At 36.6% G+C, this 72,089-nt stretch overlaps 2 protein-coding genes across 2 annotated transcripts; both read right to left on the bottom strand.

Annotated features, from left to right (window-relative positions):
- Window positions 1-18,925: 18,925 nt before the first annotated feature.
- Window positions 18,926-71,871, bottom strand: ApepP (Aminopeptidase P). The gene is made up of 15 exons (XM_085940278.1): window positions 71,788-71,871; window positions 40,500-40,707; window positions 37,258-37,426; window positions 36,628-36,740; window positions 35,130-35,268; window positions 33,668-33,763; window positions 33,018-33,223; window positions 30,961-31,164; window positions 27,117-27,253; window positions 26,584-26,733; window positions 26,013-26,142; window positions 24,933-25,110; window positions 23,851-23,946; window positions 19,586-19,707; window positions 18,926-19,164 (listed from the first exon to the last, which is right to left on the bottom strand). The coding sequence occupies exons 2-15, from the start codon at window positions 40,614-40,616 to the stop codon at window positions 19,042-19,044; spliced, it is 1,980 nt and encodes a 659-aa protein (XP_085796404.1). The 5' UTR covers window positions 40,617-40,707; window positions 71,788-71,871; the 3' UTR covers window positions 18,926-19,041.
- On the bottom strand, window positions 67,078-69,566 carry asf1 (histone chaperone asf1). The gene has a single exon (XM_085940279.1). The coding sequence runs from the start codon at window positions 69,391-69,393 to the stop codon at window positions 68,743-68,745; it is 651 nt and encodes a 216-aa protein (XP_085796405.1). The 5' UTR covers window positions 69,394-69,566; the 3' UTR covers window positions 67,078-68,742.
- Window positions 71,872-72,089: the final 218 nt, after the last annotated feature.

The following is a 72,089-nucleotide window of genomic DNA, read 5'->3' as shown; positions in this document are numbered from 1 at the left end:
ATCTTGTGAATTATTCCTTGAATAAAAATAATAGTTGATTAAATATTAGGTATATGAATTTAAATAAATATTCTAACACAACTGTTTGTATGTAAAAAAATTGATTCACCTGGTAATCGAACCCAGTGACTTCTCCGGGTCAGTCAATCGTTCATTGCCCTAACACAGGGGGGGGGGGGGAAACTTTTTGGATGGAGGGCCAAATTCAAGAATTCAAAATAAGCGGCGGGCCGCAAGTAAAATACCTTTTTTAGATATACACTATTTATTATCACAAAAAATAAACATTACAAAAAAATTAATGAGAAGTATGAAACTGTTGTACATTTTAAACATTTTTTAAAATTCAGGTGTTAATTTTGTAGTTGATATTCTCAAAACTGCTTGTAAATGGGGATCGGAGATATTTGATCGTAAAGAATTTTTATTGAGGTTCATGATCGAAAATGTTTGTTCACATATATAGGTTGATCCAAAAATAACGAACATTTTTCTTGCATAATCTTTAAGTTTGTCGAATTTGTCTGAATTAAGAGCATTGTAAAATTTGGAGATTTCTTCACGACGATGCAATTCTCTTAAATCAGTGTCACACTGCAGATCAATAATCTCAAGTTGTAGCTCTGTCGGTACACTATCAATATCTATTGAAAATGGATCCCGTACTATTGCTAAACAAATTTTCACATATTATGTCAATATTTTTTTTAAAAAATATAAAAAAGTTATTCGTAATCAGAAGTACAATTAATGATCGCGGGCCGCAAAAAAATACCCGGCGGGCCGCAGTTGCCCCCCTCTGCCCTAACATAAAATTAATATAAGTGAATGCACACCTAATGAGCTATAATACTTTGGTTACCATAATATGTAAATAGGAGTAAAATCGTATAAGTCAGTTAAAATGATTGTGTCGAAAAAAACACCCATGTCACAGTGACATAGCCGTTTTTTGTACCTATCAATTTAATACATTAAATAATTTTATTGCAGGTATAGACTACAGCTATATCCATTCTATCGTCTTTTTGATTTAAATATTTTTTTAAAGGGAAAGTAGATTACGAAACATGCTTGAGTGTGGGTCAGTAGCGAAGGGTGGAAGTAGGCTGTTAAGATCCGCCATAAATAGTGCTCATTAAACTTTGTTAGTCATACGACTCATACGTATTTATTTTTATCGAACTAAGACTTAGATTTACAGATGGTGTCACCGCAATGTACACCATATCTACGACAGCTCACGGTGAACTTTAATGTACAGTTTTATACAGCAGTGACGAGGGGTGGAGGTAGGCTTTTAAGATCCAACATAAATAGTGCACACTAAACTTTGTCAGTCATACTTATTTGTTTCCATTGAACTAACAACACTTTGTGCTGGTTAGTTTTTTTTAAATGCAATTAAACCCTTCCTAAACCAAACAATAATTATTGTTTAAGTATGCTATCCGACAAAAAACTGCAAATTGTATTATTAGTTCAATGAAAACAAATGAGTATGACTGACAAAGTTTAGTTTGCACTATTTATGCCGGATTGTAACAACCTACATCCACCCCTATCCACTGTCTCACGGTGAACTGTGATACGGCCAACTGCTTACGTACATTTTTTCAGAAACGATAATATATATTATGATCACTGAATAAATTGTTACAAATACATGTATTAGACTGTATCAAACATTAGCTTGTTGATTTAAAATAAACACGAACGAGTGACTTGCCAAATTTCTCCCTCTAATATGAAAAATAAACATCCCCAGTTGGTGGGGTGAAAATTCTGAAACATTTTAGTGCATTGGTTTAATGTTTTATTTTCACAAAATTATTTATCAATTGGAACCTCTGAAATATAACATGATAATAACTTTCATTTCTAATTAGTGGAAAATTTGGTCAAAATCCAAAAAAAAAAAAAATACTGACGGAAAAGCCAGACGCACTGACTATTTTTGAGGCGTTTAACGATTGACAAAATAAATAACAATCTGATTTTAATTTTCTAAATAAACCCATGCAATCAAAAAAAATATCATTTTAATTTTGGATTGATTGTACAGACACGGTTTAATTAAAACTGTCTCATTTCTTACAAATCACAAACGGTGGCGAGGGGTGGAGATAGGCTGTTAAGATCTGACATAAATAGTGGACTCTAAACTTTGTTAGTCATACTTATTTGTTTTTATTGCAGATAATTAAATCAATTGGTATGTTATGGGCGATTCGACAATTTTCGTTGATTTTAGAATACATATTACAGATGGTGTTTGTTAGTGTTTTTTTTTTTAAATCATTAAGCCCTGCCTAAACCAAACCATCTTTAAAATATCCAAAATGATTTAATGGCATAATTTACGCAGGGTTTAATTGAATTTTAAAAACTCACCAACACCATCTGCAATTTGTAGTCTTAATTCGATGAAAACAAAAATACGTATGATTGTCAAAGTTTAGTGTGTAAAGGAACGGCTCTCGACGATATGTCTGAGAAGAATTCTGCAGTTTTTTGGACATATTGTCAGGCGCGGACCGGACAACCTGGAGAGACTGGTAGTTTTGGGTAGCCTCCAGGGAAGGCGAAGCAGAGGAAGAGCGTCTGCGCGATGGAGCGATCAAGTGAGAGAGCTGACTGCGGGCACCATCCATTCTGCCCTGAGAGAAGCGGAAGATCGAGAAGGATGGAAAGTCTTGGTCGCTCAAAGGATGGCGAAATTTAAACGTGGTCACGATCCTCAGCCATGAGTGCACGACCAAGAAGAGAGTGTATACTATTTATGTCAGATCTTAACGGCCTACCTCTACCCTTCGCCACTGTTCAATTATATAGGTACGTAAAATCAACAATTTCACCAATGTTTATCTTAACAGTTTCAACATTCGAAAAAGTATTTAATTTTCTGGATAATATAATATTGTATTTTATTTTATTTATTAAGGAAGCAAACAGTTACATATTGATTGCAAAAATTTAATATAGAATAATGAAAAGTTATTGCAACCAGCAAAATTTCCATGTATAAATAATTATAATACCTATAGTTAAGCCTAACAAGATAGAAAGTAAGAAAATTACATGAGAAAAATGAGGAAGAATTCTTCTTATTGTGCCATCCCCTAGCGGAGGTCGGCCACCATCAAGGCGATCTTATCTTTGTCGTCTGCTACCCGGAACAGTTCAGTGGAGCTGCACTCGTACTAATCACAGAGGTTCTTAAGCCACGAAATGCGGCGTCGTCCTCTGCTACGCTTCCCATTGATCTTTCCTTGAATGACAAGTTGGGGAATGCTGTATTTTTGTCCTCTCATAGTGTGGCCGAGGTACTGTAGTTTCCTGGTTTTGATACTACGTAGAACTTCTCGGTCCTTCCCCATTCGATTGAGAACTTAAACATTTGTCACCCGGTCAGTCCAAGGAATTTTGAAGATGCGCCTATACAGCCACATCTCGAAAGCTTCAAGTCTCCGTGAAATCTCTTAGTTTAGCATCCATACTTCCATAATAGGAAGAATAATGGATAATTAATTATACACAAGAAAGTAACATTTTTTTTAAATATATAAGTATATCTATTTCTACAAAAATTTGGAGATAGCGCGTTGAAATGAAACAGGTGAATTATTAAAAGGATCAATGGTGGAGGGCAATTTTCGTGTCCGGAATCTTTCGTTCACTGATATTTTGCTGTTATTTCATACAAAGTGACAGCTTTGTCGGCTTCGTTGATATATTAATTACAATTCATTACTTTCTTTTTTTGGCAGATCCCTTGTGTCAGTCGGCATTTTTGCCAATTTAATATGATTAAGTCTTAAAACAATACAATATCAGGTCAAGTAAATTCGCACCCTCCATACTTTGAGAATCAACCCTGAAGTGAGAGTAGGTGTGCAATATAATGAGGGTTCAAACAATCGGAAGGGGAGGTATGCACCCCATAGCTAACTCGCCAACACAATGCGGACAATAAACTAATCTCTATAATAGTGTTGACAGGTCTTTTAGTAATTATCTCGTGGGGTACACGATGACCCCGTGGGCTAAGGGCTCAAAAACAACGTAGATAATATTATATTATATTTGTGGCTATCAATGGTTCTGTGAGAACTAAGCAGTGGCTGTAGAATCCATGACATATGGATCGCTTTCAAATTAATGTTAATAATTTAATAAAATTAATTTAATCAACAAAATAGAGTTTCAAAAACAAAATGCAAAGTACATAATTGAAAATGTCTTTAGGGGGCGCATTTACTAGTCTTGCACCCCACGCGAATGGTGCTTGATAGGCTTGACTCGAGGAAAGAGTTAAAATCTTAAATATTAAAATCTTGTGAATTATTCGTCGAATAAAATAAATAGTTAATTAGCTCTAATAATTGTCAGTAGGTAGATGCTGTGTAAGTCAATTATTTAAATATTGTAAAGGTGGTGCCTCCAAATCTGTCAACGTTATAAACCTTCACGTACCTAATACCACCACTGTTTAATACCAGGCTTTGTGGAAATGCTTTAATTCTGCAGATGGTGTGTGTTGGCTAGGGGCGGCAGGTTATATGAAAGTATGGTGTAGCAGGCAAGTATGGTAAGGCAGGCTGGTAATCAATTGCGGCAAAATTTCCACGTTAACATTATACTATATGGGTACGTTATAATGACCAAAGTAAATCCTCCGTGATGCCCTGCATTTTTTTTATCGCGTCGCTATTTCTCGTAAGTTGTCGGCTATTGTTGGCCTGCTTCATTCAGTTGTATGAGAAAGCCGATTCCTTGCCCCTCTTTTCATTTAATACCTCTATGTGTGTAGGTATATGTAAATTTTGACGGTTTTTGTTTTATTAAATAATTAATAAAATAGGTATGTAAGCACCTAAAGAGATAGGTATTATCCAAGTCTGCTTAAGGGAGGCATTTTGCCTATTGCCGTCACAGTCAAGAGTATTAAATTCACCTCTTCCATAAACGAAATACCTACTCCTTTTGAATAAGGGTTAATTTCTAATTTTTGCCGTAAAATGCATTTTACAGTGGATCACTGGGACAACTTACTATAGGGTTATCAAATTAGTATTTTATATTTTTTAAATGTCATAGCAGCCATTTTTTCTGATTCCAACCAAAATTGACATTTGTGTTAAGTATTGTTTGGCAAATCGTTACGTGAAGATGTACAGCGTATACAATTTGTTAAGATTTAGCTTAGCTTAGTTCGAGCTACGTGAAATTACGTGAAATTTTTGGTCAAAATAATCGATCTATAGAGCTTACTATTCGTAATTTAATTGGAAAATTCGAGTCAAATGGTAATGTTTGCGATGTTAAGAATCCAATCCGTGAAAAACTTAAACGTACTGCTGAAAATATCGATGTTGCTAATCAAAGTGTGGATGAAAATCCAAAACAATCAATTAGAAGTCGTTCTTGGACTTTCTTATGGCACTACATGGAATATTCTTCATAAAGCTTCGCATTTAAAGGCAAATAACATACGGTTGACACGAGAACTTAACCGAATGATCATTGCGTCAGCTGAAAGCAGAACTATTCTAACTCACATTTGAAATAATTTGCAGAAGAGTTTTTTGAAACAGCCTACTTCAGTTATTTATTATTTATATGGACAAGTGTATGCACCAAGGCCTGAACAAAAACGATGCATGAGTGCGAGTGAGAAAGTATTCGGCACCCTTACAATCTCTGCGACACGCGCTAGAGTAAGATAAAAGGTCTACATATCTGTGAGCTAGTTTCCAAAAGTATCGCCATCAAATCGGGGCGAAACGCTTCACATAGCGTCGATAACTTGCGAGCTCGAGTTGCTAAAATTGATATTTTTTGTGTTAAACATAAAGTCAATGGTAAATATTTTTAGTTAATTAAGTAGAAAAGATGGTTCTGTGTGTTGTCTTAAAATGTGGTAGCCGTATTGATAAGCAAGAAGATGGTATTACGTTTCATAGGTAAGTTGATACATGTTCGTGATAATTTATTTGTATTTTATTATATATTTTAATATCAGTGACCTAGTGTTTCTTTAAAATAACTTAAATTATGGATATCTTTACCTAATGGTTGCATTTTGACCGCTTAAAAATACTATATAACGTAAAAAAAATAGAAAATTATATTTTAATTCTGAGCGTCTAGTGCGAGCACTTTGGGCGAGCACTAGCGAAATGGTCTATGGTCTCGAACATTTGTAGACGAATGCGTTCGCTCGCCCACAAACTAAACGCAAGGCACGCGGCTTCATTTAGCAATGCAACGGGTGGCGTCTAGATGTATCTATAGTCTAAGGTATGCACCATTTTTTCTATCAATAATCCTACTAAAATATGATTCATCCATTTATCCATAAAGATAATAAATAATTTCAGTAAGTTGTTTCGAAAAACTCTCTCCTCAAAAATTTCAAATGTAAGTTAGAATAGTTCTGCTTTCAGCTGACGATTGGGCTTTTAGAGCAACTTGACACAGACCCGTTATTTCATGAAAAAATCATCTTCAGCGATGAAGCTCATTTTTGGTTAAATGGCTTCGTACATAAGCACAATAATTATCGCATTTGGAGTAGGTAATGACAATTCAGATGCTATTCTTGAAACAGACCGTATTTTGTTTGAACGTCGAAATGGCAATGCAGTTACTGCTAATGGAGAACGCTACAGAAACATGATTACTGACTTTTTCTGACATGAATTCGATTCTTTTGATCTGGACGATTTTTGGTTCCAACAATATGGTGCAATATACCATACAACTGTTAACACTATCAACCTATTAAGAGAAAAATCGAGTATATTCTTTTCTTCTTTTTTTCGACCATGTCCGATCCTAATAGGATCATATGGACCTCCACAGAGTGGCGGTTCGTATTAACAGATTTTATTTATACAAGAAATGGATGTCAGCCACTTGCTCAACTTATTAGGTCCATACTCTGGCTCATAACAGGGCTCGAACGCACCGGGGCGCCGTTCCGGTTCATAAAATCTCAAAAATTATCGCTCCGTCTCGTGGAAATATTAATTTGACCGCCTGAGCTAGATATGTCATATAATAAAAAATCTAACAGACTTATTTTTATATAATACGTATACAAAAAACAACGTTAATATTTTCATAAAATTATCGAGCGCTCCGGTTCGTAAAATTTTCCATTTCGAGCGCTGGCTCATACACAAATTGAAGAACAATATGCGTACTTGCCAGAACCAGCATTCGGACTTGGGACCCTCGACTCTATAGGCCGACGTTTATTCTGTGGTTCTATAACGTATTTTTAAGTAAAAAATAGCAATTTGGTGTGGTTTGCGGTCTGGATCTATAATTGGACCGTATTTTTGGCATTTCAGTTACTGTCAACGGATAACGCTACAAAAATACTATGATTACTGATTTTTTCTGGTATGAATTACTTGACGGTGCAACATGCCATACAGCTCGTGACACAATCAACTTATTTTATTTCAAATAAAAATATATAGCTGCCTGATTTCCAAGTAGTTCTATGTCACTTTCAGTAAAATTTTCAGGAGAGCAATTCGAAAGTTCACATTGAAATAACAAATTGCATCACCAATATATACATCGCTGTCTGATTCCCAGGTTGTTCTATGTCATTTTCTGTAAGAGAAATTTGATAGTTCATATTGAAATAATTGCACAACCTATATATATTAAAAACTGTGTTCTGCATATAAAAGAATGACTTATTTTCAAGATTACCGACAAATCCGTTGATAATTTTTATATTCTAACTAATGGGTTAAACAGAGTTCTGGAAATAGAAGAAAATTGTATTAAAAAGTCATTTTTCTTAAAAAATGTGAAATAGAACAACCTGGAAATAAGGCTGCGATATATCTCTATATTTACGAACCAGCTATTGGTAATTATACAACAAAAGTTAATTAAAGAAATATGTTTAAAACAATCTGTACCTATTTAAATCCAATTTCCATCAAGCACTCTCCGTTGAGTGATGTGTGGTCTTCGTTATATACTGTTATTCACTTATAAAACACAACACTTCGATAATAATTTTAAAACTAAAGTACCTAATTACATAATTCAAAATTATTTTAATATAACGTGAGTTTACATATATATTTGCCAGTTTATGAGTTGACTATATCCGAACTTGGCATAGTAAATATTATATAATAATGTAATTATATTATTTTAATATTACATTTAGCACTTTTACTGTATGTTATATTACAATTTTTAGCGCGTTTCGCCTATGGTACGTTTCGAAAAAACTCGCGAATATTGTATGAAATTTTCCACGCAACTGGAAAAGCAAAGAAAATGTGGGCGTGTCTATGGAAAATACATAACGAAAGGGGATGTTCTGATTTCGTAGCTTCAAGCGACACTGAGAAAAGTCTGTTCGCTTCGATGTGGCTACTCCATTTCAGCAAGATTATATCATCATCAGCTTGGGTCGATCCTCTGCTAGGTGAAGCCCTCTCCACTCTTCTCGGCTCTCGCTACCTAGTTCTTTGCTGCAACGTACATCCACCGAACTTTATGAGTTCGTCTATCCAGCATGTTTTAGGGCGTCCCCATGGGGGCCACAAAGGGGGGGCTGACAGGGCTCTAGCCTCGGGGCCCGGAGTAGCAGGTCAACTAATTAAGTTAGATAAACACAATGTAAATGTATAAGCTCTATTAGCAAAAAAAGTCGCCTGTGGCGATATAAGATGGATAGAAATTTATTTTATAATTACCTTTAGTGTGTTTTCCCTCTGATTAGCGATGGACAACGCATCGAGAGCGTCGACAGCTTCAAGTACCTGGGGGTACACATCATGGGAGATGGCATTTTGCAGAAAGAGCTCGCTATCCGAATGGGAATGGCTGGAGCAACATTCGACTCGATGCGAAATATCTGGGGCTCACGATTTTACTCGGTCAAAACCAAATGCCGCCTATTCGACGCTTGCATTCTGACGGTGCTGCTTTACGGTAGCGAATCATGGCACCTTACGAAGGCTCAGAGCAACCGTATACTGAGCTTCGAAAACAGATGTTTGCGACGAATACTGGGTGTGCGGTGGGGTGGTATGACTTTAGGAGCAACGAGGAGATAAGAGAACGTACCAAGCAGCCTCTCATCACGCTGAAAGTGAAGACGTGACGTTGGACCTGGCTCGGCCACGTGCTGCGAATGCCAGAAGATAACTTTAACCTGGCTTGCCTGTTCTTCAAGCCGACCGGATTCCGGCGTCCTGGAAGGCCGCTAAATACAATCTACAGAGTGTATACGGCGGAGCTACGGGATGCCGGTTTGACCTGGAATGAAGCAAGAAGACTGGCGGGCGACAGGGATTCTTGGAGGCGCCGCGTGGTGTCCATATGCTCCAGTTAAGGGGCGGACATGGGCAAAGAAGAAGAAGTGTTTCCTGACTAATAAAAATTACTATTTATCCAACATGGCGAAGGGTCACATGTAATTTGGATATCTCAAAAAAGGGTCGCGATCACTGCTTCATAATATTATGATGTTAAGTGCCGACAATTCAAGCTGATTTATTTAAAATACAAAAAAATCGATAAAAATACACGGAATAACCCTTTATTTTCATTTTCACATTACAAAATATACGGAGTTCCGTGGAATATCATTTGGGAAACACTACTATAGAACATTACACTGCCCTTAACCTTAGCGATAGGTTGGGGGCCCGCTTCAGGATGTGGGCAGTGACATCCCATGGGGGTAGGCAGATTGAGCGTCGCTTGGGGGCGGCAGTTACTCAAAGGGCGGCAAATCGATTAGAATCATTAGGTATATATAGAAATAGCTACCTAAACTTAATAATGATGGTAATATTTTTCCATTAAAAAAAGCATTTCACTGGTTGGAAACAAAATGTATTAATTAACATACAAGGTTTAACAGGACTGTATTTTTTGTCGGGTTCGCGATGTCTAGTTTACTTCCGTTGTCCTTGGAGGTCAGTCCTTGATGACCAGACACGTGCAGATATTTAAATTATAGGTAGGTACATACCGTAATATTTTTGCCAGTCACTCGCGAGTTTCAGAAGTTGCCAGGTGTATTTTTAAATATATCTGAAACCGTGGACGCACACTATTTCTATTGAAGTGGAGATAGCATTTAAATTAGATTTAATAGTATATATTTTGTCGGTAATGTGTCTATACAATACATTTCTTAGATATTTTAGTCATGAAAGGATTGGGGGCCCGCTTCAGGATGTGGGCATTGACGTCCCGTGGGGGTAGGCAGATTGAGCGTCGCTTGGGGGCGGCAGTTACTCAAAGGGCGGCAATTCGACGATAATCATTAGGTACATTTCCATTAAAAAATTCAACTCAATTGTTGGAAACAAAATGTATTAATTATGTAGGTACTATAAAAGTTTTAACAGGACTTTTTTTCGAGTGGGTTTTTGGGTTCGAGATGTCTAGTTTACTTCCGTTGTCATTGGACGTCACCTACTTGTTGAACAGCAATGACACGTGCATACCTAATTTAAAATGTATTCAAATATATATTCCAGTCACTCACGAGTTTTGGAAGTTGTCGAGTGTATTTTTAAATGTACCTATCTGAAACCGTAGACTCGCAATATTGTCTATTGAGCCAGAGATGGCGTGGCATTTAAATTGGATTTAGTGGTATATAATATTCTGTGAGTAATGTATCCATCATACAACACATTTCTTAGATATTGGAGTCATGAAAGGATGATAAAAAGTACCGTATAAATAAGGATGTGACGGCATTTTGTCTAGGGACGTCACTGGGCGGCAGTTACTCAAAGGGCGGCAAATCGAGGAGAATCATTAGCCGGCTCGCACATCACAACTCGCCTCGTGTGCCTTACCGCCATAAATCAAATTTTCCGAGAACAGGCGGCCAGTGTTGCATGACACAACCTCGCACATCTATCTAGCGACAGTCGCGCGTAGCCTTCGAAACGTATTGATATTTCAATGCGGCGATCGGCGAGCCGGTATAGGAATGACCAATTCGTATGTGTTTCTTTGTGACTTCGACCCTCCGACTCGGAGCCCGAGAAGGATGCAACATGTCGAATGCAACAGTCAGATGTTTTTTTCAGACGAAACAGTTGCATTCGGTCGATCTTCGAAGCTCCATTTGGCAACACGTGTTATGTTGTTTCGTTAAATAACGATGACGTCACATCGACGTATTCGACACGTTTTTAGGCGAGACGAGTTCCAATGTGCGAGCCGACTTAGGTATAGGTATATAGAAATCTACCTAAACTTAGTAATAACGGAAATATTTTCACATTAAAAAAATCAGCTCACTGGTTGGAAACAAAATATACCTATCTAATAATTAGGTAAGTACTATACAATTTTCAACAGCACTTTATTTTTTTGTCGAGTTCGCGATGTCTAGTTTACTTCCGTTGTCCTTGGATATCACGTTCTTCAAAGTCACTCGGAAGTTATAGAAGTTGTCAGGTGTATTTTTAAAAGTAGGTACCTACCTATCTGAACCGTAGACTCACAATATTGTCTATTGAAGCAGAGATGGTATTTAAGTTAAATTTAGTAGAATAGGTACCTATATTTTGTTAGTAATGTATCCATACAACACATTTCTTAGATATTGGAGTCATGCAAGGATGATAAAAAGTACTGTATAAAAAATGTACCGGCATTTTGGCACTGCCTAGGGGCGGCATTTTGTCTAGGGACGTCACTGGATGTGAGGGCCATGGGCGTCCCTGTGGGCATTTAGTGCCCCTTGGGTACCACTGTAGGACGGTATTAAATTGTCCAGTGGATGAGCTACACATGTCTAGCGTATTGCCATTGCTTTCACGCTGGTGCTCAGAGGACAGATTGTCTTGGGCACTGCTGTATTCCCAACCAAATCAAGGTATAACTGTATGAAAATTATTCTAATATTAAAAATTTATATAAAACATACATAATTTTGAAAAAAAAATTCTGAGAAAATATATTATAACCAATAGAAAAAATCTTTTTTGAAAAAAGTAAGCCACCCCGGCAGGGATCGAACCATGCATCTCCCGGGTTAACGCCCCATCCGCGCATTTCCTCTATGCTACGCGGTGACATACTAATTGCGACAAATTTTAACTATTGGCCACTTTTAATACATACTCATCAGCGCTCTTCTAAATCAAGCTACTTCGGCAATCGATTTTTGTTTATTAAATCAAAGTAGATACCTATTACTTCATTTGATTTAATAAAAAAAAAATCGATTTTTTCCTATTGGTTATACATAATATATTTTCTCAGAAAGTGTTTTTCAAAATTATGTATGTTCAATAATTAGAATGGTACATTCTTAAATCTTGTGAATTATTCGTTGAATAAGAGAAATAGTTAATTAAACATTTATATAAGTACTTAGATAGACAAGATTTTATTAGTTTGTCTATCCGGCGGGTTTTAGGCCACCCCTGTGGGCGTTTAGCGCCCCTTGGGTACCACGATATAAGGGTATTTGTCCAGTGGTTGTTCATTCGCCGAGCGACATGTCAAGCACATTGCTATTTCATCTGCTTAGCGACCCTTATCACATCGCGTACTCTTGTCTGCTTCATTATCCAATTGTTTATTTTATGATCTTTACGAGTTATGCCCAATATGCATCTTTCTATGCCAAACGCATACGTGAGCGTTGGTAGCACACATTTGTTGAACGTATTACATTTAAGATACAATTAGAGTTTACTTTTGAAGAAACTATTCAGGCACCCAAATGCACGGTTTGGTTCAGCGAGCAATCTCGTCATACATACCACCGTCATTAACATATTTTGTTGTCAAAGATAGACGTAGTTGTTAACTCGCTCGATTTGAGTGCCATTGGTGAGGATTTTTATTGTATACCTACCAGTGACGAAGGGCCAGTGACGTCCTTAGACAAAATGGCGCCCCATTTTTATACAGTATTTTTTATCATCCTTACATGACCCCAATATTTAAGAAATATGTTGTATGGATACATTACTAACAAAATATATACCGCTAAATCCAATTTAAATACCATCTCTACTTCAATAAACAATATTACGAGTCCACGGTTTCAGATACATTTAAAAATACACCTGACAACTTTCAAAACACGCGAGCTAGGTAAGTACCTATGTACCTACCTATAATTCAAAATATAATTCGAAAATCTGCACGTGTCAATGTTGGTCATCAAGGACGTGACGTCAAAGGACAACAGAAGTAAACTAGACATGGCGAAACCGACAAAAACAATGCAGTCCTGTTAAACCTTTTATGTTAATTCTTAATACATTTTGTTTCCAACCAGTGAGCTGATTTTTTTAATCGAATGATATTTTCGTTATTAGGTACTAAGTTTAGGTAACTATTTCTATATAATATACCTAATGATTCCCCTCGATTTGCCGCCCTTCAAGTGACTGCCGCCCCCAAGCGACGCTCAATCTGCCTACCCCCACGGGACGTCACTACGAAGGGCAGAGGTAGGCTGTTAAGATCCGATATAAATAGTGCACATAAAAATTTGTCATTCATACGTATTTGTTTTTAATTGATTGATTGAAGACTACAAAATTGCAGATAGTGTTGGATACTTTTTAAAATTCAATTAAACCCTGCCTAAACCAAACTATAATAGATAATCGTCATATATATACGTCGATAGGCTTCTACAAAGTGGAGGTTGTATTAACAGTTCTTTTGACGATGAATAGTAGTTAGCCATTCTTCTCACCTAACCGATTGGTTTTGAAATGGACCAAATTTAATACACATTGAAAAAAAAATGCATTTTTTGATTAGACACGGGCTTGAACCCACTACCCATGGCTTCATATTTATATAAATACTGCTGCTCTACGCACTAGGCCAAAGTTGGTGCACCATTTTAAAAATTGGCTTCGGTGCATAATTTCATATGGGTACTATATTCTAATTGAGTAGGTATGTGGTATGTATGTATATTTTTACGATAATGGTTTTTGACTGTGTTTTTTCTTTGTTTTCATTTATTGTATGTCATGTTGTGAACGTCTAAAACCTTATAATTTGTAATTTTCAGACCTGTAAATACATAAATTAATTTATGAATAATAGAGTGGTCAGACGCGCACATATGGGAGGTTTTCGGGTCCGAACCGCCCCAAGGAACGTAAAAAATACAAATTATTTAATCGAATGGAATAATAACTTCACTTCCTCTTCGTCAAGACCTCATGACTGAGGATCGTGACCCGGATAATTTGACTGTCAAACAGCCTTCACAACAGGTTGGTTCCACTTGTCGTCACTTGAAGACCTGCGGCACTCATAAATTAATGCAACTACCTGGGGCATGTTTGTTTTAATATACGGATACGGCATGTCTAAAAGACAAGACAGCACGGGTGACACAAATGGACACTAACAATCCCAATAATTTTATTGTCTATTAAGCCATGCACATTCGATAGCCACTTCTGGATGTGACAACTCGCAATAATACATAGGTGAACACCAGGGAACTCAGAAATAATGGGAACTGAAATACACAACGGGTAAAGCGATAGCAGGTAACCGACTCGTGTAAGGAAGAATCCGGGTTAAACTTACACACCTGTTTAGAATACGTTTTACGTCGAATACTGAAAACTACTGCTAACTATGCATTTACGCTCATTTAATGTTGGTGTATTACACACACTATTGCACGTGCATAATGCGTGCTTCATTTTCGTAGGACACTCACACATTCAAAAGCCTGCTTCACCATGCGGCGTATTGAATATAGCATATCGGTATTCTATTTATTATCTGTTCTGTGGTGAACACCCTTATTTATACCTATAGATCAAGAATGTGTGGAGTGTCTGGGTATGAATAACGTACATGGAAAAATGCGATATTCGGTATACTAGTCAGGGTAAATATGAAAGTCAGTGGCACCTGCTAAATTTTGTTCACCCCGTCCCATCCCTTATAAGTAACAAATAAATTAAAAAAAAAATATTATGGATGATTTTCAAAATGGATCCTCCCTAAATATATTTTCTGTAAGTATGTTCTTAGCACAACATAAGTACGTTATGGCATTAAACGTTTCCTTGTACGGAAAAGTGTGCCACAAATTTTCAAACGGACAATAAAAATCTGCAATTAATATTTATTTAATAAACGGAGTTTTAGTTAAATTTTTAGTGTGATAGTAGACATTATTATTTATAGATTAATAACAATTTAGTTATGCACACGGTGGCCGCGCGGCTTAAGCGTTGGACTATAACGCCGTGGGTCCCAGGTTCGAATCCTGGGTCTGGCAAGTACACATATTGTTTTTCAGTTTGTGTGTGAGTCAGGGTATGGACCTAATAGGTTGAGCAAGTGGCTGACATCCATTTCTCGTAAAAAAACAAAATCTGTTTATACAAACCTCTACTCTGTGGAGGCCCATATCGTCGGTCCCTATTAAAAAAGTCGGATCTGAAATTTTGTCATTTTCGGATTATTACATAAAAGTTATTTTAACACTTTAAACATTTATACCACAACCACAAATTTTTTGTTTGAAAAATTTCGAGATACTCAAGTTAAAAATGACGGATCTACCGAGAGTGTCCGAATAACAATGTCGGTTCTTACCAACCGACATTGTTGGCTGGGCGTGGGTGAGCAAGATGCGTCGGATCTGACAGTTGCTGCTATGTTCACCGGACAGACGGATGTTTTTATAAACGTTTAGAAAAGTTTCTATAACCCGTATTTTTATTCATTATGGCAAGCAATAGGTCACAAAGGATATTTGATGAAACATCTTTGATTGCTCGTACTGAAAAATAGCATTTTGCAGATCCGACTTTTTTAATAGGGACCGACGATATGATCCTATTAGGATCGGACATGGTAAAAAAAAAAAAAAAAGGAAAAAAAAATTCTCATGAATTTGTTCTATGTATAGTAAAAAAGTTGCCTGTGTTGCAATTCTCTTTAATTTTTTGGTGATAATAAATTCTTAATACTATATAAATGTACTATTTTTTAGTTTCTATTAAATGATGGAGAGGGGCAGTAATTTTGGGTTGGTAAATACCCTTGCTGCGACCCTGATCTCTAACCTAACCTAACTAGCCACGTATTTTTATGAACACTAGCTCTTCACGAATTGTACGTCCTTCTATTGAATATCCTACAACAGTGGTTTTGAAAAACTTTTCAATTTTATGGTGCCATTCATGTTTATAGATTTCTCAAATTATACATACCTGGGCAAAATGGCCGTACGATGACTCAAAATGCCGTCTTGAAAATTAAATTTGAAGGATAATCAAGCAATAGCCGGAATAGCGTAATTGGCAAAGTGCACGTTTAGTAATCGAAAGGTCTCATGCAGATATTTTATTTATCATTTTTTGAGTCAATCATGACGCTTTATTGTCATGCATCAGCTGGATTTACTCTAGTGCCAATTCTAATATCAAAAATCAAACGCTTACCTCATTAAATCTCTTCAGCATACTCTTTATTCTGCCGCTCAAATAGCCGAATGTATCGTTACGCCCCCGTTAACATCTTTTATTTGGTCAGACCATCAGTAAGATACCTTTCTCTTCTGCGTCAACCTCTACAGTTTCTCCTGATATAAGCCTCTCCAATTATTTGGTGTCTTTACATTGTATGTGAACAAAGAGCTGCAGAACTCTCTGGCGACATATTTTAGATAATATTATAGTCAATTTGTCCACTGGGCCTGACCAGTGGACCAAGTGATCCCCTACTCTCAATGTGTAACAATATCCGAGCAGAGCAATATAATATTCTAATTTGTTATGTATTAAATGACATCTGTGACGAACAACATAAAGTTTGTCTATTCAAGACTCAAACCAGTTTTTAAAACTATGAATTAAATTTAGATATAAATTATAGATGTCACTGTAAAATAGTTAACCAACAATAATTATCATGGTAGTCCCATGATTATTGTATATGTACTAGAAGTTGGTATGTCTCGAAATCATGTTATGGAGTAATTGGAATTTTTATCATTCTTCTTCTTCTTTTCATTCTATGTCTGATCCTAATATGAACATATGGGCCTCCACGGGTGGAGGTTTGTATTAACAGATTTTTGCTTTTACGAGAAATGGATGTTGCCCATATTCTGACTCCAAACACACATAGAAAAACATGTAAAATGTGTATATGCCAGACACAGGATTATAGGCCGACGCTTAAGCCTCTCGGCCATCGCTGCCTATATTATTATCTATATTAACTAACACCAGTTTTCTCCATGGACCCTGAAGGCAAGGAAGCAGAAAAATTTTAAATTTTGAAATGTGGTGTTAGCACTGAATGCTTTGTATTTCTCGGACAGAGCACAGAACAAACCAGTCGATCAACCATAGAATACAAATAAAGGAACGGCTCTCGACAATATGTCTGTGACGCATTCTGCAGTTTTCTGGATGTATTTTACGGCGCGGACCGGATAACCTGGAGAGACTGGTGGTTTTGGGTAGCCTCCAGGGAAGGCAAAGCAGAGGAACAGCGTCTGGAGCGAAGGAGCTGACTGGGGTAGTCTTCGCTCTGCCCTGAGAGAAGCTAATGATCGAGAGCGGTGGAAAGTCTTGGTCGCTCAAAAGATGACAACATTTCAAGGTGGTCACAATCCTCAGCCATGAGGGAACGACCAAGAAAAGATTTAATATAGACCAACTTCTGTTGACACTGTGATGTCACATGGTTTTTTGCATGCTGATACTATTACGTTACATTCTTTTTGTGTGTCATAGTAGATACTCTATCTCTGGCACTATTGAGAGGAATTAAAAGCTTTCTTTTCAGTTTTTCATTATAACAATACATCTACTTTTGAAATATTGGTCTTCGTCTGGTTCCGCACAGGTTTGGGCATTTTAATGTTAATAAAACTTCACGCGATATCGAACACACAGTGAGTGATGGATGCAGGTAATTTAGTAACGGGGAAAGTAAATGCAGGGGATGGGATTTAATTGAATTTTAAATACTAACCAGCACCATCTGCAAACTGTATTCTAAAGTTAGGGTTTCCTAAGAAAGTAAGAACGGTAACCAGAGATGTAAACTTAAAAAAGACGGACAACAGTCAGTCAGTGAATGCAGTGGAGAATATACGATCTAGATATAACATTATTACTGTATTTGGAAGATGAGGAATCATTGGAAGACGATAACTGTCACTTGGAGGAGAATGAGATACATATTTAGAAATCATGCTAAAGAGGGTGCATTTCAAATTTTAGTGTGTCGCCGTCTGCACTGCAACGAGGAAAAATTCAGGTATTGTTTGGTTATATTGAATCACATAAGAGATGACTTAACTTCAAAACCATATAAGACACAAAAAGCTAATATGCCCAGAAGAAAAGTTATGTATACTTTTTTGTTACATTATGTATTTTGTTTTAACTGGGATTTTCTATAATCTTTGCTATTCGTATATGTATAAAGCTTCATTATTTCTTACAAAATCAATCAATATTTCGTCATTTTCGATGGTCCAAATTACGTTTGCAGTCTTTACCAGTGTGTCACCGTTACACGGAAAAAAAACCTTCTAAGACTGTTTGTTTCACTATGACGGCCGTCATGCAAATGGCAACACCGCTATTTGACGTTACTCTCACAACCAACGCTCTCTAGAAAACCAACGCCATCTGGTTTGCATAGACAACGTTTTAGTGACGTCAACCACCGCTACATAACGGTACCGCTTTCTTAGGAAACCCTAGCTTTAGTTCAATGATAACAAATGAGTATCACTGACAAAGTTTAGTGTGTACCATTTATATCTGATCTTAACAGCCTACCTCCACCCTTCGCCACTAATCAGTATTCAGTATTCAGTTATGCACAAGCCAATAAAAACAAAGTAAAAATGATTGGAAGATTTATTATGTATAATCAACAATGATTTATAAAAAAACGCTCTTTACAAAACTTATATTATAATATATATATATAATTGAATACTTCAGGTGAATTATCATTAATCCAGTACTGTGAACGTAGCTATCCTCTGAGCGGTTTAGTGTTTTCTTTAAGCCAATCAAGTGCGATTTTCATGTGTGGTTCAGCCAACAGCGGAGAGATCTTCGCCCATACGGTTCTGTGGTAATCATCGAGGTAATCGATCTGGAACAATAGAAATTATTTTAAAGAATTATGAATTGGATCTGAGTTGAGGGTTCAGGAGCTGTACAAAGGTTGATAATGCAGAATTATAGGTATATTTGGGAGCTAAGTCTGAACAATCTGTAGAATTTGTAAAGCTCATATTACATAGGCAGATTCTCAGGCCAACCATCTGGTCCGACTAACTGCCACGATCGTCCCCAATAGTGAAAAGTCACAGCATCCGTAGATGATAGTCGTCAACTGATAATAGATCTCCAGAGTGTATATATTGAAGTCAGTTAAGCGCTAAAGTATGTTGCGCAGCAATTAGCAGCAAATAGACACAAATTGTAATTAAGCAAGATCTGCGCTGCGTAGAATCCTGACCATATTATGACCATTTAATAAAAGTGGCTTGTAGATAATAGAGACATCTTACCTCGGCGTCTGTCATAAGTTTGATATCGATCATCTTGCGTTGTATTGGACACATAGTGACAGTTTCAAAAGCCAAAGCACCGCGGCCGTCGAAGTTGCCCTTCAAACCTCTCGGCAGAGTAGCTGGAAAAGAACATAAGAGAATTTGGACAACAGTTTTTATTAACCCTGTCTTTCCTAACTAAAATTTGTAGTCTATGTCGTCCATTGGGGGTTCCGAAATTGCTGATATTGTGTAGTATGTTTTAATCGAAATGCCTTTCCGTGATCACTCACACGTTTTTATTCATTTCCTGAGGTCTAGTTAACACGTTGATCGCCATGGGGGTCACCGGTGACCGGCAAAGAAGACCTGCCTTAGAGTTGTTCTACAGCGCCGGTGGGCACGCGCGCAGTGCATTTTTCGATACGCGGTGACCGGCATGGCCCTTCTGTATATTACTGCCACTTGGCCTGAAAATATATCTTCCCAGTCACAAAATATAGGCTCACTAATGTAAAGAATGTACATAATGAAAAAAAAAGTTTTCCTTTTAAATTGTAAATGTGTTTTTAATGATATAAAAATTAAATAGATTATAAAAATGTAAGTTATAAAAAATATGTAAATAATAAAAAAATAGAATTACAAAAATGATTATAAGGTATGTTTATGTGTATCCAGGTATTATACTACCCAATTTGAAAACTTTTATTCCGTATTTGTGCCTTTTCTGTTTATTATACTATCTAAATCTAAATATAATTCGACCGCGAAATGGCACCATGCTCTCGTCAACACATATGGACAAGTGACCGGCGAAATGGCCGGCCCGGCGCAATAGAATAAAATAACTTGTTGGTGCCGCGACGGATACATGTGGCCGGCACATCATAAAAACCAATATTTACGTAAAAAAATTATCAAAATGAAAAAAAAACATTATATTCTTTCATAACCTATCAAATAATACCTTAGAAACAAATAATCATTTTTTAACTATTTTATGTAAAACTAGTTGGCGATCAATGTGTTATTGTACGTCTTCGGACATCTGCGACAGCATATCTGATAAACACCTACTGAATCCAAAGGCTGCGAGAATCTAAGCTTTTGTCGATGTCGAAAACATTGTTTAACCTCATGTTTTCTCAGTATCTTGCCAACAGTAACAGTAGTGTTTTTGACAAACCAAAAATCTATTACGATGCCAAACAGGCGAGTTACAAACATTATACACAATCATCAAATTAATCTTTTCGGTATTTCGACACAAACATTCGATATTTCATTTTGACAGCGCTTTAATGAAATCCTGGACATTAATTATTGATAACTAAAGGTAAATTCAAGAAAATAGATCCCGCGCGGTGACGTCCCGTGGGGGTAGGCAAATTAAGACTCAGCTGAACAGGAACAAGGTCATTCATAGTTTAGTCAGAAATAAACCTCAGCGTTGAAAGGACGTCATTTTAATTCAGTCTAACCTCAAAAACCTCTAACCATCGGGGATTTATTTTAAGAAACGCAATAATTATTAATTACAATTCTCGGTCGAACGAATATCATTATTATTATTCCCTTCAAACATAACATGTATGCGACGTAATCTGAAACCGGCCGAACGAATACAGGGCTGTCCAAATAATATGAATCTAATTTTACGTTTTAAAGAGTTACAAATTTAAAGTTAAAAATAGCTTACTGTACCGATGGAATAATTACATACTTCCAAGCGTCAAACGGCATACAACATTCATCTAAAATAATTATGAAAAGACTAGCTGATTATGTTATGTTATTTTTGTATTGTTCTTATTTTTTTGCTTATCAAAATATTTCACATATTATCTGATGATGTGTATTTTGGATATATCGTCATATGTATCTGGTCTCATTAAAATTGCTATTAAGTTGATATAACATAGGAAAATCTGTAAATCATTAAAATGTTAATTTCGTTATAGTTTTTAATTAAACCGGTGCAATTACATATTAGATTTAAACACTGTTGTACTGTGTGACTTTTATAATATCAGATAAAACTGTAGGATGTCAGCAAAAGAGTAAACAAAACCCAGCTCATGGGATAACCGAATGGTAAGCAACTGTATATATTATATTTTCCCGCCAAATTGCACACAATTAAAAACAATTTATCATAAAAACAAGTAAGACGTCTTCGACAGCCCTGGGTGATTGATTCGATAAAGTCGGCAGTTTTTTTTGTCTTGTTCTCTGCGATCGCTAGCTTTGAATAAAAAAAAATCTATGGGTGACCATTTTTTATGAGTATAAATTATTTCTTGCATTGGCTTTTATTAATTAATAATTATTGTACCTACCAACTAAAAGTAAAGTTGCGTTACTTGTTTGTAAAAGTGTCAGACTAAATTAATTAAACTAATCGGGTAAGTAATAAAAAGTCATTAATTGAGTTAGCATTTACTTGGTAGAATTCCATTTTAAAAGAAATGAAAATATAATTAATTATATTTTCATTTCTTTTAATAAAAAGTCACTTTCTTTTATAATAAACAGACATCACTATATTAATTTTTTTTTAAATATGCATTAGAATTAAACAATATGTACCCATTTTTTTTAAATAGTTATGTAATAGGTCTTACATATTCAAAATAAATACTATTCATTAATAATGTTTTTTGGATAGCACATGAAATAAAAATGTAGGTAGATATGTATTTCAACATCCTTCGTATGTTTAGCTCTCGGACAATTTCAGGTTAAAACGTTATTAATATATTATTATTAAGTTTATATCGTGGCTATCCATCATATTGGTTGCAATGTTTTCCACCAAACACCTGATTAACAAATTGAATTTAGTAACATTTACGTACGTATATTAGAAGATATCATTTTTTGGTCACCCCATATTTTATACACTTTGACAGTGTTATGATTTAAATTAAATAAGAGATCATTATTATTACTTTAGACCAAAGCATTGTCGGCGACCTTTGCATATTACCAGTAGAGCAACAATTCCGGACCACATGTAAAAAAATCATATTTTCAATTCTCAAGGGCAATTCTGTAGAGCGTCCCCTTAAGGAATGAATACTATCATTACACCTTTTGAAAGTGTTCCCGGTTTTCCATCAAGAGGACGATGCGGTCACTTCGTTAGGAAGTATCGACATCTCATTTTGAAGAGATCACTAGGGGGCCTCCAAATTTGTCAGTGCCCCGAACTGTAGGTTTCGCCCCAATACTATGAATGTCATTTTTTCAAGATTTTTCCTGCATTTGTCAGTTTGAGATGTCAAATAGTGTTACCAGACAAAAAAAGAGAAGGCCCCGCGCGACAGTTTCAAATTCTAGATCAGCAATTTAACAAAAAAATATATCCGGCTTCCCTGTAGAATGTTTAGAACCTCTGGCTTACACGAAAATATTACAAATAACATTTCGTAAACGGTCATTCAGAAAAGATGCATTTTTTTTACCTGGTCCGGAGATAGAAGCGGCCCGTCCCAAAATTTCTGTCCCGTTACTCAGTGATCTGTCCCTTTCTCTTTCCCTCCGTAGAATAGACCCGCGAAAATTAAAAGATGCTTTTGCAAAGTAAAACCAGTTCGAAGCTACCTACAATCGTGGTGACACACAAGTTTTTTTACCGGCGTGAGGCCGCGTGCCCCCAGGCGATGTCCCTTGACACAAACATACCGCGCTTTTCTCGATGTTGCGAATCAGTGAATCTCTTTTCCCATCATTGTGTTAATAATAATTCGTGTAACCACCCTTAAAACGAATCCCGTACCCGATAAAGTGTTTCGGTGTTAATCCCGGCAAAAATGCCCAAATATACTGACCCGCCTCAGTGTTTGCTTCGAATAAATTGAAAGTGTTGCGGCAATGGCCGGTAATAATAACGTGTCTTCTCTGTTGTAATCTACAATGTAACCTATAATGTAATATCCGTCGATGTCTGTATAACTCAATATGTAAATAAATCTCGCCCGCGCGGGCTGTTAAATCAAAAATACGTGTTATCAATAATTACGCCCTATGATGTCCACACATGACCTGCAACCCGAAGTGATACCGGATCAGGACATCTTCCCAGAAGACATGTGAGTTTCTAACCTTTCCCCCCGGTATCAATAGGTATATTGATGTATCTAACAATTTTGCATACAATTTGAGATTTAAAAGATGAACGGGGACGGCATTCCAAGTCTGTCTAAGGGCGACATTTCACCTAGGGACTTCACTGATGTATGATATCATATTTTATTATATTAAAATACATCTATTACCGTTCTTAGGAATGTCTCCGGGCTCCGCGAGCGTGATAATCCTCACAATATCTTCAATCCGGATGCCGTATTCTCCATTCTCATAATAGCCGGGCTCTGAAATAGTCAATTATGTACATATAAATGATGGTACATCACAGAACAGATAATAAATAGAATTCCAATAGGCTATATACCGATACAGTAAATTTTGACGCAGGGTTTTGAATGTTATAGACGTGCAATAGTGTGTTTTATACACCAATATTAAATGACTGTCAATGCATAAACTGAGAGCAGTTGTCAGTATTCGACGTATGACGTATTCTTGACACGTGTTTAAATTTATCACATATTCTTCCTTACTCGAGATCGGTTGCCTGCTTCTCCTTACCCGTTAGGTATTTAAGTTCCCATTATTTCCTGTTGTACATAGATGCTTTAATTTATTTATTTCTTTATCTACTTATTTATATATTTGACTGGCACAAGAATTGTCAAGTTAGACCAGGGGTAGTCAACCTGGTCCCTACCGCCACTAGTGGGCATTCCAGCTTTCATGGTGGGCGGTAGGGTTTTAAAAACATTTTCATTATGTTTTTTATGCATAAATAATATAATTGATTAAATGTAATTTCATCAGACTTCGTGCTTCTATGAATGCAACGTATACATAAAAAGATGGATTTAACTAATTTATAAAATAAATTTTATAAAGTAAAGTTACCTCCCTACTTTATAAATCACTATTACTGTGGAACCGGTGGGCGGTTAGAAAATTTGGTACTGTTCGGTTATACGGAATACAACGGAAAACGCATTTTGAAAATAGCCGATAAACTGGATTATTTGTTAGGTTAACCTAACCAAACCTAACCTAACCCAACCTAACCTAAACTAAACTAACCCAAACTAACAAATAATCCAGTTTATCGGCTATTTTCAAAATGCGTTTTCCGCTGTATTCCGTATAACCGAACAGTACCGAAAATTTTACTACTAACAGAGATACAAAAGTGGGCGGTAGGTATAAAAAGGTTGACTACCTCTGAGTTAGACTATTAATGTCTCACAATATGTATGAAAAAGATAAGGAAATTTACCATTGCTAAGGAACATGTTTGGTAGGAGTCCGGGGTCGTTGTGCATGACCCTCCAGGAGATGCCCATCGGACCTTCGTGGACGTTAAGGTACGCCCCCACTCCATGGCCAGTCCCGTGAGCGTAGTCCATGCCGTTTTGCCACAGTGGCCGTCTCGCCAGGGTATCTAACACGTTGCCCTGATGGAAAAAAATACAACAATAGAGAATATTAGAATTAAATCATTTTTCATCTAAACTACTCCATTGACGAAAACTACCAAAGTTTACCAAAGATATTTAATATAAATATTGCAGGTTTCTTATAGCAAGGAGTGTCGGGCAAGGTGACACGACCTCACTCAAATTATTCACTGCTATTTTGTAAGATCTATTCAGGTGACTTGCCTAGGAGAATAGTGGATCACTATTAACGCTAGAATAACACAGTCACTCAGTTAGTTTGCAGACGACATTGGAATTTTTGTAGATGACCCAGATGACCTTCAGAACAGGATGCAGGAGCTTGCAAATAAAAGCCGCAAAATAGGTTTAAAGATGTCCTTGCTGAATCAAAAGCGATCTGAACGGCACTCTAATTGAGTGAATCAAGAACTATGTCTATCTCAGACAATTGTCAATAATTGACGGTGGTATGTATGATGAAATTGCTCGCAGAACCAAACTAGCATAGAGTGCATTTGGGCATCTGAATGGTATGTTCAAAAGTGACCTCTCATTGTGTCTTAATCGTAAAGTGATCAACTGATGTGTGTTATCAGTGCTCACGTATGCGTGTGAAACATTTACCGAAAAGTTTGCAACGTGGCATGGAAAGATGGATGTTGGGTAGAATTCGGAATGACCACGAAAGAAACCAATAGATAAGAATGCAGGCAAAAGTATGTAATGTGATAGAGGTCACTAAGCAAATGGATTGGCAGAGGCTGGATATGTCGATCAGTGAGTGGACAACTGCTGGACAAATACCGTCATACAGTGGTACCCAAAGGAGACAAAATGATCACAGGGACGCCCTAAAACCCGCTGTCTATCTAAGTATATAAATGCTTACTTGTAGAATATTTTTCATATAGTTATACCTTGATTTTGGTTGGGAATACAGCAGTGCCCAAGGCAATCTGACCTCTGAGCACGAGGGTAAAAGCCTCGATTTGCTTTGCTGTTGGCGTGCCGAAGTGCATTGTTCTTGTCACATCCGTCGTTCCGTCTCTGTAAAACAATTTTATTCATTAATCCTGTAAATCTATTCAACTCAGCTATCATTAACAATAATGATAAAAATGCTATGATGCATTCTAAGTGTTGGTTATCTCGGGTTATTAAAAATAATTGGTGTTGGATCATTCAATACCATCTACAGCGTGGTTTAAAGCCAGATGATTATTTAAATGATTTAAAGCCTATATTATTTGATAGGTTAGGTTTTCATTCTTAAATTATTCATGAATATTGCTAAAATTAACAATGAAAATTGAATTAATGTTCATATTGAATCTAATACAATTGGAGACTGTATAGTATACGGTCATGTCTTCCCGATAAGAAAACTCACGGCGAATTGTGCTACTGTGAAATTTTTTACGTACAATTTATATGTAAGCGTAACAGATATAATATTGAAGTGAGACCATATTCTGCGAATGTTTTTACCTAAATTGGGCCCCCGAGTCGCATAAGTATAGATCGTCAGTGGTCAGAGCCCGGTTCGTGTCCGGTTTCGGGCTGTAATGCATGATGGCTCCGTTGGGGCCTGATGCGCTTATCGTGGTAAACGACAGGCCCATATAGTCTGTCAATTCACTGGAAGAAAGTAACAAAACATTTTATTAATCATTGAAAATATGAAATGGCAATGGGCTGAACCTGTCGCTTGGCGAGTGGACAACCGTTGGACGATTGCCGTCATACAGTGGTACTCAAGGGGACTAAACGCCCACTGGGACGCCCTAAAACCAGTCGGATAGACGAAGTTATAAAGTTCGGTGGATGTACATGGCAGCAAAGAACTATGGACTGAGAAAAGTGAAGGGAGCTAAGGAAGCCCTTCATCCTGCAGTGGAACGACCCTGGCTGATAATGTTGAATCAAATTAGACAATACAATTATAGTACATTGACAATTTGGCCGCCATCTTGTTTAATCTGTAAATAGATAAGATAAATAAATAAGTAATATGTGCTGACCTGCGTAAACGTTGTAACTCTGTGGCGCCCGATATCTCGGTGATATCTTTATTGTTTTTGACCACCAGCTCATGCTCCAGCCACGAGAAATAGCGAGCCAACGCCACGCCATCTCTGATGTGGCAAGCCTTCATACCCTAGAATAAAGAACAAAAATAAATGAAAGCGGATGTCAAGCTCCAAAAATTGAGAACATCAGGTGTGGTGGATATACATCTCCCAAAACGTTGAGAACGTTAAAAAACGTGGACGTCGGGCGTCAAAGGTCAGAGCTGGGGGGTAGACATCAGGCATGTGGCAGCGGACTAGTCTTTAACAGTATTGTTAGGCATATCGATATGTTCCACTTACGTGAGAACAAGTTTATATGGAACAAATGTATTTTTATTTATATTTAAAGCCAGGGATGTTGAAGACCTCCTTCTTCAGTGGCGAGGGGTGGAGGTAGGCTGTTAAGATTCGCTATAAATAGTGCACACTAAACTTTTTTAGTCATAAGTATTTGTTTTTATTGAACAAAGACTACAATTTACAGATGGTGTTAGTTAGTTTTTAAAAATCAATTAAACCCTGCCTAAACGAAACCATAATAGTTTTGGTCTAATTTGGGCAATACGACAAAATTGTGCACACTTTTTCATTCATAGTTATTTGTTTTCGTTGGATTAAAAATACATATTACAGATATTGTTGGTTAATTTTTTTAATTCATTAAGCCCTGCCTAACCAAACTATAATAAATAAAAAATATTATTCTATTTATAAAATATTCAAAGTTATGTATGATTTAATTGCATATTTTATAGATAAACATGTATTTTTTGACTATTATCTATAATAGCTTGGTTTCTCAGGGTTTAATTGAATTTTAAAAACTAACCAACACTATCTGTAAATTGTAGTCTTATTTCAATGAAAACAAATACATATGTCTGAAAAAGTTTAATGTGCACCCCAACAGCCTACCTCCACCCTTCACCACTGCCTTCTATAGCAAAATAAAGAGCCGTGAAGAATTTGGAAGGCATTCATTGTTTGCTAGTCTTTGCAAGTCTCCATCTTGCAGAAGAGTTTCTTCAACATATTTGTTGTAAACTATTTTTTTTAAAATGTTACATTGTTATTGTGAATTAACTATGAATTATTTGTGAATAAACACTTTGTTTGTCAACAGTTTTTAATATCTGGGTATGCGCCATGGGAAACGGCACTTTCCAAAGAGAGATCGCAATTTGTTGATGTGGAATGTCTGCGATTCACTGCTATGTACTCGGTTAAAAACCAAATGTTGCACGTTCAACAATTCTGCTTTACAGTATTGAGTCATGGCACCTTACAACTTTGACTTTAAGCGTAACAAGGAGATAAGAGAGCGGATTATGCAGCTTCTCGTCATTATGATAGTGAAGAAACGACGTTGGGCCTGACTCGGCAATGTACTATAAATGCCTCAATAGAGTTTCAACGTAGCGTGCTTTTTCTTCAAGGCAACTTGATTACGGCATTGAGGAAAATAGCTAAATACGGCAGAGCTACAGGATGCGAAGACGCAAGAAGATTGGCGATCAACAGGCATGCTTGGAGGCACCCTGTCATGTTCATAATACGAGGGTGGGTCAATAAGTCCTTAGAAAAGCCGACAGGTGGCGCGACTAGTACTGTAAGCGGTTTGTTTTCATGCAGCGGCACTACCGATTCAGTATGCTGCGAAGTTTCAATCAGATTGGTCGGGTTGTTGTGTGTTTCTCGTACATTTAAAAAAAAAATTTGCTTGTTTACAAAAATGGAGAAAATTGAGTTTAGAGCTGTTATTAAACATTTTAATATAAAAGGGTTAACAGCAAAGGAAATAAAAAATGAGTTGGATTTAGTTCACGGCACATCTGCTCCTTCACTTGTGCTGGTTAAATGAATTTAAACGTGGTCGTACATCAACAAAGGATGAACCACGCTCAGGACGTCCTGTAGAGGTGACTACACCAGAAATGATCAATAAAATCCACGATATGGTGTTAAGTGACCGAAGATTAAAGTTGAGTGAGATAATTGAGGTTACAGGGATCTCAAAAGGTAGCGTCATTTCTATTTTACATGACAAATTGGGCATGAAAAAAATTTCTGCAAGATGGGTGCCGCGTTTGCTCACAGTCGACAATAAACGCAATAGGGTGGTGGCCTCTAAAGCCCTGTTGTCGCTCATGCAACGCAATCCGGATGAATTTTTTCGTCGCTTTGTGACTGTAGATGAAACATGGATACACCACTATACTCCCGAGACGAAAGAACAGTCAAAGCAGTGGATTGCGAAAGGCGAACCATGTCCAAAGAAGGCGAAAACCGTAAAATCAGCTGGTAAGGTTATGGCTACTATATTTTGGGATGCACGTGGAATTATTTTCGTTGACTATTTGGAAAAAGGAAAAACAATAACAGGGGATTATTATGCATCTTTATTGGACCAGCTAAAAAACAAAATTGAAGAAAAACGGCCACATTTAAACAGGAAAAAAATCCTCTTTCATCAGGACAATGCCCGTGTTCACACATGTTTACGATCAATGGCTAAAATTGAAGAATTGAAGTTCGAATTGGTCGACCACCCACCGTATTCGCCAGATTTAGCCCCCAGTGACTTTTTCCTTTAAAAAAATGGCTAAGTGGACAACGTTTTTTTTCAAATGAAGAAGTCATCGATCGGACAAATGCTTATTTTCAGGACCTTCCGAAAACTTATTTTTCTGACGGTTTAAAAAAAATTGAGAAACTTCTAACCAAGTGTATTGAGCTCCAAGGAGATAATGTTGAGAAATAAAAAAAAAATACAAAAATAAAAACTGTTTTAATGCTTTTTTCTAAGGAATTATTGACCCACCCTCGTATATTGCATTGTGCATCTGAGTTCTTCTTCTTCTTCGACCATGTCCGATCCTAACAAGATCATATGGGCCTCCACAGAGTGGAGGTTTGTATTAACAGATTTTGTTTTTGAAGTTATACTTCTTTTGGCACATTTGGGAAATCAGATCAGAGTGTATTTTTGGCGTGTGACATGTAACACATAATTTATTTTTTCACACAAAAAAAAACGCACTCGATTGCATTCGAACCACCGATTGTTCGGTTATCAGCCGAACGCACTACCTTTACGCCACAGTATGATACTGCAATCGTGACGATTATACAGTATAATATTATAGTTTAGAATTGTTCCCTTGCCTAGGAAACGAATTTATTATTGTCGGCCATTTCCAATTCCTCACGTAAACAAACGGTTAAACGTCAGAGTGACAGTTGGTACTTTAAAAATAAAAACAACGAGAAACCATTATATAATTTAGTAATATAAGTTAAAATGTATAGAAATAAACCAACGACGTTCAAATAGGCGGTCAATTTTCTTGAGTGTGTAATTTAACAAGATAATTAAGAGCTAGTCAAAGAATCTAGTTTATCACAAGTTTTGTTTTTGTTTTGTTATGCTGAAGAAGTATAACTTCTAACGTGCGTACATAAGTACACACACCTATTTTTTTTTTACTTGCTCAACCTATTAGGTCCATACTCTGACTCATACACAAATTGAAAAACAATATAATATTATACATATTATGTACTTGCCAGACCCAGGTTTCGAACCTGGGACCCACGCGCACACCTTACAGGGAACATTGCACATAACTAAAACAATATGAAGAAGTGGGGAAACTCCGATGATCGATGTTTGAAGCCAACGATGCAGTCATCACGATGACCAAGGCATGGTTAGGAAAAGAGTCTAGACACAACTCTCATACGAGCACGGCAGAAGAATTATAATATAAAAAATACTATATACATAACTCACCTCTGATTCAACGTCATTCTTGAGAGCTTTCATCAGGGCAATCGGAGTAATTTCATTGACTACTTCCACCCTTTTCGAGGATCCTGCTTGGTTGGTAGACGTGGCGGCGATGTGCGTGGCCTGGCTTGAGCCATGCGATATCCATACAGTGTAATCGGGGTCAACACTATCTGCTTTGAGGCTAGTAGAGACGTTCATCGTGACCTGAATGAGAATAACTTGGAATTAACATAAATGAAGTTAGTTTAATTGATAGACATTAACAAGGGAAGTGTTCAGCGTTGTCAATCACATGTCAATAAATTGTACTTTAAAATATACTCGAAGAGACGGCTATCTTGCTCTACTCGGTTGAAAATGAAAATTAATTGATCGGTTGAACGAAAGATAAACATATCTAAGACGAAATTGATGGTCATCAGGCATGCACAGAACGCGGGGGTTTCTAGTCCGGTCCTCCCCCCAGAAACAGAAAAGATACAGATTATTTAGGTAAATGTAATTGTATTACTTGTTCTTCAGTTCTTAATCTCTGTCAGGACCCCGGATGATTTGACTATCGAACATCGGGAATGGGACAACTGGCCTCCGAACAATTGGACGCCGCACTGTCGTAGACACGTATACAGAACATAGACGAGGTATTTTAATCAGTTTCTATCTACTACTTAGTAGTTTGAATTGCGACCTGGCGTATGACACGGCGCTGCGTGTGTGGCAGGGGCGATGGACCACTTCTTCCAAGGGCAGACAAACGCATTTGTTTTTTCCTAATATTAAGTGGCGCATGGAGATAACCAGATTGACTCCAGACCATTGGACTTCTCAGTTTTTAACCGGACACGGTGGTTTTGCCTCCAAGCTCTGTCAGCTTGGCCTAATAGAATCTCCGACTTGCTTATGTGGCGAATTGCAGGATGCCGATCACATCCTCTGGGAGTGTCCCCATATGTCGGTTGAAAGGGAAGAGCTTCTCAAGTCGGTCCGACCCTCAGTTGGACCGGTCGGCCATTGCGACTTGGTATCTACGAGGGAAAATTTCTCAGCTTTTAAAAAGTTTGCGGCATTATACGGCGAGCGAGAATGTCTTTTCTCATCGAGAATTGACTGTAATACATTATATGGAATTAGGGATCACGCACACTTAAGTGCACACCAACCAAGGTCTTGGGAAGTTGCTCCTGGGACACTTTCGGCACAAATTTGAACAGCGCCTATCGTTCGTTACGCCACGGTATACGCCTGCATAACGGGTGTGGAGACGTGGCGGGTGGTGGAGGGGAAAGCAAGTAGTTTGAATTCATTTTACTCTTAAAATAATGTATTCTTTATAGTGGATTGAGAATTACCATGCCTAAGGCTTTATATAGAATAAAAAACTCTTTTTTCGTTGGAACTAAAAAACATATGCATGATTAAATCATTGTTTAAGTCTGCATATTTACATTCTCACCAACTATTAAATCATAATATAATCATTTAAATATAAATAATAATATTGAATATTTTTTTTTAAAGTACCTAACGTCTATTTATTTTCGAATTCCGTGGCGTCCAGTTGTCAGGTGCCAAATCGTCCTAGACCCCGAACATCCTATGAATGGGATAACTCCTCCAGGTATTCTGCGACACACAGGACTCATGGCACTTACAAATTGGTCCAACTATCTGGGACGTCCAATGATTGCTTTAATATTACGATGCGGCATGTGGACAACACAAACGGACAGTAACGATCCAAATAATTATGACCGTTAAGCCACACGCATTTGATAACCAATTGTGGATGCGACGACAGCTTGCAATAACTCGTAAGTGAACACCTTTAATTATACCTGCAGGTCAGGTCTTTATCGCAAGAATCAAATTGCAGAATGTTTGGATATGAGGAATGTATCTGGTATCACTCTCCTTAGTTTGCCTTTCGCCGGACTCTTAAATTTTTTGGTCATATAACCTGTAGGGAAAGTGACAATCTGGAAAAACTCAGAGAAAATGAGGAAGAGCTCCCGAGTAAAACAAATAAGTGTGAAAACAGTCCAAATATAATATCTCACCATCTCTTGGATGAACTTCATCATGTCAGTGTAGTCTTTGATTTCGAGCCCTTCCACCCCCTGCGCTTTCAACTGATCGATGCACTCCGTCTGCAGAGCTGTCTGGTTGGCGAACACGTACATCTTGGCCGGGGAATGCAAGATGGCCACGTACGCGTAAAACACCGGGTTGTACGGGATGTCGGAACCCCTCAGGTTTAGCAGATCTGGTGAAGATAACGTAACAAAAACAAGTAAATTGATGTGGAAATCATTCATTACCATCACATCATGTGAGCTCATATGCTAGAAACACCAGAACATTCAATAATAAAAACCGATAACTTTCAAAACATTGTGTCAATTACCTGTCATTTGTAGCCCCTTGTCCAAACCACTAAAATAAAATATGTGTGAGAGCACGTGACTTTGACGCGTGAGGTTGATGGCGTGATGTGATACGCATGAGATAACCTTAGTGTGATTCTGATACGTTGTGGTAGATTATACTAACTGACACTACTCATTTTGAGTATAAAATTGCCCAAAAGTAGCAAAATTGCACCCAGTTTTAATTTATGACTCTATATCCCGGTCGAGACAATTTTCAATGTACGACTGGATTTAGTGTTATGCCCAACAAGCAACTTACATGAATTAGGTAAACTTACAAGCCACTTCGTCCAGCGCCGTAACTATCAGCATGTCCACATTCTTTTCTTCCATTTTCTCTCGGATCTCAGCCACTTTCTTGCCGGATGTTTTGCCTAAAAATCACGCAACAAAAGAATTAAACATACATCATTTGAAAACACCTCAAATATATCGTCACTGTTTTGGCAGAAGACACTAATTCGAAAAAATGACATATTGAGTTAGTTATACCAAAATGTTCCTTATTTCAAACTTTACCGTCTGGAAACCTTCTTAATAAATAAACAGTCTTTATTTTAAAGTCATCCTTTTAACGATTACTTAATAAACTCACATGATAGACCATTTCAAACATTTTAACAACTTCAAAGTCAAATTACTCAAAACTAGTATTCTCCAGTTAGTGTGTTCTGCCAGAACAGAGATGATATATACCTACCTATTAAAAAAAAAAATACGACGCCCGATGGGATTTAAACCTGTAACCACTGGATTCGCACCAATGTGCTTTACTAATTAAGCTGCGCGCGCCCTATCGAAGTAACTAGTTATGCGTTAATTTTGGCCATCGATTATTGTATTTTAAATCAAGTGCCCTAATTACTAACCCGGTCGGAATAATTTGGAGAGATTCGGAAATCGGTTTTTAATTACAGACATGTATAAGTTTTCTTATCATTGTTTACCTATTCAAGTAGGTAATGGAGAAAAGGAACATGAAGGAACATGTTCACATAATATGCTCTAAGCCAATTTGTATGATTTTTAATGAGATATAAATTTATTTAAAAAAAAAAATTCAATACCATCAATTTGGTTACATGTAAATTGTACGTATTACATTTCACCGTAGCACAATTCGCCGTGAGCTTTCTGATCGGATAGAGATGAAAAAATTATGCTTTGTTCGTAGAGCATTGCAGAGAATAATGTTACAAATTTATTGGATTCAATAAGAAGATTAATTTGATATTGATTGCTTTCAAATATCTGATAATAACGCAATCATTATTTGAATTAAAGAATGAAAACCTAACCTAACCTAACAAATAATCCAGTATATCAGCTATTTTCAAAATATGTTTGCCGCTGGCTTCCAGTAAACCGACAAGGACCGTGTTTTATTTAGACATGAATGTTATCTCAGTACTATACGACCCAAAGAGGTTGGACGGTCTTAATATACGACCATATATTTCCGATACAACATTTCACGGTGAAGTGTGATACGGCGAACTGCATACTTACAAATTTCCGGACACGGTTTTCGTTTTCAAAAATGCATAATCAGGGTTTCACTGAAGTTTCACTTCTTTCACGTGTGATTATCACACTTATTTTATTCTAGTGATATTGAATTTTCTTCAAATCTTGGTGAGTCGACTGATGTCGTTCTAATTCTTCAAAATAGTTTACACATATAATCTGATTAAGGACCACAGAAATGTCCATCTCTATTTAATACGTTTTTCCTGTTACCTGTATAATTGAGCTGAAGTGTAAATATGGTGTTGGACGGCTGAGCTGCTCTCTTGGCTCCGTCCAGTTCATTCCACACAACATCAATGAGGTCTTTGTCGACGGCTACTAGCGTGTGACCGGCCTTGGTCAAGGCTATCTGTGGATCGAAGAGATTACATCATTGGATTGATTATTGGAATCTATTATGTCGATTAAACCAAAACGATTATCCAAAAATACGGCTGCCAAAGTCTCGTGAAACAGCCAGAATCAGACAGAGACAGAATCAACCATTATGGCGAAATTGAGATTTTAATGAAAAAACAATATGTACTTCACTAGCTTTGTCGTGTAAAAACGGCGAATTTGTATCTCCACAGAAAAATACTTTAAAGCGATAATCGTAAAGGAGAATATCCACTTAGTGTTACGGATAAAAAGCGAATGTGACATATTAGGCCTTTTAAAATATTATATTATAAAGCCTATCATAACGACAGTATTCTTTCTAAGCTTTATTATAAACTTGTTAGACATTTATAATCATCCACAGGTAATTAATAAATAAATGTCAAATGTTAAAAATACTCCTCCTGTAAAATAGCATTTTGGTTAATTCGCCCTTTTTACAAAACACAGACGATATACATGGAGCATGTGTTCCACCGATTGTCAGAAACTGATGGTGTTTAAAGACAGGATATTCAGAAAGATCCTTTGACCAAACTGTGGAAATGGAGTATGGTGGCGCCGGTTTCATCACAAACTGTAGCTGATTATCTGCAATGAGCTGGATATTGTGGAATTTGTAAGGATATATTATAGTGTTAACAAATCTACACCCAGTGGTGAAGGGTCGAGGTAGGCTGTTAAGATCTGACATAAATAGTGCACACTAAACTTTGTCATTCATACGTCTTATTTGATTTCATTGAACTATTCTTATATGCAATTTGTATTCTTAATTCAATGAAAATAAATAAATATGACTGACAACGTGTGTGTTATTTTTGTCGGATCTCCACAGCCTACCTCCACTATGATATGATGGTTTGGTATATGCAGGGTTTAATTGAATTTCAAAATCTAACCAGGATCATCTGCAATTTGTATACTTATCTCCATATAAGTATGACTGACAAAGTTTAATGGGCACTATTTATGTTGAATCTCCAAAGCCTACCTCCGCCCTTCGTCACTACTCTCCGGAAATATGTGATGGTGAAATACCTCACAAGCTCATTTATATCTGTGTCTTGAGACGTTAAGTAAAAAAAGAAATGATGAACAATAAGTCAGTGTCGATTCGATTAATATTAACAAAACCAGATGGAGAATACGGTTGCAGGGGCTGAACAGAGTAGAATAAGACCTCCATACTCTCAGTGTGTCCAACATCTGTTCTAGGACAAGGGAGAGGAGATGGTGGCGCTGTGTTGGACATGGCCAGAACCCAAACTGCGCTGTACGAGCGCCATTAATGTATGCATTTTGTCTCTGCCATAATTTCACTTACGTTTAGCGTATCCCATTCCGAGTTTGATATGAGGTAGGAGTTTACTCCGACGTTGGATCTGGGAGGCAGGTTCTTCACGAGCCATTTTTCTCGGGTCAACGTTGCCGGCAATGCTGTAGAAAGAAAATAAATACAGTTATCAGCAAAGACGGTGACAAAAAAGATGCTAAAAAATGGTTAAGAGTAAAAAATGTAAACATGCGTATAGAAACCAACGTACGACACGCCAATGAGATTAGTGACGTAAGTATACACTTTTACATTTTTTAACCAGAAATCAATAAACAAATTTGAATGTCGTTTATTTGTTTCCGAGAGACAGGGGAAAATAATTTTGTGTATTGATTATACGAAATGAAAATACGAAAGATTAGTAGAATAGATCTTTATATTATCAATATTGTTGACATGTACTTCTGTAAACAGACACCATTTTGGAACAATATATGAATTTCTTGCCATGTCGATACAAATATACACATGCTACTGTCATCATCATCCTCCGGATGAAGGTCTCCCCTAGTTCCATGCACTCTTCTTGGTCCCTAGTTCTTCGCTGCCACATATGTCAATGCAATGCCATACTACTGAATAAATAACCGTTAAATATTAACTACGCCATTTGCTTACATTCCTTCATGAGTTGCCAGTTTTTATCCAGTTGGGTCTCGGCCTGAAGATAATACCTTCCGTCTGTCCACAGCAGGGCCTGGCTCTCGGTGATGATGGCCGTTCCTGCAGAGCCAGTGAATCCGGTGATGTACTCCCGGCGAGCATCGTGCTGGGAAATGTATTCACTCTGAAACAAACAAACGTAATATGACATAAATTATCAATGATGTAGAATAAATCTTTTTCTACTAGACGTAACCTAAATATTATTATATGTTAATTGTCATGCATTATCTGTAGGCTACCATAATTATGAAACTCTAAGCTGGGATAGGAACGGGATATAGGTGAATGAACAAATTTAACCACTAAAAATTGTTTTATTATTAAAAGTATGTACTGATACCAAATAATACTTATTATATTATCATAATGCCTAAATCCCCCATCGAAAATCCTCCAATCGACAGAGTTGGGAATATAATGATATTATTTTAATTGTAAATGAGTCAAGGCTAGACCATGATGCACAGCGAAACAAAGAAAAAGAAAGTTATCGTTATCTGTTTCTGGACGGACGAAGGGTCGAGAGTAGGTACAGTCAGTCGGTTATCTACCCTTGAGCCTCTTACGTCGCCTCTAAATACGATTCGCTACCTTTTTCGCGCCAAAGCGTGCGTTTACTATCCTCTAATAAAAAAAGTTGCACGTAATGCCGAAATGGCCAATTGAGTTACTCGAACTGTGTAAATAAAAACAAATTTATATATTCACAACAAGAGCTTCAAAATTCGATTGGCAGACCATCCACAGCAGATTGAAGTGTATTGTGCATAATATGTGCTCCACATGCAATGTCGACGATATTAACACCAAGTTCTTGTTTGAGTCGGCTGTCGGCCCTCTTCTATGGATGCCTCCAAAATTTGTGTTACAATAATATTGTCACCACAAAATGCAGCTATCTTTTTATCAATCTCATGACGACGCAATTTTGAAATTATGTTTTCAGTCAATATTTCCTATGTCTCGCCGTGAACAGACTCATCATCCAGTAATTTTACGAGCACACCTTCCAATGATAAAAGGTATCTAACAACAACAGGCGCTAGTTTTACTTATTTTCTATTTGAAGTGTCATTAGTAGCACTTACAAAATACGTATTATGTCTACGGCCAATCATGACTATATTTATTATTGCCAATCATTCATACGCGAAATAACAGCCGGGACAGAATGCCAAACCGGCCGGGACCAATGTGTGAAACCGGGACGTATGGTAAGCCTAATTATCTGTAACGCATGAGAGAAAACGTATGAAAATTTGTAACACAAAGAAAGGAGGGAAAAGATATGTAGGAGTGGTCGATGGTGTGGTAGATGAAAGACAATCGTGGTTATTCGTGATGATGGAGAAGTGAGAGTTTATTTATGGTTACATAAGTACAAGGGTACAATCGATGCAATATTATAAATATAACGGTAATTCGGTGCGATGTGTTTTTAACGGAAACTTGTAATCGAGTGAGATGTCCAATCAATTCTGACCCGCTATTTATTGACTGGCGCACTATGAAATAATATGTTGAAATTAATATGAAATAATATTAAATCGTAATAATATTATGAAATTGCCGATCCGCTATCGGTACAATATAACAAAGGTAGGTGTTATTTTCCGAGACACTAAGTTCTCTAGCAAGATACAAGTTTATCAAGTGAATATTACGGAGAGACTGACTTGTTTCCTCCCGACAGCCTTTCATTGAAACTGTCACGATGGAAAATGCTTACCTCAGTATCTTAGTCCGAATGTCAAATGCCACCTATTCGACGCTTGCATTCTGACGGTGTTTCTTTACGGTAGCGAATCATGGCACCTTACGAAGGCTCAGAGCAACCGTATACTGAGCTTCGAAAACAGATGTTTGCGACAAATACTGGGTGTGCGGTAGTATGGCTTTAGGAGCAACGAGGAGATAAGAGAACGCACCAAACAGCCTCTCATCACGCTGAAAGTGAAGAGGTGACGTTGGACCTGGCTCGGCCACGTGCTGCGGATGCCAGAAGAGAACTTTAACCTGGCTTGCCTGTTCTTTAAGCCGACCGGATTCCGGCGACCTGGAAGGCCGCTAAATACAATCTACAGAGTGTATACGGCGGAGCTACGGGATGCTGGTTTGACCTGGAACGAAGCAAGAAGACTGGCGAGCGACAGGGATTCTTGGAGGCGCCGCGTGGTGTCCATATGCTCCAGTTAAGGGGCGGATATGGACAAAGAAGAAGTATCTTAGCCATTTGGTGAGAAAATATAATAAACGTTTAATGAATATCACGGAGGTAAACAAAGTGCTTACCAAGTAGTAATTCGATTGTGTGAAAAATGTATACAAAGAAATTACACATACTAAACAATAATAATTAATTTGAAAGCGATTCATATGTCATGGATTCCACTGACACTGCTTGAAGTTGACACTTCGTTGACAAGCTTGACACTACTCACAGAACCATTGATAGCCGTACATATGGACTGTGTTTAGGAAAAAGGGCGTAACCCTCGATTTTTCAAAAAGTGCTTTTATTAGCCGCAAATGCCAAATTATTATCTAAATGCAGGTTTTAATTGAGATTAATTAATTTTTAATTTATAGAAAAAAGCATTTATCCTCAATTTTAATGATTTGTCTGTAATAACTTCTTTAATTATTATTAGATCGAAAATATATTACACCAAATCATCAATCATCATGCACCAAATGTCTGCCTATTTAAAAAAAAATATTAAACTAAAAACTCTCAAAAAACGTTTTTGCCTCTCCTGTAAAATTTGTTCAGTGAGGGTTACGTCCTTTTTCCTAAACACGGTCGATATATATTAAACATGCACGGAGAAATCGTTTATTTCAATCGGATTGTGGAAGAAACAAATGATACTCTCATAATAGTTTGAAAGATGCTTATGGTGTGGTAATAGAATATCGAGCAGTGGCGAAGGGTGGAGGTAGGCTATTAAGATCTGACTTAAATAGTGCACACTAAACTTTGTCAGTCATACTTTATTTGTTTTCATTGAACTAAGAGTACAAAAAATTGCAGTTGGTACTGGTTAATTTGTAAAAATTAATTAAAAGAGAAATCCTTATTCGACAAAGGACGCTCCTCATTTGTTACGCCAGGGTATACGCACAGAAAAGTTGTGGAGGGGAAAATACGTTATTGTAACAGAGACACAAAGACGAGTAGATGTAAATCATACCTGATGAGCATCGTTGGTGGGCACCAAATAAGCCTTCAGGTTCTTCGCCCCGGTGCTCATGAGCTGACGTAACCTCAGTAGCTGCCTGGTGGTGTCTGTAGCCATCTTGGCAGACATCGGTGGCTTGCCACGTGATCCGTCCGTCGGTGGAACTTCTTGATTCGGCGACGAGACGGCTTTGCGAGGAGTGGAATGCACTTGACAGGCCCTGGAACAAAAAGTTTGGAGTATAAATAGAAGGAACCTTGATGTTTTTTCAGTTATGACATTATCCCACCGACTAACTATAAGTTCTAATCGCTTCAATAGCGGACCACTTCTCCGGCGACACTTTTCCCAGGTAGATTCCCCATACCCAGACACTCCGCACTTTTAGCCTACCGATAAACACCTGGCCTGCAAGTATAACTAAGTCGGCTCTCACATCAAAACTTGTCCGTCTGTAACGTGTCGAATACGTCGATGTGACGTCATTGTTATTCACAAATCACACGTTGCCAAATGGAGCTCCGCGGATTGGTCGAATGTGACTTTTTAGTTTGAAAAAAAAAACATCTGAAGGCACATACTATTTTCTTCTTCACTAACAATTTTCACCCGACATGGAGCATAGGTATATAATAATCCAGAAATGTTGCACTTCATATGTATCTATAGTCTAAGCACTTCATCATTCATTTTGGCTTGCCGAGTGACGTCACTGTCCTCGCCTTGCTATACGCACATAAGAAAGTTGCATATTGCGCTCAGTTTTGATTTATGAGTATTATCCCAGTTGAGATGATTTTTAATGTGCGACTGGGGTAAGGGTGCTTAATTACGAATTATTACAAGCTGTCGTTGCATCCATAAAGTGGTTATCGAATGCAAGTGACATAACTTTCATAATTATTAGGATCGTCGGTGTCCGCTTGTGTCGTCCGCGCTCTTGACGTTTAAATATGCCGCATGAAAATATTAAGGCAAACATTGGATGGACTCAGATAACAACACCAATTTATGAATGCCGCGGGTCTTGCGTGTCCAGACGGGAAAACACGTCTATATGCTCCATCCTGATCTAAAAGTATTTGCGAAAAAGAGAGTAAAAATAGTAAATAATGACGATGAAACCCTATTAGACTTATGCTGCGATTACAATATGATCACGTCACGACGTGTTGTCACATGCTGGCACGGCGACAAATTTAGTCTATGGTTTCGTCATTCCGCAGAATATTTTGAATGATCGCTGTTTCTATAAATTTAATTATGGAAAGTGTCAACTCTAATTTATTATATTTTTAAAAATTATTTATGCTAATTTTACGTGTGGGTACGTTCAAATTTCTTGCAATATTGCATCCATAGATAATATTTTGAACAGAACCCAACCTGCAGACACCATAGATAATATACAACATTATTATAGAAATACATAGTGCCAACCTCTAAAAACAAAAAACACGCGATTTTGACAGAGATCGAAAATGTGTAGGCATGTAGAAAATGATAAAAAAAGTTTATTGAGTCATGCAGGTGCCGATGTAGCGCGGTACGCGTGAGGTGACCTAATTGTTCTTCTTGCGATTTCGGCACATTATGCTAACTGACAGTATTCGTTTATAGGTTCAAAATGTGCTACGGGATGGGAGCATCAGTCTGGTACATTTTAAATACTTACCAAGAAAGACGACATTACACATTTCTTTCCCGTAGCGGCACCTTACTGTGACGTCACGTGACAGCAAATAACGTGCGTGTCCGGAAATTTGTAAATATGCAGTTCGCCGTACCACACTTCACAGTGAAATGTTGTATCGGAAATATATGGCCGTATATTCAGCACCATCCAACCTCTTTGCGTCGTATAGTACTGACATAAAATGCATGTCTAAATAAAGCACGGTTCTTGTCGGTTTACACTTTATAGGAAGCCAGCAGCAAACGAATTTTGAAAATAGCCGATATCCTGGATTATTTGTTAGGTTAGGTTAGGTTTTCATTCTTGAATTCATGAATTTTGCCAAAATCGACTATAAAAATGCTCCACGAACAACGCGTATTTTTTTCATCTCAGTGCTATAGAGATGACCGTATATTATACGGTCATTTTTTTCTGTTAATAAAGCTCACGGCGAACTGTGCTACGGTGATGAAATGGCTTCGGATATTGATATATTCCACTTACGTGAGGGTGAATTTAGGTGGACGTTGTTTTATAAGTTTTTAAGATAGGGTCTATCAAAGTTCACTCTGTGTGCTTCCATCTAATTTTATTTTATTTTATTTCATATTTTATTACTTATTGTATTATCAACTCACATTTATCTGTGTTTTTATTTAAAAAATTATTAATACTTATTTTATGTCATGTCGTGAACGCTTTGAATTTATAATTTGTTATTTTCATTATATGTAAAATAAATAAATTTGATTTGATTTGATTTGACTATGTAACGCATAACGTGATGATAATGTTTTTGAAGCATTAGTTGCAGAACGGCAGAAATGTATTAGCATCGTAAAGGGAAGGTTAAATAGGCACCCTTTGCCACTTGTAATGATGTTAAAACTGTTTCTAATTCACTCGTACTAACTTCTATTCAAGCGGTAATTAAAGACCCATTTTGACTTAAGTGTCATGGTGCCGTATGATACGTTTTGAAGCAAATTTACGAAACACTATGAAAAACGAACTATGTACATTTATATCTGTATACAATTTGAAAACAGATAAAAAACAATCTATATTATAATATATTAATAGTATGTAATTACTTATATTATATTATAATATAAGAAAATAATATATAATTAAATAAATATTAATACATTATCTCTTGGATTTTGAAAAGACAGCTGGTTCACTGACAAAGCACTACTATAATTATCGTAAAATTTCACTCAGATAATAAAAAAACATATTAATTTTATCTTTATAATGATACAGAGGTGTCCCATCATTTATATTGATAAGAAGATAATGTAAATGATTTTTATCGTGGAATGTATCGTTGTCTATTGGGCTCAACTCCACTTCTCCAATGAGCCATAGACAGTAGTGTGACTTTTATATCAAGTCTTATGGTACGTTTACATCTGACACTTATACCGTTATACTTATTTTATGTGTCTGACATAAAAATTCACACACTGTTTACACCTGCATGGATCTGACATAAAATGCTCGTATACTTCTCGTTGAAATAAAGTCTCGACACTTTATTCAATGGCAACATTTGGAATAAATATATGCGGTGTTTACATATGGTATTGTAACTTATTCGGACACTTATTTCGTATACTTCTGAAAAACGTTATGTCAGTTGTCAATATGGGAATGTTAAAAAAGAAAGCAGCGAGTGTTATTATTTTCTATCTTTCTATAAGTCTTTTGGCAACAAAAAGGAGGAAAAAATGGTCTAGATGGGTGCGGGAATGGATTCAGCGACGAGAAGAACTAGGTGCCTTCCGTTTAATGTCAGAGTTTAAAATCGAAGATCCAACTCAATTTGTGAACTTTAGTTTGCAAGATTGGACCTTTTGCCAAAAAACAAGACACACAATTCAGAAATGCGTAGAAGAATGATTAACAGTAACATTGCGATATCTAGCACTTGATCGTCATTGCATATTCAATATAATATTATCGTACCTAATACGAGTGCAGGTGTGGGCCAAAATGAATTAGGTAATACCATTTGAAGCGCATTTTTTCTTCACAGAGTGCATCAGAATTAATCGTATGTGCCGAGAACAAGCGATATTTTATTTTCGAACAAAATCCATAGAACACGGCACATCCGATTTATTTCTCATTGTCTATGATTTTTGACAGATCGCTACAGTACATTTATTAACGTAAACGTTGGGCATACATTCATGGTGTACCTATGATTATTGATTGTCCGTTGTTTTAGAAATATACATATGCAATTCACTAGGTACCTGTCAAACTACGAATAATGTGTCAGGTACTTGACATAAAAGTAGACGGTGGTCCAACTTCGGTGATATATCGCTCCAAGTTCGAACTTGTCGAATACGCGGTGTTTACATTTGCGTATATAAGTAGATTGAATAAGTGGCAGGTGAGAGTCGACACACGCAAAATAAGTGGCAGATACAAATATACTTACTGTTTACACTTAAGTGAATATGGTGTCATACATAAATATGACGATATTAGTGTCAAATGTAAACGTACCATTATACGTCACTACAATCGTTTCTGTGTAGCTATTCTCAGTGGCGTACCGTGGGGGTAGGCAGATTGAGAGTCGCTTGGGGGCGGCAGCTACCCGAAGGGCGGCAAATCGATTAGAATCATTAGGTATATATAGAAATAGCCACCTAAACTTAATAATGATGGTAATATCTTTCCATTAAAAAAGCATTTCACTGGTTGGAAACAAAATGTATTGATTAACATACAAGGTTTAACAGGACTGTATGTTTTGTCGGGTTCGCGATGTCCAGTTTACTTCCGTTGTCCTTGATGACCAGCAATGACACGTGCAGATTTTTAAATTATAGGTAGGTACATACTTGCCTAATTTAAAATTTATCCCAATATTTTTTCCCAAACTCGCGAGTTTCAGAAGTTGCCAGGTGTATTTTTAAATATATCTGAAACCGTGGACGCACACTATTTCTATTGAAGTAGAGATAGCATTTAAATTAGATTTAATAGTATATATTTTGTCGGTAATGTGTCTATACAATACATTTCTTAGATATTTTAATCATGAAAGGATAATGAAAAATACTGTATAAAAATGGGGTGGCATTTTGGCGCTGCTTAAGGGCGGCATTTTGTCTAGGGACGTCAATGGCTATTCTATACAGAAGGTGGCTATCGACGGCTAAAGTGATAAATATTATCACTTATCACAGTGGCGAAGGGTGGAGGTAGTCTGTTAATACCGCGAGGTTATCGCGAGGGATGGTTTCCAATCCTGGTGTCCTAATGAATTTGAATTTCCATGCGCCTGTTAATTACCTACGTGGTCGCAGCCATGATTTATTCTGGATTGCAACCGTTTCCTCGTGTCAAGCCTATCAGGGCCATTAAGGCCATATTCCATTGGCAGACGCACAGACCCAACCCGATCCAACGATCGACGCCAACCGTCGTCGCTAGCTATTTGCAATTACACGCAACGATTCAATCTCGTTGGTCCTTGATTTGATTGGTAAAATAATACTAGTGTTGCTATTATTAAAAATATAGGTTGAGTGAAAACTAGATATTTCTTAGATTGGTGGCTACACTGAACGCATTCCCGCGCAATTTTACGTCAACAAAACTGAGCTGTCAGCTGTCAAACCTAGCGAGCATCAGATCTGTTAAAATTTATGCGGCCGTTTGACATTTATAGAAAGTTTGTATTTATTGTTAATTTACATCATGAATAACTGGGCGAGCTTGAATCTCCAAACCAATTGAGTAATTCGAATATCGAAAGCGAATAATCCAAAGACTAATTTATTGTAGCGAGTATGGCTATATTTCAACTGGCTCAGGCGGTCAGGACTCGCCGTAAACGAAAACACTGGGTCAAAAGTTGGCTAACTGAAGAACAGCGTGATCGCCATTGAATATGGCGGATTTTTTTACGTTCCACACTATATCTTTGGCGTGTATTTATTCGGCGAGGACTGTGTCCTCGGTGATACTCCATATATATTTTTTAAGTTTTCGCCATCTTGTAGTTGTTCAGTTGAAATTGACCAGTAGAATGAAATGAACGACCGTTTGCATGACTCAGGCGCATATTCGGCTATTTTCGTACGCTTTCGGCAATCTTCGCTTGATAATGAAAGGATCGCACGACGGATAATAGAAAATTTTCCACTTTCGACCCGATCGCTCACGATCCTTGAAAACCATAGAGAATAGAGTTTGACAGTCGTGGCAGACGATCGGGCCAGACGCAATCTGCCAATGGAATATGGGCTTTAGCGAGGAGTGCAAGATTTGTAAATGCGCTCCCTAAAGACATAGACATTTTCAATGATGTACTTTGCATTTTGTATTATTATTGTTATTATATATATATTTCTATAATCTCTTCTCTCTTGTGAGGGTAATGTTTGACTTATAATGTAAGTCTCATGTTGTGTACGTCTTGAATTTAGATTTGTTATGTCCACAATGTTTTGTATTCTTAAATAAATAAATAAATAAATACCCGCCATAAATAGTGCATATTAAACTGTGTTTCTAAAGTCTAAAAGTCTCAAGTTTAAGTTCTAAAGTCATACGTATTTGTTTTCAGTGAAATAAGCCTACAATTTACAGATGGTGTTGGTTAGTTTTAAAATTCAATTAAACCCTGCGAAACAAAACCATAATCGATAACACCTAGTCAAAAAATACTCGTCTAAGATTCGACATAAATAGTGCACACTAATATTTGTCAATCATACTTATTTGTTTTCATTGAACCAAAATACATTTTGCAGAAGGTGCTGGTTAGTTATTAAAATTCAATTAAACCATGCCAAAACCAAACCAGAATAGTTTAGGTAAGTTACGGGCAATTCGACAAAAATATTGCACACTTTTCAGTCATACTTATTTGTTTTTGTTGAATTAAGAATACATAAGTAATAATATTAGTTAGTTTTTTGAAATTCATTAAGCCCTGCCTTACTAAAACATAATTGATCAAAAATATTTTTCTATCTATAAAATATCTAAAAGTATGTATGGTTTAAGCATTATATTAGATATCTTATAAATAAACGATTATTTTTAACTATTATCTAGTATTGTAGCTTCGATTAAGCGGCGACGGTAGTTTCTCATATTTATGTATTGAGGTATTATAATTGTTACAATAAGTTAGCCGTCTAAACTGTCAAAAAGTCCTATGTTTACACAGTCAAGATAGGGGCTGTAAAAACATAGGACTTTTTGACAGTTTAGACCAATGATACTCAACCTTTTTTTTCTTCAGGCCAAATACATATATTTGTAAAGTAACGCGGGCCGCATCACTACTGGTGTGACGAAAAAAATCATCAAACCCCCCCCCCCTTTTTTACAAAACATTTTTGAGATTTTAAAAATTATGCGTGTTCTTTAAATTAATCGTGTGCAATAGCAACACTCTTATACCAGATCTGATGTGGACCATAATGACAATCCTCTTCGGGTGTCACTATCTGTGCGTCAAAGTCGAAACGAATCTCAAGATATACGAAATTCATGATAATAAATGTGTTTCGGGCCGCACATAAAAGCTTAAAGGGCCGCATGTGGCCCGCGGGCCGCAGGTTGAGTATCGCTGGTTTAGAGTGTTTAGACGGTTAACTTATTGTAACAATTAACCGACTCAATACATACATATGACGGACTACCGTCGATAGCCACCTTACGTATATAATAGACCCACCGACTCGAATTAAATCTGAGCTACGCGCGGACCCTGTTTGAATAGCACTGATATAACGTTAAACATATATATTTACTGGTTAGTAATAAATAATTATCTACATAAAGATAACAGTACTTATACACCTGTATATATACTTAAATAATTATAATATTATATATTTAAAAAAAAAAAAACTAATCATAAACACTGATAAAAAACACGATTTTAAATACCTGTATAATATTATAATAGGTACCTACATAGGTAGACCCCTTCTCTAGGAATTTCATTGCCAGGCATTTTTTTTAACCAAGTAGATACATGTAGATAGAGTTGGGTTGTTGGAATGTTGGGAATTCTCGGGAAATTTTCGAGATTTCCCATCCCGAATCTCAAGAATTGAAATTTTTAACATTTCGGGAAATCCCGGATCTCGAGAATCTTTTTCTCAGGATTTCTTTATTATCAAATATTAATTGAAAAACGATTTTCTATATAACACAAAACGTTCAAAGGCTGATCGGGGCATTCAACACAATTAAGCCAACATCGACTCAAAATGAGCGCAATTTTTGCATCAGGGAATTCTGTGTCCCAAAAGTTTACGCGATTGTCAGAGGCAGCGATCGACACTCTGTGTTTTTTGAAATTCTATTTTAATAAGTAATGTTTTGAATTATTTTTGTTTTCCTACTTCTATTTTGTTTGTCTTCTTACATAAATAAATAAAAAATCATATTTTTTTGGAATATGTCTGTTTTTACACCGATTTTTGGATTGTTACAATTTTTTTTTAAATTTCCCGATATCTCAAGAATTCTCGAGAATTCTTTTCTGGAAATCCCGAATCTCGAGATTGAGATTTTCTCGGGAAATACCCAACTCTACCTGTGGGCAAGCATTTTTTGGAATAAAATTAATCACTTTAAAATTAATAATCATCCACTGCTGGATGAAGGCCTCCCTTACCTCCCTCCACTGTTCTCGGTTCCTAGTTCTTGATGCCACGTACATCGACCAACCTTTAATGAACCATGAATGCATAAAAAAATTGAAATTTACAACATCAACAATGTTTTTCGTGACCATTTTCATACTAAAATGATATACATGAACAAACAGAAAATATACATGATGTTGACAATGAATTAGCTAGTAAACTCGCTTGTGGCTTGACGGTATGTACATAAAAACTTTGATGAGTTGAGTTGAGGATGACCCCATATCCAGATACTCCACACTTTCAGTCTATCGATGATCTATAACCTGCAGCCATAGTTACGTTGCTCACTTACGAGTTATCGAATGTGCGTGGCATAACGGTCATAATTAATAGGATCGTCAGTGTCCGTTTGTATAGTCGAGAAAAGGCCATATTTTGATATTTTAATATAATGATTCCTTTGCAGTATAAAATTATTTTTATTAAAGAATACCAAGTAAAATTTAGCGTATTTGGTAAACTTTTTTTTGGAGTTTCCAATTGATACGTAATTTCTGAGAAATTACAACGTTTAACGTTTTATATTAGCCATGATATAATATTATGAATAGACCGATACTTTGAAAGCCTGTTTTGGTTTATGACAATGGGGTGGAATACATTAAATACAAATTTCCCTTAATGTCCCCAGATATTGAATGCGCGAGTCGTTTACATGAACAGACGTAAATATTGAAAATAACATATTATTTCATTTGTCTCATATTTTTCCACACTTGAGAATCGTGTGTTAGTACAAATCCACCCAGAAGATAATGCATTTACAAATATTTCCACTGCTATTTGGTTTTTAATGTCCATTCTGCAATGCGTGGCCCTTTAAGACGATACATCAGTGAAACGGGAAATAATTTTCAACTATAGGCGCGACGAAATTTTGGACTCGCTGGCATTCGGAGAGGTACCTACACGTCAATTTGTTTCGTGATGGCGACGGGGGTATTAATTCTTAAATCGTGTAAAGATTACTAAAAACGTTACCCATTTACTTGAAAAAGAAAACATGTCAATGAATATATTATTATTGTTACTAATAGAACATACGTTAAAGTGCCCACAACCACCTGTCATATATGCACAGCCGCTTTCTATGACGCTTTAAACGTGTCTGAAAGAAGTGATTTTAAGTGCTCATTCCGTCCCGAGACGGAGCCGCACGGGACTGATGCTGCAACCATGCACCGTAGTGCTTAAAGAAGAAAGTTAAGAAAGATTTTTTTTTTGTTTTTTGGACTGGCTCTGCTGTCCGCTGACGTTAAGCGCTTTGTGTACCCGCATACTGAGTGTCACTAATTGAAATGGACGAGTCTACAGAAGAGTCGGGACTATCCCTAAAAAGAACATTAAATGGACGCATGTTGGATTTATATGACAAATTATATTTCGTTTGGCATGCGTCATTTGCACCCGCGACCCGCAATCCGCGCATCGCCTAGCCACGATCTTTTTAGACCGTGCATCAACTGAGGTATAGCCTTAAGGTGACGCATCAGTGAAACGCCAAATAATTTTCAACTGTACGCGCGACGAAATTTTGTACTCGCTTCGCATTCCTTGAGAGAACGTCGAGTCAGACATACGTCACTTTGCTGCGTGATGGCGACGGGCCAATTAATTCTAAAATCGTGTAAAGATGACTAAAAACGTTACCCATTTACTTTAAAAAGAAAACATGTCAATGAATATATTATTATTGTTACTAATAGAATAATAAACAGAACATAAAATGGACATATGTTGGATTTATATGAGAAATAATATTTCGTTTGACAGGCGTCTTTTGCACCCGCGACCCGCAATCCGCACATCGCCTACCACGATCTTTTTAGACCGTGCATCAACTGAGGTATAGCCTTAAGGTGACGCATCAGTGAAACGCCAAATAATTTTCAACTGTACGCGCGACGAAATTTTGTACTCGCTTCGCATTCATTGAGAGAACGGCGAGTCAGACATACGTCACTTTGCTGCGTGATGGCGACGGGCCAATTAATTCTAAAATCGTGTAAAGATGACTAAAAACGTTACCCATTTACTTTAAAAAGAAAACATGTCAATGAATATATTATTATTGTTACTAATAGAATAATAAACAGAACATAAAATGGACATATGTTGGATTTATATGAGAAATAATATTTCGTTTGACAGGCGTCTTTTGCACCCGCGACCCGCAATCCGCACATCGCCTACCACGATCTTTTTAGACCGTGCCTCAACTAATGCATGGCCTTAAGAATTAATGACAAAATAAATCAATTATAATAATTACTATATCCAATTATAATAATTATATCAAATTATCTAAAACATCGCTTGAGTTAAGTGCATAATAATGATAATTAACTTAATGAAAGAATATACATTTCACACTTACATTTGAAATAATATTATAATCCATAACGACACGAACACTTTGGTTTTTAGCATTGTTACACTCATGTTCACTGTTTATTTTTTACTGGTGTATTAATTTGTTTCGATGTCCGTTTTAATACTGTTGGTCGTAGGATAATCATGTAAACTGATGAACGTACACAGTGGAGCGACGCGGTGGAGGAAAGCGATAACGTAGTTTAGATAGCATCTTCGTGTTTCCTCACCATGGCCCCCACATGTAAACTGATGAACGTACACAGTGGAGCGACGCGGTGGAGGAAAGCGATAACGTAGTTTAGATAGCATCTTCGTGTTTCCTCACCATGGCCCCCACATCCTGAAACGGGGCCCCATACCTATCGTTAAGGATAAGGGCAGTGTGAAGCTCTACCTACACTTTAGTGTTCCCTAAATGGTATCCTTAATAGAACCCCGGGGTTCCCCAGGGTATAATGAAGGTCGTTCAGTGTATTTTTAGCGATTTTTCGTACTTCCATATAAACCCAATTGAATTAATTATTGAATTGTCGGCGCACTCGGCATTCAATTATGATGCATCGCGACCATATTTTGTAGTAGTCAGGTAACATGAGACCCTTCAATATATTTAATAAATAGCCTTTTAAGGAAACACACTAAAAATAATTAAAATAAACTTCTACATGTGAAATATCATTTAATTGTATCAATCACATAGCCACATGTATGCAAATGTTAACATCTTTAAGTAAAATAGCGCCGACTTTTTTTAATAACAGAGAAAATTTCTGGTGTGTGTCTAACTTACATTACTAGTAATTCTGCCACACCGGGCCCCCAGGCTAGAGCCCTGTCAGCTCCCCCTTGTGGGGGCCATGTTCCTCACTACACCCGCATTATAACGTATCCCAACACTAATTAAATATAATGATAGATACGACGATCCGTCGTAGGTGACACATTTTAGCCCATAGTATAATATTAAAAAAATCAATTATATCATATTGTATAGGACAGGGTGTGTGAACCTTTTTACGTACGCGTGCCAAAATTTCCCAAATATCATTTTTAAAATGTCTGGCGTGCCGAGCAGTTATGGGGGAAAATAGTTTTTAAAAATTCTATTTAAAAAAAAAACGATGATGTTCTACACACCAATCACAGACTATGGCACACATCATTTGCTTTATCACTATTTTCAATTACGGACATTACGGTCTCGGAGCACATTCTCGGATTTTAATTGATTTTTAAAAACTAATCTAAAACTAACTATCTATAATTTGTAGTATTAGTTCAATTAAAACAAAATAATACGTATGACTGATGTGCTCTATTTACGTCGGATCTTACCAGTCTATCTCCACCTTACGCCACTGGTATTAAATCAGTGACAACCCGCCGCTATTCGAGTCAATGAATGAACCTATCAATTATAATATAATATAATATTATATATTATGCAATTCTAATGACACAAACGCTTGAATCAATGACGGTAGACTATATTATATTACGAAATTCTTACAATAGTGTCAAGGCGTTTGGGCAGCCGTTTCACCTGTGCAAAAAATCATTTTGATTATAAATGCACGGACGAAGGAGTGAAATTGTTATAAGATAAAATTATATCCACGTCTTTGCATTATAATTTTAGATATATATATATACCATGGCCCCCACAAGGGGGGGGGCTGATAGGGGCCCGGGGTGACGAGTCGACTGATAAGTGAGATAAACACAGACCACAAATTTGCTCTAATAGTAAAAAAAAGGCGCTATGTTAGTTCAATAATTATTAATAATTAAAATATTTGATTGTATGGTGCGATTTTTAACTGTGTGCCGATACTCTACAACTCCATAATTCAAATGGATGTACACATTAAAAATACAAAAAATCGCTAAAAATACACCTTAATTTTACCGCGGACACCATGGAAAACGCTATTGTAGCGCGTCACACTGCCTTTACTCTTAGCGATAGGTTAGGGGGGACCGCCAAACATCCTAGCCTGGGGGCCCGCTTCAGGATGTGGGGGCCATGATATATACACACCGGTGGACTTTGTCAGTCAAACTTATTTTTTTTTATTGTACTAATAATACCATTTTCAGATGGTGTTGGTTAGTTTTTAAAATTCAATTAAACCTTGCCTAAACCAAACCATAATAGTTTAGATATGCTATGGACGATCCGACAAAAATAGCGCACACTTTTTCAGTCATACTTATTTGTTGAATACATAATATTACAGATGTTATTGGTTAGTTTTATAAAATTCACTGAGCCCTGCCTAACCAAACCACAATCGATAAAAATATTGTTCTATCTATAAAGTATGGTTTAATGGCATACTTTTAAATAATTTATAGATAAATGAAGAATTTTTTACTATTATCTACTATGGCTTGGATTAGGCAGGGTTAAATTGAATTTTATGAACCAACAAACACTGTCTACACATACGTTTGACTGACAAAGTTTAGTGTGTACTATTTATGTCGGGTCGTAACAGTCTGCCTCCACCCTTCACCACTATACTTCGCAGTTACCTATATACAAATAATTACAAGATAAAAAGAACTTTTTATATACAACGTTTTTAAATTTTCTGTTGAATCATATAAACTTGACTTGACTAGCTTAAACGATCAAAAAATTTTGTACTTGATAGAAATACTGAATAAATATAGAATACTGAAATGTCATTTTGACATTTCATATTGATTTCCATAGTAACGCACGTATATATTAATAATTTAGTTGCTAGGACCCTAGACCCCTAGCAACCAATGATAGTGTTTTACTTTTTACGGATTTCTTCCGAAATAACTTTTCATACAAAACAGAATTAACTGAAAATGAATTCAATTCTGCTTAAAGATGGCTAAAAGTATTAAAAGAATGCATTGGCATCGTGTTATGATATATTCTACAAGTTTCAAATGTCTAGCTAGTCGGGAAGTTAGTTAAAAATCGATTGCAAGATTTGTACTGGATAAACAACCACAGGACAAACAAGAATACGACCTAATAAAAACGTTGTAAAATTAAACAATTATCTACAATGGCTTGGATTAGACAGGGTTTAATTGAATTTTATAAACTAACAAACACGTTTGACTGACAAAGTATAGTGTGCACTATTTATGTTGGATCTTAACAGCCTGCCTCCATCATTCGCCACTGACCACCTTAATAGACTTTCATCTCGATATCGCAAAAGAAAATCCTATAAAATAACACTATAAGAAGCACTGGCACATAGAAATCTAACAAATTCTGTGTCAATTAATACCTAGTAACTATTTTTTTAAACGGGCTATACGAAGATTGCAGAGCAGTTCAATCAATTAAGATTGGGAGACTGCGATGGTTAGGTCATGCGCACGGTATGAATGACAATGAACCGGCAAAGAGAGTGATGTCCAGCAATCCAATAGGACGTAGAAGAAGAGGCAGGCCAAAGACTCGCTGCTTGGATAGAGCTGCCAATGACTGCCGTGTTCTAGGGGTACCAAATTGGAAAGCGGCCACACTGGATAGGGGAGGTGGAGGTAGCTCTTGGAGGAGGCCAAGACCCACAACGGGTTGTCGCGCCCTGATGGTGATGATAAACCATTTTTTTAAACATACGTCAACGAAATATTAAAACGCTTGTGTTGAACTATTGAATAAATACGCCATGCTCCCACTCTGGTGTTTTATTTTTCTGTGATACAATAATTATTATCATGTAAATGAATTTATTTTTATGTTCACGAACTATTAATGTTGTTTATATGTTTTGTTTAACAGCGATGTCTTATTGACTTGTCGGGCCGTATGTTGACGGTATACTAAGTAGAAAATTTAAAATTCTAGCAATTAAAGGTCAGTATTATAATCGAAATTTTACCTAGTATTCCCAAGCGAGTGAACTTCAACTGAAATTCAATAAATTGGACAATCAGACATGCCCAATCAGTGACGTCCCCAGGTAAAGTGCCGCCCCTAAGCAGATTTAGAATGTCGTCCTTTTTCATTTTACGTTTTTCTTATCTCGTATTCATATTTGTCCGGTACAAATCTTGCAATCGATTTTTAACTAACTTCCCGACTAGCTCGACATTTGAAACTTCAAGAATATATCAGAACACGATGCCAATGCATTCTTTTAATACCTACTTTCAGCAGAATTGAATTCATTTTCAGTTAATTCTGTTTTGTATGAAAAGTTATTTCAGAAAAATCCGTAAAAAGTAAAAGACTATTATTGGTTGCAAAGGTGGTGGTCCTAGCAACTAAATTATTAATATATACGTGCGTTACTATGGAAATCAAAATGAAATGTCAAAATGACATTTCAGTATTCCATATTTGTTTGTTTTTTATTTACCTACTTCATATCAAGTACAAGTTTGAGCATATTGAGCATAATAATTCAACAGAAAATTTAAAAACGTTGTATATAAAAAGTTCTTTTTATCTTGTAATTATTTAATCTAAAATTATATACCTATTGCACTATTATTTAACAATCCACTGATGATTAGAGCATTTCCACGAAACTTACTTTCAAACATTTTACGTACCTACTTACGTGGAGGTAGGCTGTTAAGATTCGACATAAATAATGCACAACAATTTGCAGATGGTGCTGATCAGTTTTTGAAATTCAATTAAGCCCTGTCTAAACCAAACCATAATAGTTTAGGTATACAACGGGCGATAAAAATAACGCACACTTTTCAGCCATACTTGTTTGTTTTCGTTTATTTAAGGCTAAAAGTGGGGCCACACCGGCAACAAGTCGCGCGAGAACTCGTTAAATTTTACGATAATTATCATAATTGCTTAAGAAATTTTACGATAATTATAATGCTTATCGTAAAATTTAACGAGTTGTCGCGCGACTTGTTTTCGGTGTGGCCCCGCTTTAAGGCTTCAGCTGAGGCACGGTCTAAAAAGATCGTGACTAGGCGATGCGCGGATTGTGCAAATGACGCGAGCCGAACGAAATATAATTTGTCATAAAAATTCAACATGCGTCCTTTTAATGTTATGTTTATTATTATATTCGTAATAATAATAGTATATTCATTGACATGTTTTCTTTTTCAAGTACATGCGGAACGTTTTTTAGTCATCTTTACACGATTTAAGAATATATTCCTCCGACGCAATCACAAAACAAATTGACGTGCTCACACCTCGACTATCAGTCACCGATTGGCGACGACTGCGAAATTTCATTCCGCCTACGGTTGACAATTATTTTCCGTTTCACTTATGTTTACACATGGTCTTACGTGTGGTAGTGGTTGGCTGTTAAGATCCGACATAAAAAGTGCACACTAAACTTTGTCAGTAAAACGTATTTGTTTCCATTGAACTAAGACCACAATGTGTGGATGGTGTTTATTTGTTTTTAAAATTCATTAAGCCCTGCCTGAACCAAATCCATGAGTGTATCACCAATTTATGAGTGCCATGGGTCTTCCAGTGCACATGCCTTGTGTAGTAGAATGCCGAAAGGAGTGCGGCCAACCCATTCATAGGCTATTCGACAGCCAAATCACCCGGGTCACGATCTTCAGCCATGAGGTCCTTACGTAGAATAATATGTATTATTATATTTACCACGAGTGTCTAGGGTGGGGAACTGGAACCGAAACCCTTGTGTGCGTGCCTGTTCAATTGTAATATAATATGATTTCATTGAGAATTTAAATGGAAAAATTAACCATTCCAATTTTTTCCTTAAGGCTATACCTCAGTTGAGGCATGGTCTAAAAAGATCGTGGTTAGGCGATGCGCGGATTGCGGGTGCAAATGACGCATGCCAAACGAAATATAATTTGTCATATAAATCCAACATGCGTCCATTTAATGTTCTGTTTATTATTATATTAGTAACAATAATAATGGTACTGTTCGGTTATACCGGAGGCAGCGGAAAACGCATTTTGAAAATAGCCGATAAACTGGATTATTTGTTAGGTTAACCTAACCAAACCTAACCTAACCTAACCGAACCTAAACTAACCCAAACTAACAAATAATCCAGTTTATCGACTATTTTCAAAATGCGTTTTCCGCTGCCTCCGGTATAACCGAACAGTACCTACCATAATAATATATCAATCTTGTTTAGGAAAAAGGGCGTAACCCACACAGATCAAATTTTACAGAAGCAAAAAATGTTTTTTTGAATGATTTTGGTTCAAATTAATAAAAAAAAAATAGGCACAGACATTGGGTGCATGATGATTGATGATTTGGTGTTATATCTTTTTGATCTACTAATAATTAAAGAAGTTATTACTGAAAAATCAATAAAATTGAGGGTAAATTCTTTTTCCTTAAAATAAAACTTAATTAAAGCTCAATTAAAACCTGAATTTAGATAATGAATCGGCATTTGTGGCTTACTTTCTTTTTATAGAACGTGTATTTAGTTGTATACAATGTTAATATATCATAAAAACACTTTTAGAAAAATGGAGGGTTACGCCCTTTTTCCTAAACACACTCGATATTCATTGACATGTTTTCTTTTTCAAGTAAATCGGTAACGTTTTTAGTAATCTTTACACGATTTAAAAATTAATACCCCCGTCGCCATCACGAAACAAATTGACGTATTCACACCTCGACGTTCGCTCTCCGAATGCCAGCGAGTCCAAAATTTCGTTGCGCCTATAGTTGAAAATTATTTGCCGTTTCACTGAAGTATCGTCTTAACCAGATTACTTGAGAGCCATTTTGAAATCAACCATGAGGAAGCTCGCATGTTCTTTACCTGCCGCCCATAAGCAGTGCGTGGTTTGTCTACCCCCACATGACGACATTACAACTATTTAATTAATTAATTGAGGAATAACCAGACACAATCATGAATCCACACGGGCCCTGAAAACGTAGAAAGGCGAAAGTCTAATTACTAAAGGTCAACATTTAACATGAATTTAAATGGCCTAAAAATTATTTATAGTAAAATACCACAAAACGAATTATTTCTTTAGACCAGGGGTAGTCAACCTGGTCCCTACCGCCCACTAGTGGGCGTTACAGCTTTCATGGTGGGCGATAGGGGTTTTAAAAACATTTTCTTTATGTTTTCATAAAATTCCCTGTGACAATTTAAATTTCAGAAAATATACTGTTTAGTTCACGTTACATAAGTTAAAGTGCGACCGCAAACAAAAGAGCCTCGTCCCAGCAAAGCTCGCGCATCTTCCCCCACACCACCCAGCTGTAACAGACAAGCAGAGCTGGTAGTCATCGTCCCCCCTAAAACCCAATCCATGATGCGCAAAGTAAAGTTGCTTCCCTACTTTATAAATCACCATTACTGTGGAACCGGTGGGCGGTTAGAAAATTTTACTACTAATAGAGATACAAAAGTGGGGGGTAGGTATAAAAAGGTTGACTACCCCTGCTTTAGACCTTTACATGTATTAAATATTTTTTTTACCATGCGTCTTCTAAAGTTTCATTTTAAACTAAGTGTACCGTGAAATGAAACAGATTGGAAACCACTGGGCCATAACTCTATTAAAATTATGTTTATTTTATGGTTTTTAATTAAAATTTATGTCTGCTATTTTTTACATTATTAATCATATGAATATACTGGAATAAAATAGTTTAGTACCTACCTAATCTTTTACTATGCTTGGTCACAATGATTTCAAATTATTATTTGCACGACACAAAATGGCATTTTTTTAATTTCTCCCGAGTCTATACTGTCTCTGTGATGCATTACCGACTGATGGTAATTGACAGTGAGTCCTACAAGAAACGCCCAAACTGGCGTACTAAACAATCTCTCGATTAAAACAGACTGCTTAAAACAAGTGACATTTGATCCTCACAGAATACAGCCTTGACCTCCATGCGACTCCAAGTTGGCTGAATGCAGCTCCGCCACAACCATGCGGATTCCAAGTTCACTGCCATCATCGGAAACTGTGGCACTTAAGTATTTGAACCTAGTCACCAGCTCAACGGGCAGACCGGAAAGTATATATAAAGTGTCGGCGTCAATGCATACAGCACAGCATATAGCAATACCAAGCTTTTATGATTTTTATTTGGTTTGACACAAAACAAAAACCCCTTCCCCAGTGTGCTGTCAGCGTCAGGTATGCGCTGGACATGGCCTGCCCAGTTTAGCCTCTGGAGTTTTATGAAGTTGGAGAGTTTTGAATCTTGGTATAAGCGGTATAGTTCCGTGTTGCACCTAATTCTCCACTCCCCACCATCATTCATGGGTCCGTATATCCGCCTAAGGATCTTTCTCTCAAAGCAATCCACCATTTCAGCTGCTTTCACATTTAGCGTCCATGACTCGCACCCGTATGCAACGACTGTACGTATGACGGTTTTATAGAGCCGCGTCTTAGTTTTTCTGTGGACATTTCTGGATTTGTATTCAAAATCAGACTATCATAATATCTCGTACCTAATCATGTTACGGAGTAATCGCAATTAGAAAGTTTGACATTTCCTCTAGAATCGGGCATAGTGCTAATTTCTTTGTGCTTCATGTACATGTTCTATATTATATCGGATGACCTTAAATATTTATCTACCAAACAATATATTCATATATATGTTACGCCGAATGTGCGAAATTGACTATTACATGAAATAGGCAAAATTTCGCCTAATTCATGTAATAGTCAAGCCATATCAAATATCACAAACAAACAATCGACCATTGCACGATTGATACCCAAGCACGAATCAAATCGCGAAAATACCTTTTAATAATATTCTTCCATTATCATATTATAGTTCTAGATTTTTTTTGGGCATAGTAAATGGAAATGAACGTCATTGTAGTTATTGATTGGTATATTTTTATATAATCAATGACATTTGACACATTTGGTTAGTTTGATTAGTTGCAAAAAACACCACCGTAGCGCTACTATTTAATTTGCCCAATGCATGAACTAGGCAGAAAAATTACTGCCAAATTCACACACTTAGCAGATATTTTGCTTAATTCATTAATAAGGCAACGGGCTTGCATTTTTCATGATTTAGGCAAAATTTTGCCCATTTCATGTAATAGTCAATTTCGCACATTCGGCGGAACATATAGACACATAATACAATGTTAACTCTGAATACCTAAATTATTAACATACCAACTTTTGGCAGCAACCCCATGACGTTATCTGTTATAATAAGACATAAAAACTAATATTTCTTTTGTGCTTGGAAACACTGTTCTAGAAAGCCGTAATGACATCTGTATTTACATTTTGTAAACAATAAATGGTTAGCAAAAGAGGTTCGAGTATCGGGTAAAAATAAAATTCAAAAATTAATATTTTTTATGCAAGATTCAATTTTATTATAAAATCAATTTATTACACTCATCATCCATTCTTTATACACACTATTAGGATAATAATTTCATACAATACCTAACTAAAATACAAAACCTAAAAAATAACATTAAATAAAACATTTTGAGTATAGTGAATCTATCTCACGGAGGCGCGTCTCCGAATTTGCCAATGGCCGAGCAGAGTGGGGTGAGCCTTCGTGAGATAAATATACAATACATTATTAATTAATGTGCATTAGTACAGTAGTGCCAATGAGTTTATGGGCTTGTCACAAATTTTTACCTCGCGTGGGTGTCAGTAAACAGGTCAATTTAAGTTGAAAAAGATCAATTTGTCGATCTAGGGGGCACCAGCGCCTCTTTGATACCACCAAATACCAAGTATTCGACCAGTGGTTGTCCAATTGAGCCCACTGCAACTTCCAATAGCACCCCTTCCCAGTGCAACTTAAAATAGGCCAACAGAACAGAGCGCAGGAAGGCTGCATATTTCAGCCAAATTTTCCACAATAAGTAAGATTAATATAAGCTCGTAATGCAGGGAACGGTAGAGAGTAACAGAGGTATACGCATGCGATTCTCTTACGTTACGCAATTTCCGGAAGTGGTTAATGTCTAAAGCATTGGTGATCTGACACAACTGATACAGGATAAGATGTATAGCAAGCCGGTCGCCAAGCTTCGATAGAAGAGTGCACCAAAAGAAGAAAGATTGTTCTCGCATAGATACTTTAGCACTAGTAACGCACTTTACTGCGGATGAAACCGGCCCGATGTTTATTAAATAATGTAGAATAAGTCTTACATATTACTGTATATTATTTTAATTTGGTGACACAAAACAATTGATTGCGTAAGGAGCAGGAGCACCGAAAATTTGTAGTGCTCCGGATGTTTTTGTTTATTATTAAGTTTTCATCCTAAAATCCAATGAAAATAGTATATTTTGACAATTTGCAACACTGGAATTATTTGAAATATGGCAACACTGCCGAGTGATAAATAACCTCACTTTTTTGACAGAAGAGGCAAATAATGAGGACGAGTTGCTGTCAGTAATTTTGTTAATAGAATTAATAATGAAAATGACGATTATTTTAAAACTACATACTTTTTTTTTTTTTTTAACATTTTTTGTATACATATAATACTTATTAAAACATTTTACCCGGAGCGGAGCCGGAGCAAGTATTAGGTTCCGGAGCGGAGCAACTCAAAAAAAGGTCCGCTCCAACGCTCTGATAAGGAGACAAGATAGAATGGTGAAATTACAATGGGCAAGACATATTTATCGAAGAATTGAAAATGCTGTTACCAGTGCAGCGGTAAGAGCTGGTGGATTGACGATGCGCTCGGTTCATTCTAAGCTTCGCAAGTATACATACATTATATAATGCCATAGGAGTCGCCAGCATGGCGGGCTGTGTACATATTCAATCGGAGGCCTCCATTTTCCATTGATGACGTTTAATTTATTAAATTTTAACTTTGACACACCCTTAAACTGTGACAAGCCCCGAAACCTCGGCTGGCAGAGTATTGTAAAGAACAGAACAGAACAGAATAAACAATGTAAATAATTTTCTAATACAATATAATAAAAACATGTTCAAAATGACATACTTTGGCTTTTGAATTATTGTGAAGAATATTTATTTTACTGAAGATTAAAAGAATACAAGTGTACAAGTGCACTAGTGACCAGTGGCGAAGGGTGGAGGTAGGCTGTTAAGATCCGGCATAAATTGTGCTCACTAAACTTTGGATTTTAACAGCCTATCTCCACACCCTGCCAATGCTCTATGCTGTGAACATCAAACCTGCGTGTTCCTAATATTTCTGGTAACTCATCGTACTGCGCGGGGAATCTAATCGTGAGATTTTACTTAGGCCGACGATCGCACCGTATTTAAGGGTTCTGGTAATAAAATGGCAGTATGTAACATCGTAAAATCTTACCAAGTCAAAAAAAAAAGTATAATTTATTATTATTTTATAGGTAGGTATATCGTTTAAACACATTAAGTATGTACTCTAAAAGGTTGTAATTATAAGTACTAATATACATTTTAGAATAGTTTTTTGAGAAGTTATACCTATAAGACAGATATGACATTTTTATGACGATGGGAACTGCCGTTTCTGTTTCCAGAGTCCTCATTTGTTCAATATGACTTGAATCAAAATAAATGGTTACGATTCAATGAGCAGTTCAATGACATTAATATAGACGAAGAATCTGGAAAAAAAAATGACTCACTTTTTTTTGTCGGGTCTGCCGAATGGCATAATCTGTTTTAATAATAAAGGTGATATTGCTATAAATTCCCGATGCTTTTTGTCGGGTCTGCCGAATGGTTCGGTTCGAACGGGTTCCCTCAAATAAACATTGAAACTAGAAACACTGTTCTAACACCATTACAATAAAGGTCATATTGCTATAAATTTCCGATGCGTGATATCGCATAATGGAAATTGCGTGACGTCTACATATACATGTGCGAATTTACTTGCTAGCTACTGTATTGAGTGCGTTGTCCATTAATAATGTCATTGGAGCAGTTGCATTAAGTGCATGCACTTGCCATGCAATCATCGCATTGTAATATTTCCGTGTCCGGTAATTTGCACGTATGCAATTGACCATATCACATTCCACCGTGAGTTGTTTGCATCGGAAATAGATGGCCGTATAGTATCGAGATCAAATTCATGTCCAAATAAAACACTTACAAAATACGTAACAAAAACCACCGGATTACAAGGCAGATACAATACGTATGTAAGCAAATTAGAAATATATATTTATATAAAATTCTGGTAGTTGCTCTTAAGTATTAAGTCATACCAACCAATATCAAATTAATGTTATAGCGCCTGTACCTGTATCCTGCATGGATTTACTTGCAGCAAGAGTGTGTATTTTAAACTATCGTGATAATAACTGTTTACACAAAAAAGTGCTGACTGTCTCGCCAATCTCATTCTTCAAGAGTATAGTTGTCATTTTATAGGACTATTTGACAGGTCGTGAAAATCGGTTAAACTCAAAATGAGTCTGCGCAGTGTAGTTCGTTTTTTTACAGGCAGGTTTGCCACTATCGCTGTACTGCATACTACTTTTTTTTTCCGACCATGTCCGATCCTAATAGGATCATATGGGCTTCCACACAGTAGAGGTTTGTATTAACAAATTTTGTTTTTTACGAGAAATGGATGTTAGCCACTTGTTCAACTTATTAGGTCCATACCCTGACTCACACACAAATTGAAAAACAATGTGTGTACTTGCCAGATCTACGGCGTGATAGTCCAATGCTTAAGCCGCGCGGCCACCGTGGGTGTATCGTAGAACAAATCCCAACTGTCGCGTGAAAATTCAGAAGCTTAGAATATTTTTGATTCATGCATGCATCCTTGCAACTTACAAGATAATACATGTTTACACGTGCATTTTCTTGTTACAGCCACGATAATACGTACTGTCAGCAGTAAATCGATGCACGTGTAAACGGGGTATTATGATTGAATCTAAAAAAAATTGAAATGTTACTACCTACAATGCATTATTTTATTATCTCAATGCTATACGGCTATCTCTTAAACGGTAAACAGTGCTATTGCGAAATGTAATAGTTACAATTTACATGTAACCCAAGATGCAGAGTAAAATGGACAAAATTTAATGTAGCAACGAATGCGATGATGCACGCAACAAGTAAAATCACTGCCATTTGAATGTAAATTCAATTCGGGTGTGATGATCGCGTAAGTAAAATCAACACGTAAATGCGTAACGCGGTCCAATTATTATGCATGTTACGGAAAACGAATGAACAATACAATATAATATAACACAAAGGTACTGCATGCTTTGACTGGATACATCAAAGTGTAGGGCTTGACTTTACATAAGCTCTGCTTGTATGTGTATGTCTATTCATAAGTCGTCGCCATGGTGATAAATAGTTATTCCAAACAATCTTCGAAATTTTTTAAAGTGGAAATACTATGCGTGATCTCCTTGGGGGGATTGAAACGAAGATAACGATTGTCGATCAAACTGAACTTGTCCTGGTAGACTATGTCATTTGGAATGAGTTATCAATTTCAAATACTACCGTTCAAGCTTTAATGACTCCGATAGCCACAAGTAAATTAGGCGAAGAATTGCAACGTCCAAGGATGCTATGAGTTGTCTCACCAAACCAAACTACTGACTTCCTATACCAGTGGCGAAGGTTGGAAGTAGGCTGTTAAAATCCGATATAAATAGTGTATACTAAACATTGTCAAACGTATTTGTTTTTGTTGAACTAAGACTACAATGTGCAGATGGTGTTTGTTAGTTTTTAAAATTCAATTAAACCCTGCCTAATCCAAGCCATAGTAGAATAATTTCTATTGATTATGGTTTGGTTTAGGCAGGGCTTAATGAATTAAAGAAACTAACTAACACAATCTATAATATATTATATTCTTAATTCAACGAAAACAAATAAGTATGACTGCAAAAGTGTGCACTATTTATGTAGAATCTTAACAGCCTACCTCCACCCCTTGTATCCGACCTATACAGTATTTAAATATCAGAATTGACGCATTCGAGATGTGGTGCTAGCGGATGATGCTCCTCATTCCATAAACGGTCAGGCAGACAATTATCTCTGTATTGGAAGAGCTTGGTATTAATGAACATGTCTTGACCGACTGCAAGAGACGCGTTTAACCGGTTCTATTTCTTCAGCCGTGATTGACAGGCCGCACATCCAAATTTCGTGAGTTATCTCGTCTGACTTTACTCAAATTACTAGCCACTGTCAATTGATTTGCATAATCTAAAAAATTAAACAAACAGTGACATCTGCCGTCATTTTCTTACAAGTGTTGCAAAACTGTCAATAATGAAGACTTTCTTAAATATGCACTAAAACGTCTAAAATAAACATAGTTAGATTAGGTTAGTGATTCATTTAACGCCACCCTCGAAGACGGTCAGTTTTTCGGCAATCTTTACACGAGGACTCGTAGCCGAGTCATGGAAGGTCGAACACGACACACAGATACCTCCAGTTAAACACTACAGTACCAACACAATAATAAACTAAACACAAGCGGATGCATTTCATACATTTGTAAATCAAGCAATGTTCTGGCAAAAGCGCAATCCGCAGTGCCAATTCATCTATATATTTGGCACCCCTGTACACATAGACAACTACAATTTAAGCAAATATTCAAAGTTCCACTGAGGGATATTGGATTTTTTAAACTGACTCCCTTAAAATAAAAATACAGTGGGACGTTCATACGAGGATTATTTTTGTTATATTTTTACCGATATATTTGTAAAGGTAAAATATTGACGGTAGATATACGGCTATTACAAACCGTTACATATAAACAGGAGTGGCTCAACCTTAGAGGTTCGTAGTGACCATCCTCACATCACAATCATATCAAAAATACATGTCTAATATTTTTTTTATAGGACACAATATATGGTTAAATTAACTACTTAATTTATTGTATCCATACATCTGAACCCGTCGTTATTTTAAAATAATTATTTAAGTTAAATACGCACCATTATACGGTGCATCTATGTACAAATTAAGAAAGCTACAGCATCTATTTCTCGTTGACCGGGGATGACTGTTTGATGTCGTCGACGCGGTACAAACCTCATTCTACAAAGGATTCAAAAATGCATTAGCGTTAGTAGCGAAGTGTGAAGGTAGGCTGTTAAGATCTGCCATAAATAGTGCACATTAAACTTTGTCAGTCATACGTATTTGTTTTTCTTGAACTCTAAGACTACAATTTACAGATGGTGTTGGTTAGTTTTTAAAAATCAATTAAACCCTGCCAAAACCGAAACCATAATAGTTTAGATATGTTATGGACGATCCGACAAAAATAGTGCACACCTTTTCAGTCATACTTATTTGTTTTCGTTGAATTAAGAATACATAATATTACAGATGGTATTGGTTAGTTTTATAAAATTCATTGAGCTCTGCCTAACCAAACCACAATCGATAAAAATATTGTTCTATCTATAAAGTATGGTTTAATGGCATAATTTTAAATAATTTATAGATAAACGAAGAATTTTTTACTATTATCTACTATGGCTTGGATTAGGCAGGGTTTAATTGAATTTTCAACACGATCTGTAAATTGTAGTCTTATTTCAATGAACAAATACGTACGTTAAAGTTTAGTGTGCATTATTTATGTCATATCTTAACAGCCTACCTCCACCCTTTGCCACTGTATGCGCATACCGGGGAGCAATTTAAATAACCCCGAAGCAAGAGTTTGCTAGCTGATGTCGCCGTTCAAAACTGACAAAGTAACAACTCAGATAATAATATTATTTGTTCTGAAAAGAATAATTAACATATTATAAAATTACCCATATCAAAACAATTATATAGTAATTATGCCGCAGTTGTACGCATGAGCTTTTAATTTTTTTTTTTAGACGAAAACATCTAGACCAGCGATACTCAACCTGCGGCTCTTTAAGCTTTCATGTGCGGCCCGAAACACATCTATTATCAGGAATTTCATATATATTGAGATTCGTTTCGACTTTGACGCACAGATAGTGACACCCGAAGAGGATTGTCATTATGGTCCACATCAGATCTGGTATAAGAGTGTTGCTATTGTACACGATTAATTTAAAAAACATGAATAATTTTTAAAATCTCAAAAATGTTTTCTAGAAAAAAGGGGATTTCATGATTTTTTTCGTCACACCAGTAGTGATGCGGCCCGCGTTACTTTAAAAATATATGTATTTCGCGCGAAGAAAAAAAAGGTTTGAGTATCATTGATCTAGACAATTAATATTAAATACCTTTTTCTGTCGGCGCAGATGCTTTTCGATCCAATTTTAATTGTTAATTTAAAAATTTCATACATTTCGATGCATCATTATCACACACTAAGATTATATTAGGTTGGGTTATGTTAGGTTAGGTTGGGTTTGGTCTAAAAAGAAAGTTCTAAAAACTCATGCGGGCATCTGCGGCACATTTACTAATTACAGTCGAACTTGGTTATTACGAGGAGTATTGGACTGACTGAATTTGCTCGTTATAAGCGTTACTCGTTATATCAGAGAATAGGTATTTTTAAATGAGCAGTCAAACAACACAAAAAGTAGAAAATAAAAAATCTGAAAAACATAAAGTGAATAAATTGTATGGAGAAAATCATAAACTAAAATTGTCAACGAACGTTTCCCCATTACATTTGAGATCTCGCTATATCCGTGATCGTAATAACCGAGTTTGACTGTATATTACCATAAGTAGGTTGGTACATAATAGGTATATGATATCGTCACCGTTCAGGCAAAAGTCACCAACCCAAAAAAACATCATTTCGAGATATTGTAATTTGAAAGTTTGGAGATGAAGGAAAATATCAGATTTTACTGTTTTTAAAGTTTTATCTAAGTACATTACATAGTTTTCACTTGTCTTCTTAAGAGGTTATTTAAGTTACTTTTACTTTTTGATGCTAATTAATACATCTGGAAAGTTTTCAAAGAGGCAAGATGGCTAAAATGTGGTTTGGTGACGTTTGCTTGTTAATAATCTGGACCAAAGCGATCTTATTATGACAAGCTAAAGTAACTATTCCTGTTTAGTTATTGTTGCCTGTGTATTAGAAATTTTCAAATGACAAATCAGTGAGTCACCATACATAGTTTAGTGACTTTTGCTTCTATGTTTATAACGAAGGATTTATTTTTTATAGTGTCAATAATGTCTATCCGCGTATAATGACTTATGCTTGATCAAATAATTCGGATTTAAGCAACATTTTACTTACTAATGTACCGCGGTGACTTTTGCATCTTAAAGAACATAATTTTACGTTTCGGGTACTCAAAACTGCCTTTTTGAGGGTTGGTGACTTTTGGATGAATGGTGACGATATGATATACATAATAAATGACCAAACCCTACCACCTAGAAAGTCATAGTCGCCACTGGTTATAAACAAAGTTTAAGTTGGTTGTCATGACAAATTAACAAAAGTGTACAGGGGTGCCTATAGTTTAAACAGATTGTATTCAAAACAAAACAACCACTTGATCGATGCACAATGCAGAACGCGATCCAATAAATCGTCTATCAACACTCCATAGCGGCGACAGAATTAGAATTATCTGCGAAATTGCCCATTAGCGATTGACTGTCATTTAACGTATCGTGATCCATAGGAACAGAGCTGGCGGAGATATTCGCACTATAACTCGTCTCCCCTGCGTTCTGTTCTGCGTTTTCAATAATAGGCACTCCACCGTTGGGCGTATCGTCCCAATTGATCTTAAACCTAGTGACGCGGGGCTGCGATCCGAGGATATTCCTAACGACTTTGTCAAATTGCGGTTTTGGCGGTGGATTTTCGCGTAATTCCGGCTCACTTTCGCAATATTCGTTGTTGATGAAGTAACCGACTCTCACGAACTCTTGGCCGCGGTAAGAGCAGGTCAGTAGCACAATTGTGACGCCTAGAACGTCGTTTTCTGGTATCCTGGCGACGTCCGGCGGGGGAGCTTGGAAGACGAACATGTGTCTCCCTTCGGGTATCGGGCCTACGTAGATCGTGTCCAGGGTCTGGTCGTGGTCTTCCGTCTCCGCGGATCCCACGTAAATCATCTTCCACTCGAGGTCTTCCTTCAGCTCCTCGATGCACTCGAAAGTCAGCTCGAATTGGAACGGGTTCAGGAACGGACTCGGGTTGTCGAGCACGACCACGTTCGTGATGTGGACTTTGGCCATGTTGCTGAGCGGAAATAACAAACTTAAAACAATAACACACTGGTTTCGATTGTTTATAATGTTGTTATGGCGTTCTTTAGCGCGTTATTGTTGTAAATCGTCGGATAATCAGCTGGGCTTCTTGCGGATGACGCGAGTTTTGGCGGTATTGGAGCGGTCACGTGATCAAAATAGATTCGATACCAACACATCGTTGCGGTGAAACGCTACCACTTTCAGCAAATTAAAATCGGTATACATGGTCACATTAATGATACTTATTATTTATTTCTGTGGTCTTCCATCAATTTAGTACCCACTTAGATATTTATGTTAACAATTGAAAACAATAATTTCAGTAATATTAGTAGTTATAGTCACTCGAGCATATTATTATTATTATACAAAAAAATCATAGGACCAAAGATGTTGGACGACGGGTTTTAAGACAATAAATTACATTGATGTGATGAAAGAGAAGATGAAAAAATAGGCGCCGGAAGCGAACCTGGCGATGACAAAAAGAACTATACAGGTGTCGAGCACTATTAGTGCGAGAGCTGAGATAAATAATATAATATAGTACTAGTACCATTATGTTAATTCAATTCTAACTGGGCGTCTTACGTGGGCGACGTCGGCGAAGCATTGAGCGGCGCGCGTAACTCAAACGTATAACCGTGTGTGAAAATGTTCATAGACAGTCTTTTTGGTTATACGTTTATACGTTTGAGTTGCGGGCCCCGCTCATAGCTTCGCTGACGTCGCTCACGTAAGACGTAGTGTTAGATAAGCACGTTCGGTGGCGCGTTGAGTGGCGCGCGCAACTCAAACGTATAACCAAAAAAAGACTGTCTACGAACATTTTCACACACGGTTACACGTTTGAGTTACGCGCGCCACTCAACGCTTCACCGACTTCGCCCACGTAAAACGCCTCGTTACGAGCCGTAACATTGATGCGTTAGAAAAAATGCATCAAAACAGCGACATATCAATGATAATTCACCATATCTCGTCTTTATGGTTTACGTTTATATTTTAACGCTTTATGACATGAAGAATACATGTACAACATACAGTGCGACTTAAATCTTCTACGTCACAGCGCTCCATTCGCTGACATCGTTACGTCAAGGTTTAATTACATTGGCAGACGCGCAGACCCAACCCGATCCAACGATCCACGCCGACTGTCGTGGCCAGTGTTGCCAACTAAAATTTTTAAAATTCAGTAGATTTTTTCATTTTTCTTCAAAATATCAGTAGATTGACAAAAATGTATGAAATTCAACGATTGTGTTTGGTGAAAGCGTGCATGTTGACATAATCTCACAAGTGTCTTAAAAATCATGTAAAAAGTGAGTTTTATTCATCACAAATATCATAATTTCTTATTTTCCTGACCAAAATTTCAGTAGATCTACTGAAATTTCAGTAGACATGACAACACTGGTGGTGGCTAATGTTTTTACACTATTTGCAATTACACGCAACAATTCAATCGCGTTGGTCCTTGTTTTTGATTGGTTTAAAATAAACATAGTGTTGCTATCATTAAAAATATAGGTTGACCGAAAACTATTTCTTCGTTGCATTGGTGACAACACAACAGTATTCCCGCGCAAAATTACGCCAAAACTGAGCTTTCAACGAACGGATATCTTCGTACGTTCTCGGCAATCTTCGCTTGGATCAGGACGACGGAAAATAGAATTTATCCCACTTTACTCACAATCGCTCCCGATCCTTGAAAACCTTAGAGAATAGATTTTGATAGTCGTGGCACACGATCGGGCCAGACGCAATGGCGAACCAATGTAATTTGAGCTTTACGTGGACTTTGCATGTTGACTTATCATAGCAAATACTCAATTTGTGGCACTAATGAGATGAATTAAAAGCTTTCTTTTCTGTTTCTCCTCCTACTTCTACATTCAAAAAATGATTTAGACATTTTTACGTTAATAAAACTCCAAGTGCGTAAGGCGCTGGTCTTCCATCCGGGAGCTCTGGGTTCTTCGACCCGGTGAGCACACAATATATTTATGCGATTTTCTCAAAACTTGGGTGTTTTGTGATTGTTCAAAATTACTAACAACCACCTTGTACGAAAAAGCAAGGACATGGTTATTAATAATAATAATAAAAGAAAGAATATTCTCGATTTTATATTATATTATGTCTTATTCGTGTACCGAAAGTTATCAATCGCATCGTATTATAACGGGTTTCAATGTACCAACTGCAGCATTAAAAAATGATGATTTGACGTTTCTTAAAACATAACCAAACTATTGACGTATCGATATTAACAGTAATGAATATCATAATAAATACAATATATAAATACACCAAAATATGCGCAGAATACTACACAATTAACTAGCAACTAGGTTAAATTAATTTACTTACTTTTAGCAAGCTGTTTGCTGTATGTTTTAATTATTACACTTCCACTATTTCTGTTATCACTTTTTAGTATATTTTTCTGCTATTGCCGTTTTGATATTTACAATTTATACTTGAAATGTTGTCATATGATAAATAATAATTTATGCATTTTGTGTTGAAAAATGTAAAAATAAAATTTATGTCCAATAATAATACGTGTCATTGAAATCCATCGAAATCAGTACACAACAATAATATGCTAACTTACACCTGCCATTGATTATGTTAAACTAAATTACTGTCTATACCTACCAGTGTTGCCA

The sequence above is a fragment of the Rhyacophila brunnea genome, unplaced genomic scaffold (assembly GCF_057557595.1).
Source record: "Rhyacophila brunnea isolate RB1 unplaced genomic scaffold, BYU_Rbru_1.0 scaffold_13, whole genome shotgun sequence".
NCBI classification, from domain to species: Eukaryota; Metazoa; Arthropoda; class Insecta; order Trichoptera; family Rhyacophilidae; genus Rhyacophila; species Rhyacophila brunnea.
The sequence above is the reverse complement of the archived record's forward strand: the minus strand, read 5'-3'. Positions and strand labels throughout refer to the sequence as shown.

What these genes read in the sequence shown, in the direction of transcription:
- ApepP (XM_085940278.1), bottom strand. Translation starts at nt 40,616, where the DNA reads ATGTCTGCCAAGATGGCTACAGACACCACCAGGCAGCTACTGAGGTTA. An exon ending in GGCGCTGGACGAAGTGGCTT is followed by an intron (nt 33,224 to 33,667) that starts GTAAGTTTACCT and finishes TATCTTCACCAG; the next exon opens with ATCTGCTAAACCTGAGGGGT. An exon ending in AGAATGACGTTGAATCAGAG is followed by an intron (nt 27,254 to 30,960) that starts GTGAGTTATGTA and finishes TCTTTATTCTAG; the next exon opens with GGTATGAAGGCTTGCCACAT.
- asf1 (XM_085940279.1), bottom strand. Translation starts at nt 69,393, where the DNA reads ATGGCCAAAGTCCACATCACGAACGTGGTCGTGCTCGACAACCCGAGT.